Source organism: Callithrix jacchus, chromosome 8 (genome assembly GCF_049354715.1).
Source record: "Callithrix jacchus isolate 240 chromosome 8, calJac240_pri, whole genome shotgun sequence".
NCBI lineage: Eukaryota > Metazoa > Chordata > Mammalia > Primates > Cebidae > Callithrix > Callithrix jacchus.
Window position 1 is genome coordinate 74,961,700 of NC_133509.1, and position 72,089 is coordinate 75,033,788.

A 72,089-nucleotide genomic window follows, 5' to 3' on the forward strand; every position below is an offset into this window, starting at 1 on the left:
AAAACAAGCAATGGGGAAAGGATTCCTTGTTTAATAAATGGTGTTGGGAAAACTGGCTAGACATGTGCAGAAAGCTGTAACTGGATCCTTTCCTTATACCTTATAAAACATTAACTCCAGATGGATTAAAGATCTAAATATAAGACCTAACACCATAAAAACACTAGAAGAAAACATAGGTAATATAATTCAGGACATAGGCACAGGCAAGGACTTCTTGACTAAAATACCAAAATCCATGGCAACAAAAGCCAAAATAGACAAATGGGATCTAATTAAACTAAAGAGTTTCTGCACAGAAAAAGAAACTATCACTAGACTGGGAAAAAATTTTTGCAAGCTGGCCATGAGACAAAGGGCTAATATCCAGAATCTACAAAGAACTTAAACAAATTTACAAGAAAGAAACAACCTCATCAAAAAGTGAGCAAAATATATGAACAGACATTTTTCAAAAGAAGACATTTATGCAGCCAACAAACATATGAAAAAATGCTCATCATCACTGATCATTAGAGAAATGCAAATCAAAACCACATTGAGATACCACCTCATGATAGTTAGAATGGTGATCATTAAAAAATCAGGAGACAACAGATGCTGGAGAGGATGTAGAGAAATAGGAATGCTTTTACACTGTTGTTGGGAGTGTAAATTAATTCAATCATTGTGGAAGACAGTGTGCAATTCCTCAAGCATCTAGAAATAGAAATTGTATTTGACCCAGCGATCACATTACTGGGTATATACCCAAAGGATTATAAGTCACTCTATTATAAAGACACATGCACATGCACGTTTGTTATGGCACTGCACACAATAGCAAAGACCTGACACCAACCCAAATGCCCATCAGTGATAGACTGGTTAAAGAAAATGTGGCAAATGTACACCAGGGAATACTATGCAGCCATAAAAAATGGTTCATGTCCTTTGCAGGGACTTGGATGAAACTGGAAACCATCATTCTCAGCAAAGTGATGTAAGAACAGAAAACCAAACACCACATGTTCTTATAAGTGGGTGTTGAACAATGAGAACACTTGGACACAAGTAGGGGAACATCACACACTGGGGCTTGTTTGGGGGTGAGGGGGCTAAGGGCAGGAATAGCAGTGGGTGGGGATACTGGGGAGGGATAACAGCAGGAGAAATACCTAACATAGGTGACGGGAGAATGGATGCAGCAAACCACCATGACACGTGTATACTTATGTAACAATTCTGCACGATCTGCACATGTACCCCAGAACTTAAAAGTATAATAATAATAATAATAATAATAAATAATGGGAGAAAATATTTGGAAACAATTTATCCAACAGGGGTTTGCTATCCAGAATATATAATAAACTCAAACACCTCAACAGTGAAAAACAAACATTCCCTGATTTAGTAATGGTCAAATGATCTAAATAAACATTTTTCAGAAAAAGATACACAAATGGCCGAAAATAAATGAAACATTGCTCAACATCCTAATCATCAAGGAAATACATGTCAAAACCACACGAGTTAACATCTAACCCCAGTTAGGGTGGCTATTATGAAAAAGATTTAAAAAACAGCAAATGCCAGTGTTTTTTAAATAGAACTCATAGACAGCTGTTGAGAATTTAAGCTAGCACAACTATGCAGAACCGAATGGAGGTTCCTCAAAATAGTAAAAATATTAATAAAACTGTATGATCCAGCAATCCCACTTCTGGGTATTTATCCAAAGGAGAATACGTCAGTGTATTGAAGAGATACCTGCACCCTCATGTTTATTGCAGCACTATTCACAATAGCCAAGATATGGGTTCAACATAGGTGTCCAACAACAGAGAAATGAATAAAGAAATGTGCCTTATTTACACAATGAAATATTTTCCAGTCTTATGAAAGAATAAAATTCTGTCACTTGGCAACATAGATGGAACTGGAGGACATTATGTTAAGTGAATTAAGCCAGGAATGGAAAGTTAAGATTCCACATGGTCTCGCTTATATATATAAGCTGAAAACAGTTGATCTCACTGAAGTAAAAAGTATAACAAATAAATATTTTTGTTTCAGTAATATTTCAAATGTTTATCTGATTACATGTGTTCATTTTATAAAGATGAATAACTGTAGTAAATTTTAAAAAGAAAATAAAATCCATAAATCAACACAGAAATAACTACTAACTCAAATCATAATGACTGTTGTGCTCACTGTAAAAATAAGATATCTGTACATGCACATATATATACACAGTACTTTGAGCTCATAGGTATAGAATGTACAAATAAACCAATGAAATAATGTATGTTTTACTTTACCTCTGTAATCTTGTTTTTCTCTGTGAGAGAGATATTTATTGAAATGTGTCATATTCCTCTTGGAAATAATATAGGGAACCTCTAATTTTACTATAGAATTTTCTGATTATTCTAAAAATACAATATTCTAGTATGTTTGGGAAGGAAATACTAATCTATTCCTAAACATCATGTAAAAATACTTTAAAAGGGAACAAGCATTGTGTTTCTGAAGAAATGAGTAGTGAGTCTTGTTCAGTGTCCAGCTACTACCTCTGAATCACTATCCCTGATCCTGTCATTAGATCTGTGAAAACTGAAAAAAAGTACACTAAAAATAAGTAAATACATAAGTTGTGTTCGTTGTACGTTTCACACAGCAATTTATTTGGTTGCTTATTATTTTTGGCTTGTTTGGTTGTCTTGGTAATTAAAAATAGCAACATATATGCAGATTTTCTGAATAAGTATTTGTAATACTTATGAAAAATCTACCTGGAAAAGCAGTGGCTGCCTGAGTTGTTAATCATGAGTTCTTTGGACAGAAGCATTTCTTTTTCTGTCATGATCAGAATGACAGATGAGTTTCTGCATAGTGTAGGCTCAAGGAGAAGGTATGTGCCTCATCAGTGTGATTGAGTTATGGCAGGAAACATTTAGAAAGCAGTGTTGCTGCAGATGTAGGAACTGCTTAAGTGATGTATGTGTATAATCTTTATCTCTCCAATGACTTCTCTCCTTTGGCACAAGTTATTGTTCATGCCATTTTTTTATTTCATGCTCAGACAATTCATGTCTTTTCGTAGTATGAAAACTGATAGATTTTGCTTTTTGAAAAAATAAAGTACATTTTTAAAATCTTCTTTCAATTTTGCTTTGGTTTAATTCACCAAGAATTGTTTGATTTACTGAATGTTCAACACTATTTCAGTTATATTATTAAAATGATTTACCTAAGCATGTTGTGGTTTAAGCTTGTTAAAATGGCATTTTGTGAAGAGTATTTTACACCTCTAATACTTAATTCCATTTTAACAGTACAATGAGACAGCATTGTTTATACTATAGAATGATTCACTCAGGACAATGAAGTGCAATGAGAAAATTGCTACCTCTAGTAAAATTTATGACAATAAATCTAGAAATGTTTGATAAACCCCAAAGAGTATCTAGAAATGCTTGATAAACCCCAAAGAGAATTATTTCCTACTTAGTAGAAAACTGTAGTATGTATTTATAAATTTTTCAAAGGAAATTTACAAGTAAGTAAAATCACAGCATCTTTATGAAATTATATTTGCATGTAATGAAATTAACAACAATAGAGGTACTTGTTTGGTTCTAAAGTAATTGTGATTTATAGATAACTAGAAATAGTTATTGATAGTAGGTTAGAATAATTTTATATCACTCCTAATTTTTACTTGTTTTTTTATTTTGTAAGTATATTCAACTAAAAAAGTAAAACTTATAAAATTAGAAAACCTAAAAAGGAGAAATCAGAGTGAAAAATTGAAAAATATTTTCAATTTTTTTCATGTTTAATTTTTGTGAGTTCATAAGAGGTATATATATTTATGGGTTTCACGAACTATTTTGATACAGGCATGCAATTCATAAAAATTACATTAAATGGGGGTATTTATCACCCCCAGCATTTATCATTTGTGTTAAAAATAATTGAATTATACTCATATATTATTTTAAAATGTACAATTAAATTAGTGTTGACTATAGTCACTCCATTGTGCTAGGAAATGCTAGGTCTTATCCATTTTTTTAAATGATTTTTTTATGTCCATTAACCATCTTCATCTGTCCCCACACCCCCATTCCCTTCCCATCTTCTGATAACCATCCTGCAAATCTTTATGTGCATGAGTTTAGTTGTTTTAATTTTTAGCTCCCATAAATAAATGAGAACATGCTGTGCCTGGCTCATTTTGCTTAATATAATGATGTCCAGTTCTATCCATGCTGTTGCAATTGACAGAATCTCATTCTTTTTTATAGCTGAATAATACTCCATTGTGTATATGTACCACATTTTCTTTACTCATTAATCATTTTCTGAACATTTAGTTGGCTTCCAAATCTTGGTTATTGTGAATAGTGCTGCAATAAATATGGGAGTGAAGATACCTCTTGGATATACTGATTTCCTTTCTTTTATATATATATATCTAGAAGGTGAGATTGCTGGATTAAATGGTAGCTCTATTTTTAGTTCTGTGAGGACCCACCAAACTACAACGTCCATAATGGTTCTAGTAATTTACATTGCCACCATAGGGTACAAGGGTTCTCCTTTTACCATATCTGCAGGTATTCATTACTGCCTATCTTTTGGATGAAAGTTATTTTAACTGGGGTGAGATGATTTCTCATTGCATTTTTATTTGCATTTCTCTGCTGATTAGTGATGCTGAGCATCTTTTTATGTGCTGCTTTGCTATTTGTATGTTCTTTTTTTGAGAAATATCTACTCAGATCTTTTGCACAATTTTCAATCAGATTATTAGACTTTTTCCTATATGATTGTCCGAGCCCCTTATATATACTGGTTTTTAATCCCTTATCAGAAGAGTCATTTGAAAATATTTCTCCCATTCTGTGGATTGTCTCTTCACTTTGTTGATTGTTTTCTTTGCTGTGCAGAAGCTTTTCAATTTGATTCAATCCTATTTTTCCATGTTTGGCTTCAGTGCCTCTACTTGTTGGGTATTATTCAAGAAATCTTTGCCACTGCAATGCCTAGAAGAGTTTTTCCAATGTTTTCTTGTAGTAGTTTCATAGTTTTAGTCTTAGATTTAAGTCTTTAGTCCATTTTGATTTTATTTATGTACATGGTGAGATAAAGGCATCTAGTTTTATTTTTCTGCATATGAATATCAAGTTTTCCTAGCACCATTTACTGAAGACTTATCTTTTCCCCAGTGTATGTTCTTAGCACTTTTGTCAACAGTAAGTTTGCTGTTGGTTTCTGGATTTATTTCTGGATTCACTATTCTGTTCTACTGGTCTATGTGTCTGTTTTTATATTAGTACTATGCCATCTTGGTTACTATAGCCCTATGGTTAATTTGAAGTAAATGAATATGATTCCTACAGTTCTTATTGCTGAGGATAGCTTTGGCTATCCTCTAGCTTTTGTGCTTCCATGTAAATTTTAGGATTTTAAAAATTACTGTGAAAAATGTCATTGGTATTTTGATAGAGACTGTATTAAATTTGTAGATTGATTTGGGTAGAATGGACATTTTAACAATATGATTTTTCCAATTTATGAACATGAAATATCTTTAAAATTTTGTGTCCTCTTCAATTTCATGCATATATGTTTTATAATTTTCATTTTACAGATATTTTACTTTTTTGATTACATTAATTCCAAGATTTTTGTTTTATTTGTAACTGTTGTAAATGGAATTACTTCTTGATTTCTTTTTCAGATTGTCTGCTGTTGGCATGTAGAAATGCTACTAATGTTTGTATATTGATTTTGTATCCTGCAACTTTACTGAACTCTTTTTTTCATCAGTTCTAATATATTTTGTTGGAATCTCTAGGTTTTTCTGAATATAAGATAATTTCATCTGCAAACAATAATAATTTGACTTCCTTTTCAGTTTGGATGCCCTTCATCTTTTTCTCTTGTCTGATTGCTCTAGCTAGGACTTCCAGTACTGTTTTGAGTAACAGTGGTGAAAGTGGGTATCTTTCCCTTGTTCAAGGTCTTAGAGGAAAAGCACTCCATTTTTCCCCATTCACTATGATACTAACTATGGGTCTGTTGTATACAACTTTTAGTATGTTGAGGTATGTTCCATCTATACTCAGATTTTGAGGTTTTTTGTTTTTTTTTAATCATTAAGGGATGTTAAATTTTATAAAATTCTTTTTCAGCATCAGTGGAAATTACAATATAGTTTTTATCCTTTATTCTGTTGATATGATGTATCACATTGATTGGTTTGCATATGTTGAACCATCCTTCAATCCCTGTGATAAATTTCTATTTATCATGATGAATGATCTTTTTAAATATATTGCAGAATTTAGTTTGCTAGTATTTTGTTTAGGACTTTTGCATTAATGAATATTAGAGATATTGGCCCATAGTTTTCTTTTTTTAATGTGCTTTTTTTCTGGCTTTGGTATCAGGCTAAGACTGGCCTTTTAGAAATATTTCCTCTTCCTCTATATCTTTGCATTAGTTAGAGTAGGACTGGTATTAATTCTTTTTTGGATGTTTGGTAGAATTCAACAGTGAAGGCATCAGAACCAAGGGTTTTCTTTGTTTGGAGACTTTTTATTACAGCTTTAGTCTCATTACTTGTTATTAATCTGTTCAGATTTGGGATTTCTTCATGGTTCAATATTGGGGGGTTGTCCGTGTCTAGGAATTTATCCATTACTTCTTTATCTTCCAATTTTTTGAATTGTATTTGCCCATAGTAGCATGTAATTATCCTTTGAATTTCAGTGATATCAGTTGTAATATCTGCTTTTTCATCTCTCATTTTATTTGGGTCCTCTCCCATTTTTCTGTTATTCTGACTAAAAGTTTGTCAATTTTTTGATCTTTTCGAAGAATCAACTTTTTGTTTTAATTATCTTATGTATTATTTTATTCATTTCAATTTTATTTCTTCTACTCTGATCTCTATTATTTATTTTCTTCTTCAAATTTTGGGCTTGGTTTGCTCCTGTTTTTCTAATAGTTTTAGATGAATCAGTAGATTATTCATTTAAGTTTTTCTTCCTTTTTAATTTAGACTTTTAAAGATGTAAATATCCCTCTTAGTACTGCTTTCACTGTATCACAGATGTTTTGGTATGTTGTTTCCATTATCGTTTATTTCAAGAAACTTTTCAATTTTATTTTTAATTTCTTTATTGAATCACTAACCCTTCAGGAGCATATTGCTTTTTAAAATTTATTTGTTATACTATAAGTTGCATGTGCAAATCATGCAGGTTTGTTGCATGTGCAAATCATATGTATACATACATGTGCCATGGTGGTGGTCTGCTTCATTCATCACCCCATCATCTATATCAAGTATTTCTCCTAATGCAATCCCTCCCCAATACCCCCACCCCCTGCTATTCCTGCCCTAGCCCCCCACCCCCCAGACCCCAGTGTGTGATGTTTCTCTCCCTGTGCCCGTGTGTTCTCATTTTTAAGCACCCACTTATGAGTGAGAACATGCAGTGTTTGGTTTTCTGTTTTGTGTCACTTTGCTGAGAATGATGGTTTCCAGCTTCATACAAGTCCCTGCAAAGGACATGAACTCATCCTTTTTTATGGCTACATAGTATTCCATGGTGTATATTTGCCACATTTTCTTTATTCAGTCTATTATTGACTGGCATGTGGGTTGGTTCCAGGTCTTTGCTATTGTGTACAGTGCCATAATAAACATGCGTGTGCATGTGTCTTTATAATAGAATGATTTCTAATCCTTTGGGTATATACCCAGTAATGGGATTGCTGGGTCAAATGGTATTTCTATGTCTTGATCCTTGAGGGATCGCCACACTGTCTGCCACAATGGTTGAATTAATGTATGCTCCCACCAACAGTGTAAAAGTGTTCCTATTTCTCCACATCCTCTCCAGCATCTGTTGTCTCCTGATTTTTTAATTATTGCCATTCTAACTGGCATGAGGTGCTATCTCAATATGGTTTTGATTTGCATTTCTCTAATGACCAGTGATAATGAGCATTTTTTATGTTTGTTGGCTGCATAAATGTCTTCTTTTGAAAAGTGTCTGTTCATGTCCTTCACCCAATTTTTGTTGGGGTTGTTTCTGGTAAATTTGTTTAAGTTCTTTGTGGATTCTGGATATTAGCCCTTTGTCTCATGGCCAGCTTGCAAAAATTTTTCCCATTCTAATGATAGTTTCTTTTTCTGTGCAGAAGCTCTTAAGTTTAATGAGATCCCATTTGTCTATTTTGGCTTTTGTTGCCATTATTTTTGGTGTTTTAGTCATGAAGTCCCTGCCCAAAGCCACAGCCAGTATCACACTGAATGGGCAAAAACTGGAAACATTCCTTTGAAAACTGGCACAAGACAAGGATGCCCTCTCTCACCACTCCTATTCAACACAGTATTGGAGGTTCTTGGTGGGGCCATCAAGCAAGAGAAAGAAATAAAGCGCATTTGAATAGGAAGAGAGGACATCAAATTGTCCCTGTTTTCAGATGCACGATTGTATATTTAGAAAACCCCATCATCTCAGCACAAATTCTTCTTAAGTTGATAAGCAACTTTAGCAAAGTCTCAGGATAGAAAATCAATGTGCAGAAATCACAGGCAGTCCTCTACACCAATAATAGACAAATGGAGAGCCAAATTATGAGCAAACTACCATTCTCTATTGCTAAAAACAGAATAAAATATCTAGGAATACAACTACAAGGGATATGAAGGACCTCTTCAAGGAGAACTACAAACCACTGCTCAAGGAAATAAGAGAAGGCACAAACAGATGGAAAAACATTCTGTGTTCATGGTTAGAAAGAATCAATATTATGAAAATGGCCAAAATGGCCATAATGCCCAAAGTAATTTATAGATTCAGTGCTATCCCCATTATGCTACCAATTGCTTTCTTCACTGAACTGGAAAAACCCACCTTAAACTTTATATGGAATCAAAAAAGAGCCCACTGGAACCAAAAAGGAGCCCACATAGCCAAGACAACCCTAAGGGAAAAAAAAAGCACAAAGCTGGAGGTATCATGGTATCTGACTTCAACCTATATTCCAAGGCTACTGTAATCAAAACAGCATGATACTGGTACCAAAACAGAGATATAAACCAATGGAACAGAACAGAGGCCTCAGAAAGAATGCCACACAATTACAATCATCTGATCTTTGACAAATATGACAAAAACAAGCAATGGGGAAAGGATTCCCTATTTAATGAATGGTGTTAGGAAATCTGGCTAGCCATATGCAGAAAGCTGAAACTGGATCTCTTTCTTACACCTTATACAAAAGATGGCTGATCGCTGACAGCTCAGGAAAATGGCTGATTGCTGACAGCTCAGGATTGTAGCTCCCAGTGAAAGCTCAGAGAGCGAGGGGACGCCACACTTTCCAAACGAATTTTCGTCGCTCACGGACCAGCAGATTTCTAGTGGAGGAGCTCCATGGGTCGCCAGCGTGACTCTTGTGGCCGGCGCAGAGGTTTTGCCGGCGCCTTGGTGCGGCAGCTCTTCATGCAGAGTAAACGGGACTGGTTCCCTTACTGACCGGTGTTTGGAGCTCCAGGAAGGCAGAGCCGCTTGTTGTGGACTCAAGAAGGAAGCCAGACCAGAAATTCCCGGGCACAAGAGCACCATCAATCTTGTCACTGCTGTTTTGGCCGGCACAGTGGGTTGCTTGAATCCCAGGACTGGGAATCAATAAATTGGACCTCGACTCAGAAACCTAATTAGAAAGGTGGTAATTGTAAAGACAACAGATGGATAAATTTATAATAAAGGGAAAAAACCAGCCTAAGAAGGCCGAGCATACCCAAAATCAGAACCCCTCTCCCTCTACAGGGGATTGGAGTTCCTCATCAGCAATGGAACAAGCCCTGATGGAAAAGGACTGTGTTCCATTATCTGAAGTAGGCTTCAGAAGGTGGATGATAAGAAACTTCTAGGAATTAAAAGAACTTGTTCTAACCCAATGTAAAGAAACTAAGAACTTTGAAAAAAGGTTTGACGAAATGCTGAAAAGAATAGACAATATAGAGAGGAATATAAATGAACTAACGGAGTTGAAAAATACAACACGAGAACTTAGTGAAATATGCACAAGTTTAAATAGCAGAATGGATCAATCAGAAGAAAGGATATCAGAGGTCAAAGACCAACTTAATGAAATAAAACAACAAGATAAGAATAGAGAAAAAGGATGAAAAGGAATGAGAAAAGTCTCCAAGAAATATGGGACTATGTGAAAAGACCCAATCTACGTTTGATTGGTGTACCTGAATGTGATGGAGAGAATGAATCAAAGCTGGAGAATACTTTTCAGGATATTATCCAGGAAAATTTTCCCAATCTAACGAAGCAGGACACAATTCAACCCCAGGTAATACAGAGAACACCACAAAGATAGTTCTCAAGAAGAGCACCCCCAAGGCACATAATCGTTAGATTCACCAGGATCAAAATGAAGGAGAAAATACTAAGGGCAGCCAGAGAGAAAGGCCAGGTTACCCATGAAGGGAAGCCTATTAGACTTACAGCAGATCTCTCAGCAGAAACCCAACAAGCCAGAAGAGAGTGAGGGCCAATATTCAACATACTTAAAGAACAGAACTTTCAGCCTAGAATCTCATATCCTGCCAAACTAAGCTTCACAACTGAAGGAAAAATAAAATCTTTTGTGGACAAGCAAGTACTCAGAGATTTTATTACCACGAGGCCTGCTTTACAAGAGCTTCTGAAGGATGCATTGTACATAGAAAGGAACAACCAGTATGAGCCTTTCTAAAAATATACCAAAAAGTAAAGAGCATCAACATAAAGAAGAATTTACGTCAATGAATGGATAAAATAGCCAGCTAACATCAAATGGCAGTAACCCTAAATTTAAATCAACTAAATCCCCCAATCAAATGATACAGCCAAAACCTAATGGTATATCCAAAGATACACAAAGACTCAAAACAAAGGGTCGGAGAAAAATTTACCAACCAAATGGAGAGCAAAAATAAATAAATAAACAAAAAGCAGGAGTTGCAATTCTCACATTTGATAAAATAGATTTCAAAGCAACAAAGATACAGTGGTAAAAGGATCAATGCAACAATAAGAGATCTTAATACCCAGATACATAAGACCCATAACGAGATTTAGACTCAACGAAACAGAAAATTAATAAGGATATCCAGGACTTCAACTCAGATCCAGAACAAGTAAACTCAATAAATATTTATAGAGTTCTCCATTTTAAATACACAAAATATTGATCGGCCATTATTAATACCCATTTTTAGAATGAAGCAATATTCCTGTTCTCTCTCCTTCTTTTTCTTCCTCTCCTTCACTCCTTTTTTTTACTTTTCAACATCCTAGTTTCTCACCTCTACTCAATACATTCCTCTGAACACCTGATTCCTTGTGATTCTCCCGTCCCCCTGAAAAAAAAAAAGGGGGGGGGGAAAGAAAAGGGGGAGAGAAAAAAAAGAAAAAAGGAAAAAATAGCAAAAACAGAAAGTAACTCTAGGTGGATTAGCCCAACACCATAAAAACTCTAGAAGAAAACCTAGGAGATATGATTCAGGACACAGGAGCATATTGTTTAATTTTCATATGTTTTTATAGTTTTTACACTTTCTCTTATTGATTTCTAGTTTTATTCCATTGTGGTCAGAGAAAATTCTTAATATTATTTCCATTTTTTTGAATGTTTTAAGACTCATCTTGTGACCTAGCTCCTTATCTATCTTTGAGAATAATCCATTTGCTTAAGAAAAGAACGTGTATTCTACAAGCATTGAATAAAAAAATGCTGTATAATATCTATTAGGTACATTTGTTCCATAGTGAAGATGAAATCAGATGTTTCTTTTTTGATTTTCTGTCTGGAAGACCTGAAAAATGCTGAAGATGGGATGTTGAAATTTCCAGCTGTTACTCTATTTGCGTCTACCCATTTCCTTAGTTCTAGTAATATTTGCTTTATATACCTGGAGACTCCACTGTTGGGTGCATGTATATTTACAGCGGTAGTATTCTATTGCTGAATTCACCTCTTTATCATTATATAATGCCTTTCTTTGTCTCTTCTTGTATTTTTTTTCTTGAAATCTATTTTGTTTAATATAGATATAACTACTCTCCCTCTTTATGGTTTCCATTGGAATAGAATGTCTTTTTCTATCTTTTTATTTTCAGTCTTTGTCTATCTGTATATATAAAGTGTATTTCATGTATGCAACACATCATTGGGTCTTCATTTTTTTTTCATTCATTCAGCTACTTTATGTTTTTTTATTGGAGAGTTTAGTCTGTTTACTTTCAATGTTGTTATTGACTGGTAAGGACTTACTCCTTCCATTTTGTTACTCGTTTTCTGGTTTTTATGTGGTTATCTTCTTTCCTTCCTTCCTGTCTCCCTTTTAATGAGAGTGATTTTCTCTGGTGGTATGCTTTAATTACTCACCTTTTATTCTTTGTGTATTCTTCCTATTTTTTGTTCTTTGCATATTCATTGTGTGTTTTTTGATTTGCTGTTACTGTGAGGCTTGCAAATACTATCTCATAACCCATTATTTTAAACTGGTAACAACTTAACACTGATTGTATAAAGAAACAAATAAGCAAGCAAAAAGAAAACTATATAAAAGCTCTAACCCTTAATCTCATCCCTTAACTTTTAAACTTCTTATTGTTTTTATTTGTATCTTGTTATACTGTCTGTGTCTTGAAAGTTGTAATTACTGTTTTTGATTGGCTTATCATTTACTCTTTCTACTTAAAGATTAAGAGTAGTTTACACACACAGTGACAGTATTATAATATTCTTGTTTTTCTGTGTACTTACTATTACCAGTGAGTTTTGCAACTTCAGATGATAGCTTATTGTTCATTAATGTCCTTTTCTTTCTGATTAAAGTATCCTCTTTAGTATATTTTGTAGGATGGACCTGATTTTTGATAAGGTCATGATTTCCTGGATACTGCTTACATTTGTAAATGTTCTTCAGTTTCTGGGAACTGAAGAGTTAGGTGTTTATTGTAGGCTTTACAGTCTGGGCTTATTGCGCATCTGTGGGAAGGTTTCCCAGGTATTTGAAAGGACTTAAGTTATAATCTAAGCCTTGTCTGTACTGGGGCCACCCCAATCCCAGTAACAGTGTGTTTCTTGCAGACTTGTAGAGTTACCACTTTTGTGGTCTTCTATGAGTTCTGAAAAATTTATCCAGATTACCAGGCAGAGACTTTTAATCTTTTTCGTTACTTTCTCCCAAACACATGGAGTCTCTGTCTTTGCTGAGCTGTCTGAAATTGGAAAGGCATGACAACAAACACCCCTGTGGCTACCACCATTAGGACTGTAGGACTGCTCTCGGTCAGACCTGAGCCATCATAGCATCTCTCCCAAGGCCCACTGTAACTACTACCTGGTTACCACCCATGTTCTCTAAAGGCCCTGAGGCTTTGGGCTGGTTCAGAGATTCCATATAGAAACCACAGGCTGGAGTCAAATTCTTAGAAATCTGCTTGGTGTTCTATTATACTGTATTGAGTTGGCACTCAAACCATGAGACTCAGTCCTTCCCACTCTTTCCTTTCCTTTCCATAGGCAGAGGACCTCACCCTGTGACCACCACCACCAAAGCCCATGGGGAGTGCTGCTAGGCTACCACTGACATTCACTTCAGGCGCAATGATTCATCAGTCAGCTTGTAGTGAATGCTGTCAGGCCCAGGTCTCACTCTTCAGGGCAGTGAACTTCCCTTTAGTCCAGGGCTGGTCCAGAAATGCTGTCCAAGACCAAGACCTAGAATTGGGGACCACAAGAGTCCACTTGGTACTCTACCCACCTGTTGCTGAACTGGTTCCTATGGTACAATACAAAGTTCCTTTCTTTTTACCTCTGCTTTTCTCAAACCAAAAGAGCCTCTTACCATAGCAACCAAAGTTGGCGATGTGTGGGTCTCACTTGATGCCAGCATGACTCAGTCTCACCCAAGGACCATGGCATACTACCTAGATATCATTGCTGGTTATTTAGGCCAAAGGGCTCTTTATTCAGCAATTGATGGATCCTGCCTAGACTGGGTCTTGCTAGAAGGGAACTTGCAGTTTCCCTTCTAGTCTAAGGTGTATCTAGAAATAGGATTCTATTCAGCCATCTTGCTCTGCCCCTTTTTCCAATAATGTTAATATTTTGAAATGTTTTCCCTTCAATTTGTTTTATAAAATGGGAGTCTCCTCATTTTATTTTGTGAGATGCAGCATAGAATAAACATTAGGTTAATGGATTTTGAAACGAGACTGCTGAGGTTTGAATCACAGTTTCGTGATATTGGTTGATTGCTAGTTACTGGTACCTAACTTCTGATTCTAACCTTCCACATGTATAAAATGGAAATAACTATAGTACCTAATTTATAGGAGTTCGTTTCAAAGGAAGAGAATATTATTAAATAAGAAGATTGAAAAACAGGGAAAAAATGTAAAAATCTAGAAAGATTATGTGATACATACAGACATGATGAAAAAATGACTACTACATATGAAGTTGAACCAAAGTACTATATTGGTTAGGAAACTTATAAAACCAATGAAACATAAGGGAAGGACTCCATGAATCTCATGTGAATCTTTAACTTCAAAACCCAATTTTTAAAAATAAATTTCTAGTGCATGGGCTAATATCAGATTCATATAAGTTCATGGAGCCTCTTCAAACTATTTTTTATTAGCATGCCTAGTTTTTTTATAGAATTCCTGACATTGTGTATTAAAATTGTAGAAACCCTGAATGATGTTATATTCTTCATTCCTTTAAAATGATTTGATTTTCTACTGACAGAGGAAAACATTAAATGCAGATTACTCTGATCCAGTTGAGTGTGGGCTTCAGGCTTCCTTAGAGTTAGTCTGTTTCTTATTCTTCCTCCTGGGAATAATTTATACCTAGGGCATGGCTAGTCCAAGGTTTCAGTTAGAATTTCAGGATTTTAAACAAAATATCTCAGCTTTTTGAGTTTTTCATAGAGTTAGGGGGATTTTTGTCACCCTACCTACATGAAACTGTCAAATCCCTGCTTAGACCTTTGGCTTCCTGCATTTTGCTTTTTTATTTTTATTTTTTAGTATTTTGTTCATTGCATTAGAAGCGTTTGGGAAATATTTAGTGGAGGAGAAATTGAATAATTTCAGATTCACATCTATGATTCTCTTCATTCTCTTCATTGGCATTTCTGCTCCAGTTTTTGCCTCCAAAACCCAGTGAAACTCCCATCTAGACACTTGTATTCTCTTCACAACACAAAAATTATGCTGATATCCTGGAGAAAATGTGGCCAAACCTCAGTGTGCTTTTCTCTGTTAGCTGTTGATCCCTCAAATTCTAAAGTTTATTGTTGTTTTTAATCCATGTTTTAGATTTATACTAGTTGGGACTGTTAATCTGATACAAGCTTTTCTGTTGAGATCAAAAAACCAGTTGATTTTAACAACTGGAATATATTCCATGTCCCTATATTGGCACCAGCAGGAGATAGGCTTCTAAAACTGCTCAATCTCTGTGAAGGCCATTCTTCCCAAAACCCTGTTTCATTATAGCCTTCGAGTACAATATTTAAGACAGATATTCTTAGTATATAATATAAGGGGTTGTAAGATTGTCTAACCAGAAAAAATTCTGCACTGAAAAGAATGGGGATCCTTTGTACTTCTTTTAAGCAGAATGTATAATGGCTAGAGACCAAGAAGTGCTGTGCATTTGTCATTATCCTCCATTATTCATGGTAGTTTACTTTTATTTTTCTTGTGCTCTTGCATCATTGTTCTAATATATGCAGAAGAGGTAACTTGTAATTTAGTTTGATATAATCAAATCGCAAAGAATCATATCTAGACTTGATCAGAAAAAATAAACATTAGCTATAAATCCTATACTTTGACCTGGGTATGAATTGGATAAAATTCTGTAGCTGTTTCCTTTGAGGAGGTGGGAAGTATGCCTCATACATGGGAAGGTATCATGTATGTATGAATATAGTATATGGATATTTGAGAGCCAAAATGTGAACTGCATGAGACATTGCTTTTGGCCTATACTGTAAATAGTCTTACTTTGTTCCTTACTAATTAAACTCCAACTTTGTTGTAGCACCAAAACCTCTAAAAAGTTTATATTTTCCAACCTTCCTTATAGATGGAAATAACCATGTGACTGAGTTCTACCAAATGACATATAAGAAAAAGTCATTGGATAGAGTTCCTAGGAAAGAATCTTAAAACCAAAGAAGAGTCAGCTAGTATAAGTTTGCTTCTTTTGCTCCTCCCCTTTCTTTCTACTTTAAATACTAGGATTAGGACCAGAGCTATAACTTCTCTCTTTACTTTACTTTCTTCACATTTTGAAGGTAAAGCTAAGATCTTAGTCTTGGGCTCTGATAGCCATGATCAATTGATATAAATGTCAGCACGTGCCTACCTTCTGACATTTTGTAGTATGGGAAAATAAAACTGAGTTATTTAAAGCTCTATACAATTAATTCTGTTCCTTATAGGTAACCTTTACAGTATCATATCTACATTTTATGAAGTAGAAAGCACCACACAATAGTCTCTTTTTCTCATAGCACCATCAAATCTGCTCTTAATAAAACTGAATATCAATAAAATATATGCCTATTTCATTCATACACCAAAATTAGGGAAAAGACAAAGTAGACTGGTTGTAATTTATACTTGTGGGAACTGGTTGCAATTTACACTTAGGAACATGGTCCAGTATTTTTTCAAAACCATGTCTGTAATTGCTTAAATAATAGAAAATTAGAATAAGAGTGGGCAATACATCAAAGCCGATGGTTATTTAAAGTTGTGTTTTCTTTGCAAGCTGTATTCTAAATATAAGGATGCATAACTGAAATTCCAAGCAATGCTAAGCTATTAACACTAAGATGTTCTACAACTTTGTTTGCTAAAGTTCCAGTGCTATTTATAGGCGCACAAAAAACCCATGCCGTTTTACAAATACTGAGACTTATTCAGGCTTATATGTAAATCCCTAGGTAAGTGTATCTGACTTTCAGATGAGTATTGTCTTTACTACTTTTCCTCTAGAGTTTAATTTTGTGTGCTAATCACATAAATTATTTTTTTCTCAAAAGCTTTTTATTAAATTGCACAGGAGTGTTTATATATTTTTTTATGACAAAGGCATATAACAAATAGTGTTTTTCTCTATGATTAAGCAATTTTGAAAATTCTATGTTATCACATAATAATTTTATCTAATATCTATAAAAGTAACCAAATTTCTGGAGATGCAAGAAGGGTAGCAGAAAGACAGAAAAAGAAGAGGAATGGAGTAGATAAAGGGGAAAAAATGAAGAAAAGGAAAGACAAGAAGAGGAAGAATGGTACTATTTTTTCTGTATTTGCTTTTTACCAGGTACTGGGATAATGTCATTGTGTTTATAACAGCATTTAATCTCCTCAACAAGTTTGTGCAGTAGGTCCTAATTATGATAACCTTTTAACATGAGAAGAATCTCTATTTAATGAGTTAAAGAGATTTTCTTAAGGTCATACCGACAGTATGGAATAGAAGAAGGGCTAATTCAAGATGCCTGTCTTAGGAACCAGTGCACTTTGTGAAATATAGATCATGTTGTCTCTGACCCTTTCTTGCTACCTAAGACCAAGCGGTAGAAGAGTACTGTGAGAGATACACAGAAATAATTTCCATAGTTCTTCAATTCATTCTTCTACTGACTTCCTAGGAATTAATGTTCTATTGCCTGGAAACCTTACTGTCTGAGATTTACTGGGATTTTCCATGTAAAAGATATGGAAATTAAGATAAAAATTTCAAGACTGTTTTTATTTGAAATTTGCCTATAAGCCCCAAAATTCAATTCCTTGATGACTAGAGGATACCTTTCCTCCAGCTAATTTGTGAACACTTTGTATTTCTGAAATAGTATAACAGGGCAGAAATTCAATGTATAGCATGCCCCTTTAGCAATTTTTTTTTTGAGGCAGTCTCACTCTGTCACCAGGCACCAGGCTGGAGTGCAGTGGCATGACCTCGGCTCAGTGCAACCTCAACCTCCCGGGTTTAAGCAATTCTCCTGCCTCAACCTCCCGAGTAGCTGGGACTACACGGGCACGCCGCCACATCCAGCTAATATTTTTGTATTTTTAGTAGAGACGGGGTTTCACCATGTTGGCCAGGATGGTTTCGATCTCTTGACCTGGTGATCCGCCCACCTCGGCCTCCCAAAGTGCTCGGATTACAGGTGTGAGCCACCGTGCCTGGCTGCCTTTAGCAAATCTTATGCTTCTTCAAAATGTCTACTTCAAACGTAGAATGAATTCTTGGATTTGCAAAGGAAGATAATTAAGTTAGTATCACTCTTGGCCACTTGTAAATCACATCCTTAATTATAACTGCCTGCTTTACACCCTGTCTAGTTCTACCACTCACAGCTTCCACTATGTTAGCAACCTACACAGATATATGTCCAAAGATCTAACAGAATTCAGAAACTCCATGTTACTCTATTGCCATTGACTACTGCTTTCGCCCTCTCCACTGGTAAGTGACTGCATGCCTCCAGATATGTGGAGGCTGAGGTTACTGCTGTCCAGCAATGACTTCTAGCAATGACTTCTACAGTTGCACCCACAAAATGAGTTACACCTGCAAGAGCAGATGTAGTGGAAAGAAAAGTAAGAGGTCTCTGTATTTTGTTTCTTCCTGGCAACCAAGAAGCTAAAGAGATGATTGTTGGATAAATGGTGATTTACAACTTTGACAGCTCTCTGCCAGATAGGAAAATCTAGTCTACTCTTTAATTCTAGGCCTTAACATTAAGAAACTCATCATACTGCCGGGCACGGTGGCTCACGCCTGTAATCCCAGCACTTTGGGAGGCTGAGGCGGGTGGATCACGAGGTCGAGAGATCGAGACCATCCTGGTCAACATGGTGAAACCCCATTTCTACTAAAAATACAAAAAAATTAGCTGGGCACAGTGGTGCATGCCTGTAATCCCAGCTACTCAGGAGGCTGAGGCAGGAGAATTGCCTGAACCCAGGAGGCGGAGGTTGCAGTGAGCCGAGATCGCGCCATTGCACCCCAGCCTGGGTAACAAGAGTGAAACTCCGTCTCAAAAAAAGAAACTCAACATACTTCTTTTTGATCAAGAATATTGTGATACATAAGCATGCCATTAGCAGATCCATTGCACTTTTTGCCTTTGTTTAACACTAACCTATAAAGGAATTTTATGTGACCAATGTGCTGGCCAGAACATCTTTTGCAATAAACTTTACACATAATTCAAGAAACTGCAGTCAAAAAAGTTCTTGTGTTCATCTACCACCCAGCAGAATAGCTGAACAACATCTAAAAATACATATTCTGGAGTATGCTATAAGTTAAGACATGTTATTCTCTTTTCAGACTGAGAAAAGTTAGTCATGAAATCTAGTAGTAGCATAGATTTTATTCTTTACACAAATATTTACTGCTTGAGAGTTACGATCACCTCACATACATAGTCTAAAAACTCCTATAATCAAAAGCATACATGATTGATCAAATTATCTACATAATTCCAAATTAGAGGTAAAGTCAAGCCTTTACCAATTGTGATGAAGTTGTGTTTGAACCGGTACATGCTTTGTTGCTGGTAGACAGGCATCTGCTTTTGGTGATTTTTTTTCTCATAATGCCAGCAGGGCCATAAGTCCATTGAGGCAGCTTGCTTGACACCATGACCTGAACATCCTGGAATTTTCACAATACTATTTAGAAGGGAGTGGAAGAGCTTAAAAGCCTAAAATAAGATTTTTCTATATACATTTTCCTAAACAGACTTATCAACAACCAATGTATGTTAATCAAGACTTGACCATAAGTGTCATTACAGATAAACATTGTAGACTATCTGACAAAAAAGAAAAGCAAACCTGACTTTACTGGGAATATTACAGTCAGAGAAAAGAAGATGCAGACCCACTAGTGCAGATCAAATTTTAGGACCCAATTCTTTGTCCCTCCTTGTGTCTGGGTCTTTGCCATGTGGCTTTCCAAATCCTAACACTAGGTGTACTTCTCGAAGTACTTCTCCACCTCTTGATTTCGAGCTTGGCCATGTCATTTAGTCTGATTCTGAAGTGTTACCAAAATATTACTGAAACAGAATAGGCAAATGAGCTCATGTGTTTGATGTTGCCATTTTATGCTCTGTCTGCCATGAGAGCAACTAAACCCAGGACCTCACTAGTCTCAGAAGAATGAGGCATGCAGGATAAACTACACCTTAGATGTAGCTGGGAGTTTAAACCAAGTTAAACCATGCTAGTATCAGAAGACATACCCTAGCTGACTTACAGACACATGAATAAGAATAAATGATGATTTCAAGTCATTGAGTTTTGGCGTGTTATGGCATACAACTTTACTATGGCCATTGCTGACAATTATAGAAGTTGCTCCCAGGAAATTAGATGTTACTGCAAGAAAAACTTAAAATATGATTTTGACCAAGGCTACAATGGTGAGAAAACTACAATAGCTGGCCAGAAAAACAGGGAGGAAACTATTATAGGACACTAGAAAAATTGTGACCTACAATATGTAGCACTGAAACATTTAACATAATCATTGCCTGCAACTGGAAATAAAGTTTATATATGTGATAAACAAGTAGAGGTTCTACAAGGAAAAGATGGAATCAGAAAAGAAATAGCCAATTTGCAAACAGTATTTAGGAGTAGCAGAGACAGTTCAGAATTGCAGAGTTGCTAAATGAAACTGTTTTTCACCAAATTAAAGGTCTGGCCATTAAAATACAGCCTCAAGGAAATGACCTAATTCATAGGATTGCCATTGAACGTCACCTCAGGAAAAAGTTTCAATGAAGAGTTTTGTCATCAAACCTTTTGTTAAAACTTCTAAAATAATTAACATGCCTTGTAGATCATGTCTTCAAAAAATAAATAGCTTGCTCTTCAACAGGAGCTAAGTGGTGCTAGAATGATTAAGTTAGTATTTTTATCAAAATGTGATATATCTAAAGTACATATAGTTGAATCTAGAGAGAAAAGCATTAGGAAAGAATTATGGACATTGATTTTGGCAAATAGAGTTGACCTCAAAATACACACGAAACTCATAACCTTGTAAAATAAAGTTCTGTTAGCAAAGAACACTGATATCTAGACTAGTAGAGATTGAGAGTTCTGCTAAAGACTTCTTAGTCACCAAATTTCTACGAATCATTAGCAGGTTGCCAGAAAAAGACATATATACCAATTCCCTCTTTATAATTGTCCAAGGAAGATGATGAAAAAGAAATGAACTCCTGGCCGGGCGCGGTGGCTCAAGCCTGTAATCCCAGCACTTTGGGAGGCCGAGGTGGGTGGATCACGAGGTCAAGAGATCGAGACCATCTTGGTCAACATGGTGAAACCCCGTCTCTACTAAAAATACAAAAAATTAGCTGGGCATGGTGGCGCGTGCCTATAATCCCAGCTACTCGGGAGGCTGAGGCAGGAGAACTGCCTGAACCCAGGAGGCAGAGGTTGCGGTGAGCCGAGATTGCGCCATTGCACTCCAGCCTGGGTCACGAGAGCGAAACTCCGTCTCAAAAAAAAAAAAAAAAAAAAAAAAAAAAAAAAAAAAAAGAAATGAACTCCTAGAAGGCAGAGATGAGAACAATGATCAATGGACATACTCCCAAATTTAAATCAAGAGTATTTCCTACCCCCAGGTAATGCCAAGTGAGATTTCAGAATTGCTACAAACAAGCGACTTCTAAATACCTCCTATTCTCCCTCTTTTAAATAAAATAATTTGTTGTTATGTTGTCTCTCTTTAACATTATATGACAAATTGACTTTTTAGTTCATAGGTCTTTAGATCCAGAGACACTGCATCTAGAGTTCATCCAGATCATGAGATCCTGGACTTTGCGCCTGATATCATGATGTGATTGAAACTTTTGCAGGTTTTATGATGAGAAAAGGACAAAAACATTAGATGCTTGCAGGAAGACATGATTTTCACTTCTAAATATATAGCTAAGAATGAAATCATAGCATAGTGGTTAAGAGTATATTGAAAACCTAAACCAGGATTTTAACCACTTACTAACTCTTTATATTTAAAATAGTGGCTTTAATACAACTCTTTATATCTGAAATAGTAGTAACAACATGAAACAATTGGTTTTATGTTATGATGAGTATATAGTATAAGCATATAGTGTACTATATGTAAAGCCCCAATACAGGGTTGGCACACCAACCTGGTGTAAATATATTGATATATTTACCAGTGATCAATATATTGTGATTCATGTTATTCTCGACTGAATTACTGGTTTGAATCCATTTTATACCTACCTTTGGTATATTAAAAGAACTGCATTTTCATTGATATGGTAGTCATGAGAAACACACATGGTTTTAAAAGCAAAATTTCCAACTATCATTATTTTCTTAGATATAATTCTATTATTAACACAGAAATTCAAGCTGTTAGAATGTCCTATTTTTAAGGATAGTAGTGATCTACTTGTATAGCTATGCTAGCAATATCTACTAATTTCAAATGTAAATTCTGGATATTAAAGTTTTATATTGCTAGCTACAAGAAAAGCATATTGTTAATTGTTAAAAGAAGGCACAATTAATAAAATGATTTCAGGCCAAAATTTCTCTTTGAAATATTTCTTGAAAATACGCATTATTTAAGAATTTCCATTTGTTAAGCAGGTACAGTTTTCATTTTGGTTTCCTATTATTAATTTTTGGAAATAACCCTTCAACCATTCTTTTATATAACAAATGCTATAACAACACTTACAATGTCCTATTAATCACTCTATTTTTAATTATTAAAATGACAGTCCCATCTAGCCAACACTGGGGCATTTCTTTCAGAAGCATATCACAAATTTTAAAGGGTGCCTGCTCCTTACTTTTAACACACACACACACACACACACACACACACACAAACTTTAATATCCAGAAGAAGCCGGCACACACTCAAATTTGGGGAGGAGAGCAAGTCCACGTCAGAAACCTTCATTATACAAAATATGGAACTGTTGTTACTAACTTTTGTAGGTAAATAAGAAATTTGTGTTACATCTGTTATTTAAAAAGCAAAAATAGATTTATGTAGGCTAATATTACTGAGCAAATATGAGAAACACAAAAATTTTGTAATGGACTATCTCTTCCTAAGACCCATGTTTACAGGTTTGCACGTGCTGTGGTTTTAGAAGCCTTATTATCAGATATTTCAATCCAGATTGGGGCAAAAGATTCATTGAATTCCTGTCTGTTGAGACTTGGTGGGCAACCAGGCTTGTTCCAAATTCCTTCTTGCAGCTTCATGTGTAAGGATTCTTGCATCAAATGGTAAAGGCTAATAATAGTCCACAAAAAATGTTTATTTGGCAGTAACTACAGGAATGCACAATGGCTAGCCTTTTGGAGAGCGTGGTCACATGTTTCATCTTATCTGTTTTACTCAGATCTCATCTATAATCCTTTCTTCAGCTGCAAGAAATATTAACCATTAGGACAAGTGTAGCCCTGGGCCCAATTGCTGTTTCTCAGCCTGTGGTAACCATGGTAACTATGGAAGTTGTCTCCCATCCTAATCTGCTACTTGATTCTGAGCAGTGAAGAATATTCTGACTCATGCCATGTAAATAGGAGTGGTTTATTGCTTCAGTTCATTACAAATTATGTCCCATATATCAGCAGTCTCCAATCATTTTGGCAGCAAGGGCTGGTTTTGTGGAAGACAGGTTTTATCACAGATGATAGAGGGGATGGTTTCTGCATGAAACTCTTCTACTTCAGATCATCAGGCATTAGATTCTCATAAGGAGTGCAACCTAGATTATTCATATAGTAGTTCACAATAGGGTTAGCCCTCCTGTGAGAATTGAATGCCTCTGCTGATCTGACAGGAGGCAGAGTTCAGATGGTAATGCATGGGCACTGCTCACTTTCTGCTGTGCAACCCAATTCCTAACAGGCCATGGACTGGTACTGGTCCCTGGCCCAGGGGTTGAGGACCCCACTATATATAATAGATAGGACAAATCACAGACACACACACTTTTAAAATATATCCTAGGCCAGGTGTGGTGGCTCACACCTGTAATCTCAGCACTTTGGGAGGCTGAGGCAGGTGGATCATCTGAGGTCAGGAGTTCAAGACCAGCCTGGCCAACATGGTGAAACTCTGTCTCTACTATAAATACAAAAATGAGTGGGGCATGGTGGCAGGCACCTGTAATGCCAGCTTTTCAGGAGGCTGAGGCAGGGGAATCACTTGAACCCAGGCAGTAGAGGGTGCAGTGAGCTGAAATCACGCCATTGCACTCCAGCCTGGGCAACAAGAGCAAGACTCCATCTAAAAAAAAAATACTCTCTCTCTATATATATCTCCTATGCAGTTTATAGTAAGTACTTCTGTATTTTTGGCATGTTTTCTTTTTTTTCATGTAAGTCCTCTGGTATCTTATTTGTATTTTTATTTATGGAAAAGAAATGCTGTTCATATTTTGATACATAATTATAGTTAATTATCAGTTATTTCCCTTCCCTGTTTCATAGGCCCATCACTATTCAAAGAATTTCTGTAACCATTAGTACAATTGTAGCATATGGTACATATAAATTATTTCACACTCTTCTTTAAACTTGCTTTGTGACAGAGCTTTACTCAAGGGTGGGAAAATAAGATGAAAACCCCTTAACTCAAAAACTGTCAAATCTGAAGCAACTATCAACCAGTAAATTCTAGAATGCATGGAGTCTTGTGCTGGTGGATAAATGAGATGCTTTGGAGATCTGACTTCACATAAATTGTTCTGTCTTGGCACTCTGTTTTTTTTTAAGGGAACTAGTTGGTCCACTTGACCCCCAGAGACAACCTAGTAGGCAGCCAGCATGAGGTTTTAATAACATATGAATTCATTAATAAGATCTCTCTAGTTAGCAGAAATGTTGGATTTAGAGGCATTTAATAAGATTAGACTTTCAAACATTATTTGGTGCATCAATTCAAATATGCAAATTGGCATAGCCTAGAGGCCCAGAAATGAAAAAAAAGTGAGGCCAGAGAGGAATAAAATTAAATTTGGGGAAGATATTTTAAAAATACACTTAGAACCTGAAATTGAGAAGTAGAATTAGAATTCTTCAGCTTATTAAAAGTACCTACTGTTAGTGAGACCACTAGGATAAGTAGATTGGTAAATTTGCAAGGAGGAATATATTTAAAATTAGAAATTATCATCTTTTTCCAGGCATTAAATTTTAAACTACCACATAGTCCTCCACTCTTGTAGTTACTGCCAATAAGTCAGCATCTTTATGCTTAAAAGATTAAAAATAGTACTGCTTTCTATGAATTATATGATTTTTACTCTAGAACTTGTTTGGTATTTCTGATTCATCATGCTAATGCCTACATGTTTATTCCTGCTACCTCCAATAGTTCATTGATAATTCAGATTCAGACTAGTGGAGAAGCCATGGAATGAAAAAGAAAACTTTTACTCTTAGTAAGCAACACCATTAAAATCAAGTTTGCAAATAAAATTTAAATGTAATTTAAAGTATTTCCTGCCGAGCACTTCAAAAATGTAATCTTTAGTTCATTTATGAGGTAGCATGCATTTTTTTAAAACTGTAGCTAGTAAATTAAAACTAAAATAAAATTTTAAAAGAGCCTGTTTCCACCATGTTGTAAATTGAAGTTATTATAATTCAATATTAGATATGAATCAGTTAATTCTACCTTAGCCAAAGCTCTGATATGTTAGAGAACAGCAGATGTTACCCTGTCTAGTACCCCATTAATATACCTAGTCAGTTTTTCCACTTTTATCCCTTGGGCAGAGAATAAAGACATATTTTCCTTTCTGTTCCTTAAGCAAACCTACTTGCTCCCTGAAGCACAAGATTTAATTATCCTTATTGCATTATATTTTCTTGAATAGCTACAGAAATTATTAATGGGCATAACATTTTCTGATCTTTTTCATGAAATTCAGCTATGATATTTATGCTGATTTAATTACCTCTAGCACATTAATAAGTCTAGCAGTAAGAATTAAGGACTTAGGATTTATAACAAATGTAATTTATTTCTGTTGATCATTATGATGTGTTACAGTTTAGATATGGAATTCATGTACGTATATATGTGGAAAGAAGGGAGAGGTGACATACTACATTAACTAGCTGTTTATGGAAATATTTTTCAAGAAAACACCCTGTATCTCATAGTGGGTAATCAAATACTAAATGACTACATAGCCTTAGGGAAATAATTTAAATTCTGTATCTCAAATTCCATTATTTGCAAAAAGAAAATAATTATAATATTTATGTTATAGGATTTTTAAATGTATTAAATAGCTTAATGAATGTAAAGCACCAAAAGCAATATCCAGCACATCATATGTCCCATGTGTCAGTTGCTGTTATTGTTTTATTATTATGATTATTAAAAATAAGGAGAATATATAGGCTTTGAAAAAGATATATGAATTTGTTTTCAGTTACTTTGAGTGCTAATGAGTGCTAAATAGAAACTCACTTCCACACAGACCTCAAATAATTCACATAATTAAAAATTCCAGAAAACGTGAGCATTCATAGGAGGAAATCAGAAAACTGATAAAATACAAAATAGCACAAGCAAGATCCAGCAGAAATAATACTAAGCAGACTCAGAAATGTAACAATGTGAAATATTGAATATAACAGACACAGAGTTTAAAACAAGTACCACTTAAATAAATAAATGGAGGGATTAAAAATAGGAGCAAACACAATAGATGATAAAAGTGACCTAACATATTCAAAACAGAATAGAACACAAATTCCAGAAATAAACACTGTATTTATTAAAGTTAAAAAATATTTAAACATGTTATATTGCAGATATTTATTCTGTCAAAACATGAAGATATTATTTCTTATCAAATATATTTCATAGTTTAAATGAAAGTTAAGCATGTATTAATTTTTAGAGTTTTGTAATAAGTTATTACAAATATAACTGTATAAAACAACACACATTTATCATCTCACAGTGTCTAAGGGTGAAGAGTCTGGTTATCGTTTATCTGGGTCCTCTGCAAAGCTATAGTCAAAGTGCTGGTCAGGTCAGGGTTCTCATCTGGAGGCCTGATGGTGAATATATTAATCTGTTTTCACACTGTTGATAAAGACATATCAGAGACTGGGTAATTTGTAAAGAAAAGAGGTTTTATGGACTCACAGTTCCACGTGGTTGGGGAGGCCTCACAATTATGGCAGAAAGCAAAGGGCACGTCTTAGATGGCAGCAGGCAAGAGTGAATGAGAGCCAAGCAAAAAAGGAAATCTCTTATAAAGCCATCATATTGTGTGAGACTTACTACCATGAGAACAGTATGGGGAAAACTGCCCCCCTGATTAAATTATCTTACACCAGGTTCCTCCACAACATATGGGATTATGGGAACTGCAATTCAAGATGAGATTTGGGTGGAGACACAGCCAAACCATATCAGAATCAATTTGCTTTCAAGTTCATGAAGATCATTGCAGAAATTATTCCTTTGCAGTGGTATGAGTCCCTGGTTTCTTGCTAGCTGGGTCACAGGCCATCCTCAACTTCTTGCCTCATGACCTCCCAACATCATCACTTATTTTATCAAGCCAGTAAAGGGAGAGAGAGACTCTAGAGTGAGCCTGCAAAAAGATGAAATCTCATATTGTATAATACAGTGTGGTCACAAAGTGACATTTTATCACCTGTGCCATATTCTATTGGTTAGAGGCAAGTCCCAGGCCTCACCTACATTCGAGGTAGGGAATTATACAGGGGCATGAGTACCAGAATGCAGGCATTATGAGGAAAAGAACTATCTGTGCTGCCATGGACATCATAACAAAATATTTGATATAGTAAAACCTGGTCTTCAATTATTAGATTGATGGACTCTTGAGTAAAACAAGCAGAACGATTTATCTCTAAAGAAAAGGCCTGCAAATACCTTTTCTGAAAGTACTTTGTCAAAATTGCTGATGTAACAGTAGTTGAAAGAAGACATTTTCTCTAGATTAGTTTTTGCTTTATCGATTACGAGGTTAGACTTTGGAAAATGACCATCAAAATCATATTTTATACTTTCATGTGTCAGTGCATATCTACCTCACCCTTTGTTTCATATTGGGCAAACTGGCTGATCATTTTTGTGGATTGGCTCATCGGTCAAATCATATTTTTTTTCAGATGTGTTTTCTAGTATATTTACATATTTACTTGAAGTTTCCTCTTTATCTTGAGTTAATCAGTTATTTCATTGTCTTGCAGACTCAGCTTCAAAAGGATGAAAACATGTAAATTTTCCATGTTACATAAATGTGTAGAAATTTTGAAAAGAGTTTAAAAGCATAATCTTTCAGTGAAAATCTATTCTTAAAATTGTATAAATTAAGAGATATAAGAAACAAAGTTTTTATTTAAAACATTTTGGCTTCCTCTATCCTAACAGTGAGTGCTAGTAATGCACATCTGCAATGAAAACAGCAAAATATAAAATGAGAATTAATATAGAAAAGATTTACATGAATTCTAATGGCTCAGATATCATAGACAAATATATTTTTAAAGTGGAGAATAAATCAAACATTCGCAATTTCAATTGATGTGCATAAAAATATTTTTAAATGAATATGTAGTGAATGAAATGGATTAAATGAACATCTAATTTAATCCATTTCAAACATTTCCTATGACAACATGTAATTATGTCCTTCACATGTTAGAAATTAGAGACAGTGTATGTATGCACTTTTTAAAATGAAAAAGTACCAATATAGAAAGTGACCTAAATTTCAAAATGTAATAAGTTTATTTCTGTGTCTAATTTAATGTGTTTCTTTCAGTACCTGGCATTATCCATAATGGTACTCTTCCCTAGAGGCTAACTACCTTAGCCTTATATGGGTACAGTTGTAAAGATTTAAGAAGTAAACTTGGAAAAGGTCTAATTATTGACAGGAAGTATCTCTTTTTTATTTTCCAATACACAAGGGCATCAGAATATTATGATAATTATAGAATAGAGGTTGCTTCACAGGTTTGATTTATTGGGCAGCAAAATAAAAAAATCTGTTCTCTCAAAAATCAGTGCTGATGTATGTATTGTATAATTTCATGCAGCTGCAGCTGTCTGACCCATCTCCTAGCTAATCATATGTTGAATGGAAAGGAGGCTCAAGCATTGACAGGGTATCAAGTGGTATCTTCTAGTGACAGGAGAAAATGAGTAGGCACACCAATATTTAATGATATGCCTAGAAGCAATTTTCTGCCACTGAAAAAGTTAAAACCAAGAGGCAAAATGTATTCCTTCTGTCATGATAGGAGGCTCGCTGAAATTAATAAAAGTTTCAGAAATAAAGAAAAAAAAACTGTTCAGTGTTTCCCTTTGAGAATTATTACACTGTGAGAAGTTTTAGAGGAGTTTGAACATGACTGTCCAAGTGATTTCCAAAGGTTAATATTTAGAAAGATGATTTTCAAAGTTCAAAGAAATCATTTTAAGGAATGCTTTAAAGTTTTTTTTTTGTTTTTTGAGATGGAGTTTCGCTCTTGTTTCCCAGGCTGGAGTGCAATGGCGCGATCTCGGTTCACCACAACCTCTGCCTCCTGGGTTCAGGCAATTCTCCTGCCTCAGCCTCCTGAGTAGCTGGAATTACAGGCATGCACCACAGTGCCCAGCTAATTTTTTGTATTTTTAGTAGAGACAGAGTTTCACCATGTTGCCCAGGATGGTCTCATCTCTTGACCTCGTGATCCACCCGCCTCGGCCTCCCAAAGTGCTGGGATTACAGGCGTGAGCCACCATGCCCGGCCCTTTAAAGTTTTATTTGAACAAATTTCAGGGCTAAACATTTTGTAAACAATTGACTATAGGGCACCTATTTCAAGCACTTGAAACAACTCTCTGATAATAATGAATTAGAACATTTCCCTTCATTATTAATAACATAAACCCCTTGGGAAAAAAATGTTGCCTAGTTGCATCTTTACATTTTTCTACTGTGTAGGAATTCACGAGACTCAAGATTTTAAAGTAAAGGAAAAAAATAGTATGAGGTTGCATGGTAGAGTGAACTGGAATGAGTATTTGTAAAGGAAAAAGGAGATATGGAATTTAATTTACATAACTGTGGACTGCGTCACTGACATTGTGAAAAATCAGTTATTCCATTTGTACATAAGTCCCTTAATCTATAAAACATATCTACTAAAATGAATACTCTCTTCTAGGATAAAAATAATATTGGTTTTGAGTCAGTGAGTTCCAAAATATTTGTTTCCTATTGTCAAAGATTTTTGGTAAATTTTTACAAATTCTGATATGTTCAAAGACTTAGGACATTTAAGTTATATGCTTGGTACACTTATTCGACATAGCTTCAATTTTTATATTGTAATCCTAAAGCAGTTTATGTTAACAGATTAAACACTTTTTGTGAGGTTTGCATATATTTAAAAAAATGGCTAACTCAGTAGCATCAAGGACCACTTGTACACAGATTGTGATGTCTGAATGTTATTTTCAAAAGAGGGTAAAAAAAGAGTCAGATCTCAGAGAAAAGGCTGAGTTCAGGTCTGGAACAGAAAATGTACAAGATAATCCTAAAACATACTGTCATATAAGAACTCTAGAGAACTATAAAAATACATGATTGTCAAAAAAAAAAAAAATAGGAGCCTATGTGAATAGGCTCCCATTGGTCAAATATGGAACAATTTGACCAACATAACAAAAATAACATATTTTAAAATTCTAATGTTTATCAATTATTTTTAAGTCATAATGATAATTTAAAAGATGCTGGGCTTGTGCAGTGGCTCACTCCTTAATCCCCACAGTTTGGGAAGAAACATCAGTTGAGCCTAGGAGTTTGAGACCAGCCTGGGCAGCCTGGCAAAACCCTGGCTCTACAAAAAAAACAACAAAAAAACTATCTGGGCATGCTGGCATATGCCTGTAGTCCCAGCTTCTGGGGGTCAGGGTGGTAGGGGGCTGACGTGGAGGATTGCTTGAACCCAGGAGGCCAAGGCTGAAGTAAGCCATGATTGTGCCATTGTAATCCAGCCTGGGTGATAGAGTGAGACCCTGTCTCAAAAAAAATAAAAATAAAAAATAAATAGTAAAATAAAATTAAAAGAAGATAAAATAAAAGATGCTAATTATTCAGTGTGGCAGAATACTAGTACATTAGTTCATTTTAAAAACTGATAAAGTGAAAAATAAGCAATAATTATCAATGAGAGTGAGTTTTTTTAAATGTAAAGGTTCCAGGTAATTGAAGAAGGAATGGTAGAATTAGAATATAAATAGTCTGCAATGCCTAATTAGTTCATTGGATCTAAGTGCAATTACTAATCATCATCTGTAAAGCACTTTCCTCCCCAAAATCTTACTGGAATTTAATTAAAAGAATGTTTATTTTACAGAAAATGTAGAGGGTAGAAAAATGTGTGTAACTATACCACAGGAATGCAGTGATCAAAATCCAGATGGAGAAATATTCCATCGGACTAAAGACCTGTTGTCCTCAACAAATATGTGGTGAGAAGGAAAATAAAGATATTGAAGAAATATGAGACATGTCAACTAATCATAAAATGTAGACTTTATTTGACTTCTGACTCAAACAAAATAAAATAGAAAAATGACATTAATGAGAAACAATTAGAAATTTGACCACTGGTAAGATATTCAACGATATTAAGAAATCAACTTTTTCTTATAAAAGCAATGTTTTTAAAACTCTATTACTGAGAGATTTAGTGAAATATTTATGGATGGAATAACATGATATCTAAGAATTGCTTCAAAATGATAAGGATTTGGGAAATGGGTGAGTTCACAAGTCTTATGATTTGATAATTATTGAAACTGTATGATGGGTACATGGAGGTTCATTTGATATGATGTATACTTTAATGTATCCAATTGGTCCTTAGTAAAAGTTTTAACTATATATGTTTTTACTCAATAGCTTATTATATCAAAGTGCAGCTCCAGACATAAATATGTGTTACACACACACACACACACATATACACACATATACTGTGTATATATAAATATATATTCTGTTCCATTGGTCTGTGTGCCTATTTTTATACCAGTACCATGCTGTTTCGGTGACTATGGCCTTATGGTATAGTTTGAAATCAGGTAGTGTGTTGCTTCCAGATTTGTTCTTTTTGCTTAGTGTTGCTTTGGCTATGGGGGCTCTTTTTCAGTTCCATATGAATTTTAGAATTGTTTTTTCTAATCTTGTGAAGAATGATGGTGGTATTTTGCTGGGGATTGCACTGAATTTGTAGATTGTTTTTGGCAGTATGATTATTTTCACAATATTGATTCTATTCATTCATGAGCATGGGATGTGTTTCCATTTTTTTGTGTCATCTATGTTTTCTTTCAGCAGTGTTTTGTAGTTTTCCTTTTAGAGGTCTTTAGACTCCTTGGTTAGGTATATTCCTAAGTATTTAATTTTATTTTACTGCAGCTATTGTAAAGGGGTTGAGTTCTTGATTTGATTCTCAGCTTGGTTGCTGTTGGTGTATAATTGTTTTACATTGATTGTAAAATTGTTTTCCATTTTTACATTAATTGTAAAAAATCAATTGTAATTTTTACATTACAATTAATGTAAATAATTTTACATTAATTGTAAAAAAAAAAGCTACTAATTGTTTTACATTAATCTTGTATCCAGAAACTTTGATGAATTCTTTTATCTGTTCTGGGAGCTTCCTGTAGGAGTCTTTAGGATTTCAAGGTAAACAATCATATTGTCAGCAAACAGTGACAGTTTTACTTCTTCTTTACTGATTTGGGTGTCCTTTATTTCTTTCTCTTGTCTGATTGCTCCTGCTAGGACTTCAGTACTATGTTGTAGAGGAGTGATGAGAGTGTGCATCCTTGTTCCAGTTCTCAGAGGAAATGCTTTCAACTTTTCCCCACTCAGTATTTTGTTGGCTGTGGGTTTGTCATAGGTGGCTTTGATTACATTGACATATGTCCCTTGTATGACAATTTTGCTGAGAATTTTAATCATAAAGGGATGCTGAATTTTGTTGAATGCTTTTTCTGCACCTATTGAGATAATCATGTGACTTTCGTTTTTAATTCTGTTTATGCGGTGTATCACATATGTTGACGCGTATATTAAATCATCCCTGCATCCCTGGTATGAAATTCACTTGATCATAGTGAATTATCTTTTTGATATGTTGTTGGATTCAGTTAGCTAGTATTTTGTTAAGGATTTTAGCATCTGCGTTTATCAAGGATATTAGTTTGTAGTTTTCTTTTTTGGTTATGTACTTCCCTGGTTTTGGTATTAGGGTGATGCTGGCTTAATAGAATGAATTAGGGAGGATTCCTTCTTTCTCTATCATGTGGAACAGTGTCAAAAGGATTGGTACCAATTCTTTGAATGTCTGGTATAATTCTGCTGTAAATTGATCTGGTCATTGGTGTCCGTTGTCTCCTGTTCAATTTCTTAATGAGGCTATTTGCATTTTCTCTCTTCTTTTTGTCATTAATCTTACTAATGTTCTATCAATTTTATTTATCTTTTCAAAGAACCAGCTTTTTGTTTCATTTCTTTTTGTATTTTGTTTGTTTCAATTTTATTTAGTGCTGATCCGATATTGTTTATTTCCTTTCTTCTGCTGGGTTTGGATGTGTTTTATTCTTAGTTCTCTAGTTCCTTGAGATATGACCTTAGAATGTCAGTTTGAGTTCTGTGTTTTTTTGATGTAGGCATTTAGGGTTATGAACTTGCCTTTTAGCACTGCCTTTGCTATAAGCCAGAGGTCTTAATAAGTTGTGTCTTTATTGCTGTTCAGTTTAAAGAATTTTTAAATTTTCATCTTGATTTTACTTTTGACCCATTGCTCATTCAAGAGCAGGTTATTTCATTTCCGTATGTTTGCATGGTTTTAAAATTTCCTTTTGAAGTTGATTTCCAATTTTATTCTACTGTGGTCTGAGAGAGTGCTTGATAAAATTAAAATTTTCTTAAATTTACTGAGGTTTGTTTTATCTCCTATCATATGGTCTATGTTGAAAAAAGTTTTATGTACTATTGAATAAAATGTATATTCTGCAGTTGTTTGATTAAGTGTTCTGTTTGTATCTGTTCAGTCCATTTGTTCTAAGGTATAGTTTAAATCTATTGTTTCTTTGTTGACTTTCTGTTTTGATGACCTGTCTAGTGCTGTCAGTGCAGTATTGAAGTATCCCACTATTATTGTGTTGCTGTCTATCTCATTTCTTAGGTCTATTAGTAATTGTTTTAAAAATGTGGGAGCGCCATTGTTAGTTGGGTTTATATTTAGGATTGTGATAATTTCCTGTTGGACAGGGCTTTTTACCATTATATAATCTCCCTCTTTGTCTCTTTTAACCGCTGTTGCTTTAAAGTTTGTCTGTCATAAGAATAGCTACCTCTGCTCACTTTTTGTTTCCATTTGCATGAAATGCCTTTTTCTACCCCCTTACTTTAGGTTTATGTGAGTCCTTATGTGTTAGGTGAGTCTCCTAAAGGCAGCAGACGGTTGGTGAGTTCTTTTTCATTCAGTGGTTCTGTAACATTTAAGTGGAGCATTTAGGCCATATACATTCTATGTCAGTATTGAGATATGAGGTGCCATTGCATTCATCGTGCTATTTGTTGACTGTGTACTTTGGTTTATTTGTTTTTGGTTATTGCTTTTTAAGTTATATTTTTGTTTTATAGGTTCTGTGTGATTTATGCTTTGAAGATGTTTTGTTTTGATGTGTTTCCAGGATTTGTTTCAAGATTTAGATCTCCTTTTAGCAGTTCTTATAATGGCGGCTTGGTAGTGGCAAATTCAGCATTTGTTTGTCTGAAAAAGACTGTATCTTTCCTTCATATATGAATGATACTTAGTTTCACTGGATACAAAATTCATGGCTAATAATTGTTTTGTTTGAGGAGGCTGAAGATAGGGCCCCATTCCTTCTAGCTTTTAGGGATTCTGCTGAGAAATCTGCTGTTAATTTGATAAGTTTTCCTTTATAGGTTACCTGCTGCTTCTGTCTCACAACTCATAAGATTCTTTCCTTTGTCTTAACTTTGGATAATCTGATGACAATGTGCCTAGGTGATGATCTTTTAGTGATGAATTTCCCAGGGTGTTCTTTGTGCTTCTTGTATTTGGTAGTCTAGGTCTCTAGCATGGCTGGGGGAGTTTTCCTTGGTTATTTTTCCAAATATATTATTCAAACTTTTAGAATTCTCTTCTTCCTCAGTAACAGTGAACATTCTTAGTTTTGGTGATTTAACGTAATCTCAGAGTTCTTGGAGGCTTTGGTCATATTTTCTCATTTTTTTTTCTTTATCTTTGTTGGATTGGGTTAATTTGAAGACCTTGTCTTCAAGCTCTTATTTTCTTCTACTTGTTCAATTCTAGTGCTGAGACTTTCTAGAGCATTTTACATTTCTTTAAGTGTGTCCAGTGTTTCCTGAATTTTTGACTGTATTTTCTTTAAGCTATCTATTTTCTTGACTATTTCACTTTTTGTATCATTTTTTGGACTTCCTTGAATTCGGCTTTACCTTTCTCTGGTGCCTCCCTGATTAGCTTAATAACCAACATTTATCTTTTTCAGGTAAATCAAGGATTTCTTCTTGGTTTGGATCCATTGCTGGTAAACTAGTGTGAATTTGGGGGTGTTGATGAGCCTTGTTTTGTCATCTTACCAAGGTTGGTTTTCTGGTTTCTTCTCATTGGGTAGCCTCCATCAGAGGGAAGATCTAGGGCTGAAGGCTATTGTTCAGATTCTTTTGTCACATGGGGTGTTCTCTTGCTGTAGTACTATCCCCCTTTTCCTCTTGATGTAGCTTTCTGTGAGCTAAATTGCAGTGATTGTTGTCTTTCTTCTGGATCTAGCCACCCAGCAAGTCTACCCAGCTCTGGACTGATACTGGAGGTTGTCTGCATAGAGTCCTGTGATATGAAATGTCTATGGGTTTCTTGGTCATGGATACCAGCACCTGTTTGGTGGAGGTGGCAGACGGGTGCAGTGGACTCTGTGAGCATTCTTAGCCTTATAGAGACTGAACTCTCTGTTGTCTCTTCTTAGAAATACTGTAATCCTATAATGAGGACTTCATCCTTATGATATCATTTAAACTAAATTTCATCCTTATATGTCCCATCTCCAGATATAATCTCATTGTAGGGTAAAGCTTTAGCATATGAATTTTGGGAGGACACAATTCAGTTCATATCAATTACTGTCATTCATTTCACTAACCCATATATTATAACTACCCAATACATTTTTACTAGTATTAATATATTTATTGTTATTAGTTTTAACAAACTTTTTAAAATTTCTATTAAGAATAGGAAAAATAAAAGATTTATTTTACCTTCATTTATTCCTTCTTTAATGGTCTTCTTTTCTTTATGTAGATTGAAGTTTTGACCTATATTATTTTTCTTCTGCCTGAAGATCTAAATTTCATGCAGAACAGTTCAGCTGACAAGGAATGTCCTGAGTTTTTTGTTAGTTTGAGAAAGTCTTTATTTATTTTTCAGTTTTGGAGGGTGATTTCACTTAATATAGAATTCCAGGTTAGTAGGTTCTCTTTCATTCCAGTCCTTTTGTCGAAGTCTCTTTTCTCTTGCAGGTTTCTGATGAGAAGACTACCATAATCCTTGTTCCTTGTTGATCTCTTGCTTCCTTCATAATTTTCTGTTTGCTTTTGGTGTTCTGAAGTTTAAATATAATATGCTAAGTTGGTTTCTGTTTGTTTGTTTTTTTGTGTATCATGCTAGGTGTTCTCTGAGCTTCCATCATCTGTATTTAGGTTACTGCCATTAATTTTAGTAGATACTCACCCATTATTTCTTAAAATATTTTTTCTACTTCATTCTTTTTTCTTCTATTATTCCAATGATTTATGCATTGCAACTTTTTTAATTCTACTTTTTTTATTTCTTTATCTTTGCACTTGAGTTTGGGAAGTTTTTGATTTTTTTTTTTTAAATTGACTTCACAGAGTCTCCATATGTCCCTTGCCCTGACATGAGTACCACCTCCACTTCTATGAACATTCCATCAGAGTGGAACATTTGTTATGACTGATGAACCTACATTGATGGGCCATTATTATTCAAAGTTCATAGTTTATATTATGGTTCACTCCTGCTGGCTTGGAAAGTTTTTACTGACCTATCTTCAAGCTCATTGATTCCTCATTTGTGTCATCTACTATTAGCCATCAAAGGCATTCTTCATCTCTGTTAGTATTACTTTTTTTATTTATAACATTTACTTTTGATACCTCTTAAATTTCTTACCTTTCTACTGATATGACCTATCTTTTTCTTATGTTTCCAATTTTTTATTATAGCTTTTAGAATATTAATCATTGTTATTTAAAATCATCTATCTGATAATTCAAGTATTTGTGTCATATATGATTCTAGTTCTCATGATTGCTTTATTTTTCAGACAATTATTTTGCCTTTTGTTATATATTTTTAATTTTTGGTTGTATGCCAGACAGGTTATGATGAATAATAGTAACTGAAGAAAATGGGCCTTCAGTGTGAGGATTTATGTTAATCTGACTAGGAGTTGGGTTATGTTCAATGCTTGTTGCAGCTGTAGGTGCCCAAGGCTTCAACTTTCTTCACTGTCCTTGTTTTTTTCTCCCCTTTACTTTGGGACTTCTCTATATACTGCTATTGAGAGAATGTGTACATCTTGCAGCTCTTTCAGTTATAATCTACAGAAACAACCTTAACATAGTGAGAGACTAACAGTGAGAGGGGGTAACACTCCAAAATCCAATTAAGTTCTAGTCTTTTGGTAGGCCCAGGTGTCTGGGCTATAGCCTTCACAAGTGTTTTCGTCCTTCACTTTTACTCATATCCCTGTTGCAATCAATGTTCCCAGTATGTTTCTTTGAAAAGCTTAACCATGTTGACTATTTTTTCCCCTTAGGTAAGACAGTAAGCTAGAGGGCACCATAATTCATAGGAATCTTTTTCCTCCTTGAGGCAAAATTTTAAAATTGTGCTCTGACAATTACTTCAAGAAAAGCAGACCTTAGTTATAGAGCACATTCTGAACATGTTTTACAACGATATATTCCTCTCCTGCTGCCAAGGGTACTGATGACTTTTCTGAAATCCTCTATAAGAATGTGATGGTTCTTGTGGAACCTATGAAAATGTTGACCTTCTAATTTTGAGGCCCCCAGAAAGTCTTTACTCTCTCTCATGCTAGTGCATGCTCAGTATCCAGAAATTAATCAAAATTATCATTTAAGTGTTCTTAACAGCTTGTGGCTCCAGCAGTTTCTGTTCTAGGTAAACAGATTTCATCTGTGATTCTCTGATTTCACCTTTGCAGATTTCAGGGTGATGACTTGCTCTGAGACCTCAGTTATTTAATGGGTCCAAATGTCACTGATTTTCAATTTCTCCAGGTTTTCTGTTGTTTTTGTAAGGTTGAGAGTGACTACTTCCAAGTTCTTTATATTTTGAAACTGATAGTCTGCCATGCTTAATTTTATGAATTTTTAAATTGTAGTTTAAATGCGTAAGCATTTCTATCTCAACCAGTTTTAGTTCTAGAAAATCTAAGCAGTACCGAGTATGCTGTAGCAATTTAATTTCTGCAACAAATAATTTGGTGCATGCATCTGCTAACATTTGAATGGAATCTTAAATAGAATTTTAGGCAAAAATGTTCAAGGGTATCTACTGAATGTTTTAAAATCTTCCACAAATATTTTAAATATGTATGCAAAAGCATGTTTGGTTTTGTGCTTTAAACACAGGCTTTTTGGTATGTGCTGTAACAATTAGCTGTCATTATGAATACAAATTTATTAAATATTTAAAGACTCTCCTATTGCTGACTTTGCTGAAGTGTTATTATCCCTGTTTCATGTAAAAACTAAGTGAATTTGGTTTGAAATGCTATTAATCTAAATCATCAGAGGGGTTTTGAAGTTCGCTGGCTCTTCTACTTTGAAGACAGCATCTAGATATCCAGCTAATATTCTGGTCATTGAACACAAAGAAAAGACAGCTTTTTTTCTTCCCATTTTAAAGGTTTTGCTTACATTAAAAAATGAATTTTATGTTAAATAGGAAAATAAATCATTGTGACACCATAACTGAATCTATAGCAAATTCTATTCATGCTGCTACCGTGAAAGCTGGAAACTGACTAGAATGAATTAGAGGTGCTGATTCTAAAGATTTCACAAGTAAATGGAAGCCAAAAATAGTGCTAGAATAAGACACAAACCAATAGAATTATAATAGCATCCTAAAATGTGGATTTTTAACATTGTAACAAATGTCTTAAGCTTTATTAATGATTTGAAAATTTATCCATATAAATAGTATACATAATCAAATGCATACAAATATTTATCTAAAAAAGAAATAATCATAAATGTATGTGGAATAATTGCATTATAAGGCAGTATTTTTCCTATTGTTATATATTACCTTATCTATATTTCAGTTTCAATTTCCTGTGAATTTAGTTTAGAGACATGGTAATTCAAATATAATTTTCTAAATGATCTTAGTTTAAAATTCAATTCACTTACATCAATATATTATGTACTATGAATGATATGTTTCCAGTATAATTCAGCGCCCAGAATGGCTAGGTTTCTTTAGGCTGAATTACTAATTTGTTCATAAAATGACTTCAAACTCAAGAACCTTAAGAAAAAAATCCTAGTGAAAACTTAACAACTACTTAAAAATAACAAATATTAAGTTAATGAAATACTAAATCAACCAAAAGTGAAACATCTAGCCATTTATTACTTTGACAGAAAGTTTACAATTTTTAGATTGTCTCAGTTTTAATGCCACAGAATTTTTATAGAGAAACACATATGCCTTAATTTATGACCTGAGTTTTATATATGCTTCAGAAAAGATTGTTCACAGAAGAAAAAAAAACACCAAAGAGAAAAGATACAATAAGTTTTATGTGTAGTAGTAACTAGAAAATTATGACTAAGTTGATGCATACATATTGCTTGTTTCCACCTAAGAACTCAAGATGCATAAGCTTCTTTGTACCCAGACCAACCCTTCAACATTTTGAAGCTTGACAATGAGAGTCTTCCCAAAGAAATAAGAAGAGTCATGTTTGCCCAGCCCTAGAATTATGTTTGACTGATGTTATTTCTCAAAGTCACATCTTAATTTATTTCGTGGGCTTCACTGGTAATTCCTTAATGCATCCCAGCATTCATGTTTGCAGTCTTAAAAGTGAATCTTTGCAAAATAAGAAGACCATAGAAGACTTTAAAAAAATAGTTTCGAAATGAAAATTTATGAGAGATTAAAAATGAAGAAAAAAACTTCAATTCCACAAATTTGAGTTCACACAATATGTAAAGATTTGGGGGAACAATAATTCCATGTTATATATGGGTTCATCCTCATTCAAAGCTTACATTCAAATCATTTAAATTTAAGACAGTGTTGGGTAGCACTTTAGTAAGGTGCAGAGATATGATACAAGAGGGTTATTGCTCTCTGAACTTATTATTAATACCTTGTATGAAGAAGTGCCATTTGAGTCCTCACTTCAGAATTTCATGTTGTTAGGGATAAAGAAAATCGTTTAGAGTCTCTAAGCAAAAGCACAGAGAATGAAAATGTAAAAAAAAATATTCTCCATAATAAAGAATAGCTCACTTTTGTTTCAGTGGAGGAGACATGGTCACTAGAATTTGTAAATGAAACTTGGATATGACAAGTTTATTGAGGTATGGCTTCAGATTTTAAAACATTATTTTTAAAGCAGTTCTGGCATGAGAGCAATAAAGAGGCAATTACAGTTGTCCAGGTACCAGAAAAGTATTTATTTGAAATATAAATTTTTTAAAAATTTTTTATTGCATTTTAGGTTTGGGGGTACATGTGCAGAACATGCAAGACAGTTGCATAGGTACACACATGGCAGTATGTTTTGCTTCTTTTCTCCCCTTCACCCATTTAGCATTTCTCCCCAGGCTATCCCTCCCCAGCTGCCCCCCTGTGCAAGCCCTCCCCTTTTCCCCCCAATAGACCCCAGTGATTAGTACTCCCCTCCCTGGATCCATGTGTTCTCATTTTTCATCACCCGCCCATGAGTGAGAATATGCGGTGTTTCATTTTCTGTTCTTGAGAATATGCGGTGTTTCATTTTCTGTTCTTGTGTCAGTTTGCTGAGAATGATGTTCTCCAGATTCATCCATGTCCCTACAAACGACACAAACTCATCATTTCTGATTGCTGCATAATATTCCATGGTGTCTATGTGCCACATTTTCCCAATCCAGTCAATCATCAATGGGCATTTGGGTTGGTTCCAGGTCTTTGCTATTGTAAACAGTGCTGCAATGAACATTCGTGTGCATGTGTCCTTATAGTAGAACGATTTATAGTCCTTTGGATATATACCCAGTAATGGGATTGCTGGGTCAAATGGAATTTCTATTTCTAAGGCCTTGAGGAATCTCCACACTGTCTTCCACAATGGTTGAACTAATTTACACTCCCACCAACAGTGTAAAAGTGTTCCTGTTTCTCCACATCCTCTCCAGCATCGGCTGTCTACAGATTTTTTAATGATCACCATTCTAACTGGTGTGAGATGGTATCTCAGTGTGGTTTTGATTTGCATCTCTCTGATGACCAGTGATTATGAGCATTTTTTCATATGATTGTTGGCCTCATATATGACTTCTTTCGTAAAGTGTCTGTTCATATCCTTTGACCAATTTTGAATGGGCTTGTTTGTTTTTTTCCTGTAAATCTGTTTGAGTTCTTTGTAAATTCTGGATATCAGCCCTTTGTCAGATGGGTAAACTGCAAAATTTTTTTCCCATTCTGTTGGTTGCCAATCCACTCTAGTGACTGTTTCTTTTGCCGTGCAGAAGCTGTGGAGTTTGATTAGGTCCCATTAGTCTATTTTGGCTTTTGTTGCCAATGCTTTTGGTGTTTTGTTCATGAAGTCCTTGCCTACTTCTATGTCCTGGATGGTTTTGCCTAGATTTCCTTCTAGGGTTTTTATGGTGCCACATCTTATGTTTAAGTCTTTAATCCATCTGGAGTTAATTTTAGTGTAAGGTGTCAGGAAGGGGTCCAGTTTCTGCTTTCTGCACATGGCTAGCCAATTTTCCCAACACCATTTGTTAAACAGGGAGTCCTTTCCCCATTGCTTGTTTTTGTCAGGTTTATCAAAGATTGTATAGTTGTAGATATGTTGTGTGCCTCTGATGTCTCTGTTTTGTTCCATTGGTCTAAATCTCTGTTTTGTACCAGTACCATGCTGTTTTGATTACTGTAGCCTTGTAGTATTGTTTGAAATCCGGTAGTGTGATGCCCCTTGCTGTGTTCTTTTTGCTTAGAATTGACTTGGCTATGCGGGCTCTCTTTTGGTTCCATATGAAGTTCATGGTGGTTTTTTCCAGTTCTGTGAAGAAAGTCAATGGTAGCTTGATGGGGATAGAGTTGATTCTGTAAATTACTTTGGGCAGTATAGGCATTTTCACGATATTAATTCTTCCTAACCATGAACATGGAATGTTTCTCCATCTGTTTGTGTCCTCTCTGATTTTGTTGAGCAGTGGTTTGTAGTTCTCCTTGAAGAGGTCCCTTACATTTCTTGTGAGTTGTATTCCTAGGTATTTTATTCTTTTTGTAGAAATTGTGAATGGCAGTTCGTTCTTGATTTGGCTTTCTTTAAGTCTGTTATTGGTGTAGAGGAATGCTTGTGTTTTTTGCACATTGATTGTATATCCTGAGACTTTGCTGAAGTTGCTTATCAGTTTCAGGAGTTTTTGGGCTGAGGCAATGGGGTCTTCTAGGTATACTATCATGTCGTCTACAAATAGAGACAATTTGGCTTCCACCTTTCCTATTTGAATACCCTTTATTTCTTTTTCTTGCCTGATTGCTCTGGCTAGAACTTCCAGTACTATATTGAATAGGAGTGGTGAAAGAGGGCATCCTTGTCTAGTGCTGGATTTTAAAGGGAATATTTCCAGTTTTTGCCCATTCAGTATGATATTGGCTGTTGGTTTGTCATAAATAGCTTTTATTACTTTGAGATATGTTCCATCGATACCGAGTTTATTGAGGGTTTATAGCATAAAGGGCTGTTGAATTTTGTCGAATGCCTTCTCTGCGTCAATTGAGATAATCATGTGGTTTTTGTTTTTGGTTCTGTTTATGTGGTGAATTACGTTTATAGACTTGCGTATGTTGAAACAGCCTTGCATCCCCGGGATGAATCCTACTTGATCATGGTGGATAAGCTTTTTGATTTGCTGTTGCAATCGGCTTGCCAATATTTTATTGAAGATTTTTGCATCTATGTTCATCATGGATATTGGCCTGAAGTTTTCTTTTCTTGTTGGATCTCTGCCGGGTTTTGATATCAGGATGATATTGGTCTCATAAAATGATTTGGGAAGGATTCCCTCTTTTTGGATTATTTGGAATAGTTTCAGAAGGAATGGTACCAGCTCCTCTTTGTGTGTCTGGTACAATTCGGCTGTGAACCTGTCTGGACCTGGGCTTTTCTTGTGTGGTAGGTTCTTAATTGCTGCCTCGACTTCTGACCTTGTTATTGGTCTATTCATAGTTTCAGCTTCCTCCTGATTTAGGCTTAGGAGGACACAGGAGTCCAGGAATTTATCCATTTCTTCCAGGTTTACTAGTTCATGTGCATAGGCGTGTTTGTAATATTCTCTGATGATGGTTTGAATTTCTGTGGAATCTGTGGTGATTTCCCCTTTATCATTTTTTATTGCATCTATTTGGATGTTCTCTCTTTTCTTTTTAATCAATCTGGCTAGTGGTCTATTTTGTTGATCTTTTCAAAAAACCAGCTCTTGGATTTATTGATATTTTGAAGGGTTTTTCGTGTCTCTATCTCCTTCAGTTCAGCTCTGATCTTAGTTATTTCTTGTCTTCTGCTGGGTTTTGAGTTTTTTTTTTTTTATCTTGCTCCTCTAACTGTTTCAATTTGATGATAGGGTGTCATTTTTGGATCTCTCCATTCTCCTCATATGGGCACTTATTGCTATATATTTACCTCTAGAGACTGCTCTAAATGTGTCCTAGAGATTCTGGCATGTTGTGTCTTCGTTCTCATTGGTTTTGAAGAACTTCTTTATTTCTGCCTTCATGTCATTGTTTATCCAGTCAACATTCAAGAGCGAGTTGTTCAGTTTCCATGAAGCTGTGCGGTTCTGGGTTGGTTTCTGAATTCTGAGTTCTAACTTAATTGCACTATGGTCTGAGAGACTCTTCGTTATGATTTCAGTTGTTTTGCATTTGCTGAGGAGTGCTTTACGTTCAATTATGTGGTCAATTTTAGAGTAGGTGTGATGTGGTGCTGAGAAGAATGTATATTCTGTGGATTTGGGGTGGAGAGTTCTGTAAATGTCTATCAGGTTTGCTTGCTCCAGGTCTGAGTTCAAGCCCTGGATATCCTTGTTGATTTTCTGTCTGGTTGATCTGTCTAATATTGACAGTGGAGTGTTAAAGTCTCCCACTATTGTGTGGGAGTCTAAGTCTCTTTGTAAGTCATTAAGAACTTGCCTTATGTATCTGGGTGCTCCTGTATTGGGTCCATATATGTTTAGGATGGTTAGCTCTTCTTGTGGTATCTATCCTTTTACCATTATGTAATGGCCTTCTTTGTCTCTTTTGATCTTTGTTGCTTTAAAGTCTATTTTATCAGAGATGAGAATTGCAACTTCTGCTTTTTTTTGCTCTCCATTTGCTTGGTAAATCTTCCTCCATCCCTTTATTTTGAGCCTTTGTGTGTCCTTGCATGTGAGATGGGTTTCCTGGATACAGCACACTGACGGGTTTTGGATTTTTATCCAATTTGCCAGTCTGTGTCTTTTGATTGGTGCATTTCATCCATTTACACTTAGGGTTGATATTGTTATGTGTGAATTTGATACTGCCATTTTGATGCTAGCTGGCTGTTTTGCCCGTTAGTTGTTGTAGATTCTTCATTATGTTGATGCTCTTTAGCATTTAGTGTGATTTTGGAATGGCTGGTACTGGTTGTTCCTTTCTATGTGTAGTGCCTCTTTTAGGAGCTCTTGTAAAGCAGGCCTGGTGGTGACAAAGTATCTGAGTACTTGCTTGTTTGCAAAGGATTTTATTTTTCCTTCACTTCTGAAGTTCAGTTTGGCTGGATATGAAATTCTGGGTTGAAAGTTCTTTTCTTTAAGAATGTTGAATATTGGCCCCCACTCTCTTCTGGCTTGTAGTGTTTCTGCCGAGAGATCTGCTGTGAGTCTGATGGGCTTCCCTTTGTGGGTGTCCCGACGTGTCTCTCTGGCTGCCCTTAGTATTTTCTCCTTTATTTCAACCTTGTTGAATCTGACGATTATGTGCCTTGGGGTTGCTCTTCTTGCGGAATATCTTTGGGTGTTCTCTGTATTTCCTGCATTTGAGTGTTGGCCTGCGTTGCTAGGTGAGGGAAATTTTCCTGGATAATGTCCTGAAGAGTATTTTCCAGCTTGGATTCATTCTCTTCATCACATTCTGGTACACCTATCAAACGTAGATTAGGTCTCTTCACATAGTCCCACATTTCTTGGAGACTTTGTTCATTCCTTTTTGTGCTTTCTTCTCTAATCTTGGTTTCTTGTTTTATTTCATTGAGTTGATCTTCGACTTCTGATATTCTTTCTTCTGCTTGGTCCATTCGGCTGTTGAAACTTGTGCATGCTTCAAGAAGTTTTCGTATTGTGTTTTTCATCTTTAATTCATTCATATTCCTCTCTAAGTTCTCCATTCTTGTTATCATTTCCTCAAATCTTTTTTCAAGGTTTTTAGTTTCTTCGCATTGATTTAAAACATGTTCTTTTAGCTCACAAAAGTTTCTCATTATCCACCTTCTGAAGTCTAATTCCATCATTTCGTCACAGTCATTCTTCATCCAGCTTTGTTCCCTTGTTGGTGAGGAGTTTTGGTCCTTTCTAGGAGGCGAGGTGTTCTGGTTTTGGGTGTTTTCCTCTTTTTTGCGCTGGTTTCTTCCCATCTTTGTGGATTTATCCACCTGTCGTCTGTGTAGTTGCTGACTTTTTGGTTGGGTCTCTGAGTGGACACCCAGATTATTGATGATGAAGTATTTCTGTTACTTGGTTTTCCTTCTACCAGTCTAGCCCCTCCACTGTACAACTGCTGAGGTCCACTCCAGGCCCTGCTTGTCTGGGGTGTACCTATAGCAGCTGCGGAACAGTGAGGGATGCTAGCAGTTTCTTTTTCTGCTATCTTTGTCCCAGAATGATGCCTGCCAAATGTCAGTCTTTTGGATATAGAGGGGTCAGGGAGCTGCTTGAGGAGACAGTCTCTACTTTATAGAAGCTCAAGTGATGAGCTGTGAGCTCTGTTGTTCATTCAGGGCTGTTAGAGTGCTACGTTTAATTCTGCTGCAGCTGAACTCATAAAGAAACCCTTGTTTTTCTCAGATGCTCTGTCTCCGGGGGAGGGTTGGGGCTTTCTTTGTGAGTGTCCGTTGTGCTGTCCTGCCCAACTAGGAGGCAGTCTAGTCACTATTTGCCTGCTGATACTCTGCCCGCTGGTGTGAGGTTCGCCCTGTTGCTGCCGGCTCTGCCGTGCTGCTGCGTTCTCCACCCTGCTGCCACAGCCTATGCCCTGTGGCGGAGTCTCTCTGTTTAGCGGGTTGCCTTGGCAACGTCAGGCTGCGTCAGCAATGGGCGTGTACCTCAGTAGAGGCTGATTGCCTTGGTAATGGCGGACGCTCCTCCCCCATGGAGCTGCACCGTTTTGTGTTCAGCTGTGCCCGCACCCGGAGCGTTTGGAATAGCCATTTTGTTTGTCCCGCTGTGCTACCCCAAATGCTGCTTCCCTGGAATCTCCTGGGCTGACTCACTGTCCAAGTCCCATTCAGTCTCAAGTTCAGCTTTCTCAAGTCTCAGATTGCCAGTTTAACAGAGCACTCGGACCAGTGCTCTTTGTGCAGAGCGCTGTGTAGCGCCGCTGCGCTACAGCGCTGGTTGAAACCTCTGCCTGGCATCCCACGTCTCTTTTATACCTGGGAATTTCCCCGTTCTGTGGCCAACAAAGATCTGTCTGGAAATGCAGCCCTGACTCACCCTCTCTGTGCATTCACCGAGAGCTTCAATCCTGGGTTGTTCTCACCACGCCATCTTGAGTCCCCCTCCCTGAAATATAAATTTTAAAACTGAAATATTGGGACAGATAGTATAGAGAATTAATAATATTCGGTACCTGGTTAAAAATGAAACTGAGAAAAGAAAAGAAAAGAAAAGAAAAGAGTCAAAGATTCACTTCCAACTTGGATACCAGGGGTTACCCCAGTACAAAAATGGGAGAAAGAAAAGCAGATTTTACATAGGAAATTGTTGTCTTGGATATCCTGGCCTTCAGAAATTGTTGTCTATCAAAGTCTTGCATTCATCATAATAATCTGCCAGTATTACAGATGTACATTGAGTCTCAAAGACATGCAGGTCCAAAAATCTGTGAGTTACTAGCAGATTTTTAAACTCAATAAATTTGTCTACAATAACAGCTGTTTTTGTATAATGCACACTCTTCTTTTTCCAAACACAAGTGTGATAGGTAGGTAGTATCTTATACAGAAGTAGTCCCCAACCTTTTTGGCATTTGGGACTAGTTTAGTGGAAGACACTTTTTCCACAGACTGGAGAATGGCAGGTATGAGTTGGGGATGAAACTCTTCTACCTCAGATCATCAGGCATTAGATTCTCATAAGGAGCATGCAAGCTAGATCCCTCACATGCACAGTTTACAATAGGGTTTGCCCTTCTATGAGAATCTAATGACACTGCTAATCTGACAGGAGGTGGAGCTCAGGTGGTAATGCTACCTCACCTTCTGCTCACCTCCTGCTGTGTGTCATGGTCCCTAACAGGGCATGGACTGGTACTAGTCCTTGGCCCTGGGGCTGGGGACCCCTGTTATCTCAGACTAGAACATGTGCTAAGGAGAAAAACATGCAGGGTACACACTCTTATCTTGTTACTTCTCAACCATTTAACCTGGAACATCTTATTCAACCACAGTGAGTCTCAATGTATTCAGTTCAAAGCTCGATATTTATACCCACTCATAAGCTTGTTCAAAGTGTTATATGTAATAATGTTTTAATAAGCAAAGTAGTATAAAAAGATGAGAAATTTATATAAGATTGGAAGATAATTCAATCCTACACATAAACCACAGATATCAATGACTTTTGCTAAATTAACTGCATAAATATGACCCACAACTCACCTTACTAACACTGAAAACAAAATAAGATGCTCTTATGTTATTTGGAGGCCACAAAGATGAAGATAGTATGATACAATAGCATAGATTGGGAAGCCCAATATGGACCTATTTGTACTCTACTGAGTTTGACTGCCCTTTATATGTATGACATTTGAATTCCTGAGAAGCTGTAGATAAGCACACTGTAGATATTTAATGTGTGGGCCAAAGGTACATGTGACAATAAAGACAAAGTTTAACTTCCCTGACCATGTGATTCTTTCTTGATACAGCAGGGCTGATGCATATTTTAGTAGCTTCAGGAAAGAGGTTTGAACATAGTCTGATTATATTTGTGTCACAGAAGTTGGCCCTGGTGCATGGGACTCACTAGAAAGAGGGGAGAGTCTAAATAAAGAAAAGATACCTGCGGGGACTACCTGTCACCCATTTAGCTGCTGCTTCATTTCAAAAGGTTGGGTTTCTTAACTGGAGGTTTGGCATCACCTACAATATGGCAAACACAAATCTTTGACTTTAGGAATGTGAAAGGAAGAAAACTCCCCAAAACGTAGTGTTTGTTTCTAGGGGTTACTTAATATTCTTTTTTGCCTTATTTTCCCAAGTATAGAAAAGATGGTATGAAGACCACATTGTGGAAAAGCACGTGGGATGGGAAATATTGTGGTTATTTTGGGCAAATGCAATAAGGTATAGTATGCTCCCTTACCAGGACAATTTACATCCCTCCCTTAAGTAAAATATACTCACTTTCTCCCTTAACCTTAAGAAAGTCTCATCATTATGGCATCAAATAAACCAGGGAAGGATCTCAGCATTTAAATCAGGTCTTTGTGCAGATTTGTTGAGTGCTGCTCTTCAAGTAGTTCCTCTTGATCTAAAAAACTATATAAAAAAAGATATGTTATTTAATCCCTATAGACTCAACACCTAATGCTTTTACACAGAGGATCTATACAACATACCCACTTGTTCATAAAGGAGTGTGGAAGAGGAGGCTTATAGTCACTAATCCATAAATCCATAGCAATTCTGGAAGCCAGCATGGCACATGTCACCACTTATTTGATTAGAACCTCTTGCTTCCTAGCAGTTGTGCTCCAGATGTCTTGACTTGACCTTTAAGTTACTCTTTTTTTTCATATGAAATAGCCCATATTTGCAGTGAAAACATGAGGGCTTGGAGACCTCCTTTTATAATGAACATTTCTGTCCTATTAAGCCTAAGTTGATTTAAGTCCTTTTAAATCTCAGTGGGTTTCTTATATACCAAAGTAGAAGTAATTCTGTTAGGCAGAATACACATCTACCTTTTTCTCAAGCCAACCCTCTCTCTACCTTGACCTGGCTATAATCCTGTGTGGGACAATATCTTTAAGATTCTTAGAAACATTTTTTCTAGTTCAGAGTGTTAGGCATCACGTGAAATATTTTCATATCTCTACAAATAATCTAAAATCGATACCCTTGATGTTAATTTTAACCAGGGACCGCATATTACTGCCATCCCCCAATATTTGATGGATCTGAGTTCATCTCTTATTTTGAGAACTTTTTGCTTCTTGGAATCACTGGGGATGAGAAACTTATATTTCATATATTCTCTAAATTCTGATCACAATCAGAATAGTCCCTCCTTTAACTCTCTTTATAAGTTATCATATGAAGCTAAAAAAAATCAGGTACTTGAAAATGTATTTCATTAGTGCTTTCAATGTATCAAGTACAAATTATTTTTTCAATGTTACCACAAACAACAATTTTACCAGACTTCCCACCAGTATATAACATTAGTTATCTTTTTCTCATTATCTTATTGCAATTTCCCCACTGTCGTTTTCACCCTCTGAACAGTTTTCTTGTCGTCCTTCAAGGCTCTGCTTTTATATGGCTGCATAGAATTCTATGGTGTATATGAACCATATTTTCTTTATTCAGTCCAACACTGATTGGCATCTAGGTTGAATCTGTATCTTTGCTATTGTGAACAGTGCTGTGGTGAACCTACAAGTGCCTGTATTTTTTTAATAAATCAATTTATATTCCTTTGAGTATATACCCAGTAAAGCGATTACTATGTTGAAGGGTAGTCCTTTTTCAGGTTCTCTGATAAATCTCCAAACTGCTTTCCACAGTGGCCAAACTAATTTAATTTCCACCAGCAGGGTAGAAGAGTTCCTTTTTATCTGCAATCTTGCCAACATGTGCTATTTTCTGACTTTTTCATGATAGCCATTCTGAGTGGTGTGAGATGATTTCTCATTACAGTTTTGAATTGCTATTAATTACGTCGAGCATTTTTTTCATATGCTTGTTGGCTGAAAGTATATCTTTTTTTGAAAAGCATCTGTTCATGTCCTTTACCCACTTTTATGGGATGGTTTTTGCTTGTTGATTCACTTAAGTTCCTTATAGATTCTGGATATTAGAACTTGGTTGGATCCATAGTTGCAAATACTTTTTCCTATTCTATGGGTTGTCTGTTTACTCTGTTAATGGTTTCTTTTGTTGTGCAAAAGATCTTTAATTTAAGTAAGTCCACTTATCTATTTTATTTTCATTGCAATTGCTTTTAGAGACTTCATTGAATCTTTGCCAAGGCTTATTCTAGAATGGTGTTCCCTAGGTTTTCTTCTAGGATTTTTGTAGTTTGAGGTCTTAAATTTAAGTCTTTAAATTTATAACCTAGTATATACCCTAATCTTTCCTGAGTTTATTTTTGTATATAATAACTTGAAGGGGTCTAGTTTTTATCTTTTTTACAGGGTCAGCCAGTTATTCCAGCACAATTTATTGAATAGGGAGTCATTTATCCATTGCTTGTTTTTGTCAGTCTTGTTTGAAATCAGACAGTTGTAGGTGTGCTGCCTTATTTCTAGGATCTCCATTTCATTCCATTGTTTATGTTTTGTACCAGTACCATGCTGTTTTGGCTATGGTAACCCTGTAACATAGCTTGAAGTCAGGTAGCTTGATGCCTCCAGGTTTGTTCTTTTTGCTTAGGATTACATTAACTATTTAGGCTCTTTTTTTCTTTCCATGTGACTTTTAACTCTTTTCCCATTTTCCCCAAGAATATTTGCTGCCAGTTCTGGCAGCTGAAACATTTACCCCCAGATAACTTTGCCACAAAATATCTCACGTTTATTGCTATTTTTGCATTACTCTAGTATATGGACTTTGGAAACAAAAGACATTATTCTGTTTATAGCATTCAGTTTTTAGTATTGGTATTTTCATTTACAAAATATAGTAATTCTAGATCACCAAAAATGTCAAACCCTAGAAAATGTAGCATTCTTATGCTTGATGGTAACATCATTCTCAAACAGTTGTTGGCCAAAGATTCATTTGATGCCTCCAATTTTTCCAAAGTAGATGACTCTGATGATTCAGATTCTGCTGTTCTGTTTAGAAATAACTCCAAGAACAGCTTTTATATTTTATTTTTACATTGAAAATCGGATTTTCTTCAGCCTCAAAGAGCTTGTTTATGTAAAATTAAATGTGTACTAGCTGCACTTTTTTTTTCTAAATAAGACAAGGGTTAAAAAGTTTTTTTCAAGTTCTGTAAAGAATGTCTTTGTCAGTTTGATAGAAATAGCATTGAACCTATAAATTGCTTTGGGCAACATGGCTATTTTAACAATATTGATTCTTGCTATCCATGAGCATGGAATGCTTTTCCATTTATTTGTGTTCTCTCTGATTTCTTTCAGCAGGGTTTTGTAATTCTCATTGTAGAAAACTTTTATCTTCTGGTTAGCTGTATTCCTAGATATTTTATTCTTTTTGTGGATATTGTGAATTGAATTGAATGCCTAATTTGGCTCTCAGCTTGTATGTTATTGGTGTATAGAAATGCTACTGATTTAGGAGGCATTGATTTTGAATCCTGAAACTTTACTAAAGTCGTTTATCAGTTCCAGGAGCCTTTGGGTACAGAAAATAGGGTTTTCTAGGTACAGAATCATATCATCTGCGAAGAGAGGAAGAGTTTGACTTCCTCTCTTCCTGTTCAAATGCATTTTATTTCTTTCTCTTGCCTGATTGCTCTGGCTGGAACTTCTTGCCTGATTGCTCTGGCTAGGACTTCCAGGACTTCTGCATAGGATTGGTGAAAGTGGGCATTCTTGTCTTTTTCTGGTTGTCAAGGGGAATGCTTCCAGCTGTTACCCATTCATTTGGCTGTGGTTTTGTCATAGATGGCTCTTATTTTGAGGTATGTTCCTTTGATGCCTAGTTTGTGGAAAGTTTTTAATATGAAGGAATGCTGAATTTTATCAAAAGCCCTTTCTGTGTCTGTTGAGATGATCACATGGTGTTTATTTTTAGCTTTGTTTATGTGATGAATTACAATTAATTTCCATATGTTGAATCAACTTAGCACGACAGGAACAAAGACTACATGATGATGGTGGATTAGCTTTTTAATGTGTTACTTCGATTTGCTAGTATTTTGTTGAAGTATTTTACATATATCATTAGCAATATTGACCTAAAGTTTTCTTTTTTGTCTTGTGTCTCTGCCAGGTTTTAATGTCAGAATAATGCTGGCCTTATAATGCAATGAGTTAGGAGTCCCTCCTCCTCAAGTGTTCGGAAAAATTTTAGCATGATTGGTAGCAGTTATTCTTTATTGTCATGTTGAACTCAGCTATGAATTCATCTATAAATCCATCTGAACCAGGGCTTTTTCTGGTTGGTAGACTTTTAATTACTGATTTAGTATTGAAACTTACTATTGGTCTGTTCATGAATTCAATTTTTTCCTGATTAAATCTTCAGGGGTTGTATGTTTCCAGAGATGTATCCATTTTATTTCTGTTTTCTAGTCTAGTCTCTGAGACTTTTTTGTATTCCTGTGGGGTCAGTGGCAATGTCCCCTTTGTCATTTCTGATTGTGTTTATTTGAATCTTCTCTCATTTTTTTTATTAATTATGTAGCAGCCTATCAATCTTATTTATTCTTTCAAAAAACAAACTTTGGGTTTTGTTGATCATTTGTATTATTTTTCCATCTCAATTTTGTTCAGTTAAGCTCTGGTTTTGGTTATTTCACTTCTACTTGTTCCGAGGTTGACTAACTCTTGTTTTTCTAGTTCCTTTAAGTGTGATGTTAGGTTCTTTGAGATCTTTCTAACTTCCTCATGTAGGGTTTTAGCACTATAAACTTCCTCTTATCAGTGCTTAAGCTGTGTGCCAGAGATTCTGGTATATCCTACCATTATTTTTCATTAATTTCAAGAATTTTTAAAAAAATGTTTTGCCTTAATTTAGTTTTTATCCAAAAGTTGTTTAGGAGAAAGTTGTTTAATTTTCATGTAATTGCATGGGTTTGAGAGATCTTTCTGGTACTGGTTTGTTTTTATTATGTTGTGGTCTGAGAGTGTAGTTGATATGATTTTGCTTTTTTTTTTTTTTTTTTAGTTCATTAAGAATTGCCTTGGGTCAAATATTTCATTTATTAGAGTATATGCAGTGTGCAGATGTGAAGAATATATATTCTTTTGTTGTTCGGTGGAGTATTCTGTATATGTCATGTTCATTTCATTTGGTCAAGTACCAAGCTTAGATCCTGAATATCTTTGTTAGTTTTTTGCATCAATGATCTTATGCTGGCAGTTGGGTGCTGAACCTTCAACTATTATTGATACAGGAGAAATTTCCTTTTCTACCTCACGGGGCATGTGACAGGAGTGTGGCTCGCTTATTCTATGTCCCACTGCTTAAACCCCTAGGGTATGCAGAGGTTGTAAGGAACATTTTTGAGCTCTGGGCAACTGAGGTGAGTGTTTACAACTCTTGAAGCCCAAGTGGGCAGTATTACAGTATGCTCTTTCAGCTTTGCAGTATGCAGGTGGCTTGTGTTAATCAACTCAGTTAGATCCTCTGCCTTATTGCAGGGACAGAGAGCTTTCTGTATCTCAGGTTCTTGCCCTAGTGTACTCAAAAAATTGAATGATACATGGGCTTGGACAAAGAGTGCAAGGTTTTATTGAGTAGTTGAGGTAGCTCTTAGTGAGATGGATGGGGAACTAGAAATGGATGGAGTAGGAATGTGGTCTTTCCCTAAAGTCGGCCCCAGTGGCTAGATTCTCCTCTGACTGCCCATGACTAAATTCCCCTCAGTGTTCACATTGTTCCACCATTGCTGGTCTGCTGGTGTCTACTTGTATGTTCTTCTGTTCCTCTCAGCTGCCAGTCACTTGTGTGTGTGACTGCTGTAGTCCTAGGTTTTTATGAACACAGGATTTGAGGTGTGGTGGACCAAAGGCAACTTTTTGGGAATGGAAAAAGAAATTCGTTTTCATTTAGGTCTGTGAAGTGGCACAGGCCTGAGGGTTGAGCCCCGCCCCCTCTACTTAGCACTTCTCTGTCCCCTCCCATATCATTATCATGTGGTTATCTAAGTCTCTTTGTATGTCTACAAGAATGTGTTTTATGAATGTGGGTACTTTAATATTGGGTGCATTAAGTCTTCTTGTTGAATTGAACCCTTACTCATTATGTAATGCCCTTCTTTGTTTTTTTTTTTATCAATGCTGATTTAAAGTCTGTTTTGTCTGAGATAAGAATGGCAACTCTTGCTCTCTTTTGTTTTTCATTTTCTTTATAAATCTTTCTCCATTCTTTACTTTGAGCCTGTGAATGTCTTTACATGTGAGTTGGGTCTCTTGAAGACAGCATTCAGCTGAGTTTTTCTTCTTTGTCCAACTTGCCACTCTGGGTCTTTTAAATAGAGCCTTTAGACCATTTACATTCAAAGTTAATGCTGATATGTGAAAATTTGATCCTGCTATTGTGTTGTGAGCTAGTTGTTGTGTAAACTTGATCATATAGTTGCTTGATAGTGTCTGCAGGCTATATACTTAAGTGTGTTTTTGTGGTGGTTGGTAAAGTCATTTGTTTTCATATTTAGCATTTTCTTAAGGACCTCTAGTAAGGCAGGCTTAGTGTTAACATTTTTTTTAAGCATTTGCTTGTCTAAAAAAGGAAATTTATTTCTTCTTTGCTTATGAAGCTTAGGTTGGTGAGATATAAAATTGTTGGGTGGAATTTCTTTTCTGTAAGGATCCTGAATATAGGCCCTGAATCTGTTCTGGATTGTAGAATTTTTGCTGAAAGACCTGCTGTTAGCTTGACAGAGTTCCTTTTGTACATGACTTTCCCTTTTTTTCTAGTTGCAGTTAAGATTTTTTTCTTATATGTTGACTTTGGAGAATATGATGACTGTGTGTCTTGGGAATATAGTATCTTTCAGGATCCTCTGAATTTCTTGAATTTGCATGTTGACCTCTCTAGCCATGTTTAGGAATTTCTCATGGGCAATATCCTCAAATATGTTTTCTAAGTTGCTTGCTCTGTCTCTGCTTCTGGAATGCAAATATATCATAGGTTAGGTCTCTTTACATAATGTCATATTTCTCAGAGGTTTTGTTTATTTTTAAAAATTCTTTTATATTTTTGTCTGTCTGTATTGATTGAAAGGAACAATATTCAAGCTCTGAGATACTTTCTTCAGTGTAGTCTACTCTGTTATGAATGCTTCCAGTTGCATTCTGAAATTCCTTTAGCAAATTTTTGTATATCCAGAAGTTTAGTTTAGTTCTTTTTAAAAATGGCTATGTCATCTTTCAATTCTTGGTCTGTTTTACTGTGTTTCTTGGATTGGGTTTGAACCTTCTTTTGTATCTCTATGAGCTTCTTTGCTTTCCAGATTCTGAATTCTATGTCTGTCATTTCAGCCATTTTAGTCTAGTTAAGAATCTTTGCTGGGTAACTAGTATGGTTATTTTGAGGTAAAGACACTCTGGCTTTTAGAGTTGCCAAAGTTCTTATACTGGATCTCTCATCTCTGTGTGCTGATGTTCTTTTAAATCTCTGAAGTTGCTATCTTTTCAATGTGGCTTTTTGCTTTCATATTTTTTATGCCATTGAGGATTTGACTGTGGTATTCAATGGGTTTAGTCAATTGGCTTTATTTCTATATGGTGGCAGGAGATCAAGGCTCAGCTTAATACTTCTGGGCTGTGTATCCTAACCCTATGTAGGTGAGAGCAGGCTTGTGTCTTCATTCTCTTCCTCCTACTGGTTAAGCACTTGCTGCACTCGAGAGTGTGAGGCATTCCCAGTATACTGGTAACCACACTCTGATGGTGGCTAGGCTAAAAAGGGCTCTGGTGGGGTAGTGTGCACCTCCATACATATGCACTTCAGTGGGGCAGTGGAAAAAGCTGTAGGTGGGTGTCCACTGGTGGAATGCATCAGCAAAAGTGCCTTGATGGGTGGGCAGGATCTGCTAGTAAAAGAGCTATGGTAGTGGCTGCTGGCAAGCTAAGGTTAAGCTGCAAGTGGCTGTGGCCAAGAAGGGACCCTGGAAAGGCTGACAGACAGAGTGGTGCTCAGATAAGACTGTTCCTGTCCTATGAGCAAGACAGCCTTGCTCTGTCCATGTCCACTAGCTAAGGTGAAAGCTGTGTGGAGGAGTATATCAGTACTGGGGTGATGGTTGTTCATTGTCATGCTCCAGTACAGCTGTTCTTACATAAAACCTTCTGGGCTTTATGCAGGTGAGATTTCTGTCTCTGAGTAGTTTTCCCTGCCAACTTAAATGTCCATGGGGATCCCAGGGTCTCCTCCAGCTAGGATCCAAGAGGTCCATTGTGAAAGTGGACCACCCAATGCCTATTTCACTCACCCTTTCCCTAGGAGGCACTTGGAGCCAGAAAACGTCCTAATGCTCAGCAACCCCTTACTAGTTTCGTAGCTTCCTCCCTTTTCATCCTGGGGTCTGTTCCCTTCCTCTTGCCACTCTAAATTTTTTCTTTCTGAAGAACTGTTTGGCATTTCACTATTTATTTTGGTGGGAGAAGGTCTTCCGGCTATACCTAGTCAGCCATTTTAGCTCTCTCTAAGAACCTCATTCTTTGTTCTTTTTCTCCTTCTTATCCTCCTCCTTTCTGTGTTACCTTTGCTGCCTTGCTGCCACCTCCTTTCCCATCTTGTTCTCACATAACAGCTTTGCCAAAAGCTACAATTTAGGAATGTCTGGGTAGGAGGTTCTAGACATCAGAGATAAATACTATTTTCTACCCTGCCTCCCCACATATATTTTCTTATGTGCAGCACATCTCAGCATAACGTTAAATTTTGATATTTGCATGACTTAGGGGAAATAGGTCATTTATTTGCTTTGTCTTTGAGTACTGTTCTATAGCAAATGAAGCAAAAGAGTGTTCCATATGTTCCCTGTCAGATCGTTCACATCATTAGTGTATTGCATAATGGCTTCGGACCAAAAGTCAAGTTATAATTAATATGCTATTTTGATTCCTTTACTTCTTTCTGCGTGTGTTTCTGTTTGAGTCCTCTTGGGATATAGTGTGACAGCCAAGTCAGGACTCAGGTTAATGTGGATTCCTGGTGAAAGGCCACATGAGATCTTATGAATATCATATGAATATAATTCACATAACTTACAAAAAATTAGCATGAGACACAAAGAAAGGGAACAATCTCTGTATTAGACAAAATCATGGCTGTTTGAAACAGTGTTCCTGTAAGAAATATGAAAACTTAAAAACTTTAACTTATATTCTTAATAAAATTGGAAAGGATATTTAATTTGATTGAATAGGTTAGAAGCAGTCATGAAAAATATATATACAAATTATTGTAAAAGGAAAACATGATTGACTATTTTTTGTTTAAAAAGCACAATGGAGGGAGTATAGGGTATTAAAAAGACAAATTTGTTTTTTAAATAGAGCACAAGATTAAGAAATTGATGACTCATAAAAGCAAAATATGTAAGAGTGAATTGTACATATATATCCAATTTTTAAATATATTTTTAATATTTGTACATATTAAGTGAGCATTTATTATACTTTATGTAAAGGAGTATCCTAATTATTTGAGACATAACACTTAACATCATAGACACTGTTCAGTTTTTGCAGGAGATGAGAGTTAGGCAAATGAACTGGAAAATTAAGTAATTATAGTAAAGCATGATAAATTGTCTGAACAAGGAAGTGCAAATTGCAAAGAGAGTGAATAATGGTTATTTGAAAGTACTCTTAAATAAGGTCAGAAAGTCTTATCAGAGGAAGTGATTTTTAAAATGAGAGCTGAAATATGAATAATAAGTAAAAATGATAGTAATATGGAAAGAGTTTGAATAAGAGAAAATACCGTATATAGCACCCAAATAAAACCATGTAGAAAAAGAACACGAAATATTCAAAGAAATCAGAGAACTATGTTGGTGACAATTGGTTCATTCCTTTCAGCTTTGTGATTCATTGAGTTAAACTGAGTTATGGAAGATACTTGCAAACTCTGAGTGAAGACTCAAGTTAAGAATCAACCAGGAGCATAGCCCAGCATGCCTTAAATCTACATTTTTTAGTAGTGAGGATGGAGACCCCCACTCCTCCTGATCTTCTAAGGCCATTTTCCCTTTAGCCTTCTACATTGCATCTCAAAAGGAGAAGCTAAAAGGGTTGGTGCCACCAGTCAGGTCTAAAGGATTAAACCCCCTACTGCTAACCACACCCTATCTATATTTAGAACACAGACCTGGTAGGAAGGAATTTTCCCCGAAGACATTGTTCTTGCTCAACTGCTCAGACCGCTAGCTAGTCATGTCCCCCATGCTCTCACATGTGCACCTCTCAGACTGTAAGCCTTTAAAAGGACCCAGGTTTTCTTTGTTGGGGAGCTCGGTTATTGAGGCATCTATGCCACCGCAGCTCCTGGCCGAATAAAATTACCACTTCCTTCCCTGTTTGGTGTTCGAGAGGTTTGCTTGCAGCCCCCCTGCTTCAGTAGGATTGCACAAGAGTTGAACACATTCAGCAGAGTATTCTTAGATTTCATAGGACTTGCCTATGGCATTTTTACATTTTACTGCCACTTCTCACTTTTGACCATCAGTCTCATATTCCTGGATCTATCGACACCCTCTCTATTCCTTTAATTAGAGTAAATTCAAAATAATTGCTTTCCAAAATACGCTTTAAATTTTAAATTTTCTGTTAGATATATTTACATCAAATCTATTATTTTTGTTCTTGAACACTATATTTTCCATTTTTTCTCTGCCAAATATAATAATAGTAATAATGTTTATTGAATATTTAAGATGGCACCATTTCTACCATCTTATATTTAATAAATAAGTCTTCATAATTACCCTGTAAGTAGGTGCTGTTTTTAAGTTATTAACACTTTACAAATGAGAAAAATAAGACAGGAAGCTTGAGGTACTTGCTTGAAGTCAACATAGCTAGAATATGGTGGGACTATGTTTCAAGTATTTTAGTCTGACTGTAGAGCCACATTCTTAACCATTATATTAAAAACCTACCTTATTAAAGAGAACTATTTTTAGTCTCAGATTTGCTGATTTAAGAAATACAGTGGAAGAAGAAAAATAAGGTAAATGGAAGTTAGTGATAAAAGAAGAAAGCATAAAAAAATTTCTCTGACCTTAAGAAAGAAGTACAACTTCAGCTTGAAATTTCTCACCAAATGTCCACAAATCTTATACTGTGTGGATCATGATAATATGAATGTACATATAAATGTGTGTGTTCTTTAAGAATCTAGACCAAAATACACAAATTTTTTTTGAAAAGTGGATTGACAATAGATTTTTATATAACTTTTAAATTTGATAAATTGATTTAGTGAGGCAATGATGGAGATCTTAATGTCATTATAAGGATTGAGAATTTTAGACACAGAAAAGGCTTTAATCTTGTGTGAGATGCATGTATCATCCAAGAGTTTTGAAGGTGTATTGCCAAGATACTCTTCAACAAAATGTTTCAGAAAAAAGAGCTTAAAAAGTGGGAGGTAATTAGCAGAAGTTCAATGTCTTTCTGGCGTTAGAAGTATTGTCAATGAGAGTAACTGAAAGGCAAAAATATTCAACAAATATTTTTAGAGCACCAGGTATGATCATGAAACTCATCAGTGAGAAAAGCATAAAATATAGTTTCATGTAGAGTTCTCATTTTGGGAGAGGAATGTAGCCAATAATGAGCATTGAAAATAAGGACAACATGTAGTGTGTTGAATGATGACAAACGCTATGGAAAGAATCAAACAAGGATACGGGAATTCTGTGCCAAGGATGGGGAAGGGCAGATTTCAGTTGCAACTTATATGCTCAGGTCAGATCTCATTAAGAAATAGCCATATGAGTAAAGTAGGGGTGAGAGAATTCACCATGTGGAACAAAGAGGGGGTACAGCCATTGCAAATATCCTTCTGAGAGATTGTGGCTGGTGGACTTGAGAAAGTGATGGACTATGTGGTCAGAGTAAAGTGAGACAGAAGTTTTGAGTTAACAGTAGTGGGGTAGAGTGGAGGCACAAATCACAAAAGGTCTTTAAGGCTTCATGAAGGTTGGCATTTTATTTTAAAAGAATTGGGGAACTATGTCATGACACAGAATATAATATGAAATACATTTTAGAACTGTTATTGTAGCATTCATGAAGAAAATACATACTATAGTGGGGCAAATGTTGAGCTATGATACCCAGAGACCAGCAACAGGAGTAGGAAGTCAAGGTAACTCCTAGCCTTGAGGAAAACATATTATGGGAGCTTTGAGAGCTGCATCCATGAAGGAGGGCAGTCCCAATGCAACTGTGGTCATAGAGGAACTCAGAACAAGAAGACATGGGAAAAAAATATACTGAAACATTTTCCTCCTCCTTTCCACTGATCCCCTCCCAGGACCTCAGTGGAGGTGAGACACATATACAGTATATCAAGAGGCCATCTTCAGGGAGTTATTGGCCTTTTTCTGTTAATTCTAACGTGAAAATTATCCTAAGATTGATTTTCTTTATTGCTTTTCTCATTATGCAAGAATTTTTTCCTATGAAAATGCAAACAAACAAATTAACAAATGCAGAGAAAATAAGAAAATTGTATATTTTAATAATACCCAAAGCTGTCATCCCAGAAAGTTTTAAAAGAAATACTCATTATCTTTAGACACAGAGTGGAAAAAACAAGGGTTGAAAATGAATCTGATTGGGGAACAGACTGACAATAACGAGCTATATCTACCAAATAACTATAAATGTACTTTATATGTTACAATGAGAAATCTAAAACAATTACTACCAGTAAATGAGTTCACTTCACCTTAGTGAGAGACTAGAACATCATTGCATAATACTGTCTTCATAAAAATAATTTCTAACATGTAGAAGATAAAGAATAATTTATTCATTAAAAATAATATTTACATGCTGATACTGCAATTAATTAAATGCAATCCATGACTACTTTGTTTATTAAAAGAATAGAAACTAGAATTTGCTTTTTCTATAAATGTTTAATTACATTTACAACTGTTTTGTTGTAAATAACAATTAGCTCTAGTTGGTTGCTAATATCTATATGTCCTTACTTAATTTGTTTCCCAAATAGTCTATGAATTATCAAGATAGATTAAAATATTCAGACATCACTTTGGGTTTCCCATTTTGCTCAATTTTATTCCATGTGTTTCAAAGCTCAGTAATTGGGCACATATACATTTATGACTATTATGTCTTCCTGATAAATTAACCCTTTTTTCAATTGTAGAAGGTCTCACTTTATTTCCAGGAATATTCCTTTTCTTGAAGTCTACATTGGTTGATATTAATAAAGTCATGGCAGCTTTTTATGCTTTTTCCTTGTATTTTTTGAATCTTTTTAAGTTTCAAGCAATGACATCTTGAATGTCCATCTCTTACAGGCAGTGTATAGTTAGATCTTGCTAAGAATCAGGGCCTCTGAGTTGAAGATTTTAGTACATTTATAATTTAGTAGTTTCTCAGCCATGTCTGCATTCGTGTTTATTGTGTTACTATAATAGTTACTTTCTATTTGTCACATCCTTTGTGTTGTTGTTGTTAATGTTCCTGTGTGTTTTCTTTCTATGAATATTCATTACATTGTTAACTTACAATAATAACTGTCTTTACTTTCTTTTATAAAATGAAGTTCTATATGTTTTCTCATTCTCCAAGAAGCATTTAAAGAAATTTAGAATGCTTGTAAAAACATATTAAACATTTTGAAGAACTCTATAAGTACAAAGTACGCTCTGTGTTTATAATTGTTGTCATGTAGGAGTGAAATAGATAATTCCCATTTCTCTCAAATCTGTCAGTGGGAGATTTTTCTAGTTCTTATGCTAAAATGCTATTTAAAACTTAAAGTATTATGTAAATTTAAAATAAATTAAAACTGGTAAATTTAGAGTTTGAAAAAATAACCACAGAAGAAAATATAATTGGCCATTATACTGTCCTCCATTTCCATGGTATGGCTAATGCTTTTCTTGCTCTGTAAATAACATAAAATATAATATGTCAATTGCACTATTTCCTCTAAATTACCTAACAATAACTGTCCTGGAAAAAGTTAAGGTCATTGACTGGATTAGAGGTTGAGATAGCTAAGTAAAATTGGACAAGAACTGATTTATATTTCTATTATCAAAGGAATAAAAAGTCATTTATTTACTGTACTTATCTACACTGATTAGTCTTTAGGACAATGTAGGTTACCACAGTGGAAAAATTACATTAGTTTCTCTAAGCTTCAAGGTTCTATCAGTAATATGAGGATTATCTAAGTTACAGTCTTATAATACTGTATTCATGTAATTAGTGACTAACAATTCTTGGCAAAGAATTGATATTCAATAAATAAGAGCTTCTGAAATTATTTTTATTATTATATTTTATCGATCATAAATTAAAAATTGCTACTAGGTTATAACATTTAGTTTAATAAAAGCATCTACTTCTAAAAATTTACAAACATTTCTGCTAAGGTACAGACTGATGATGTTTTTACTTCCTGGAAATGAGCTTCGACATTCTTTGAGAATAAAGTATATTTGTAAATTGTACCAGCTTATGCAAATTCCAGATAGAGTTCTAATTTAAAATATGGATTTCTTTTGTGCTCCTTGGGAATGTGATTCTATTCATTATTGTCTCCCCTTTCACATCACACTCAGAGATCTATAAATATATTGTGGTATACTTCCATTATTTTAATTTAGAAGAATTCAAAATCTTGTCCTGAATACTGTCATTTTGAAATATAATTGTGTTTACAGCTATGACTCCTTTATACTGGCTGAGTTTGCTGTATTGCAGGGGCAAACAACACAAATTACATTTTTAGAAAGTATTTAAATAGCCAACAGTATGTTTCATCCTTCCAAATAGAAATAAAATATCACAACTTTAATAAAGTCAGTCTCATATTTATTTTAGAAAAAATAAAAATGAGATTTGTTGTTATATTTATGGTATTTATATGACACATAAATGTAACCAATAGATTCATTCAAAAATCATTTTAAAATGGTAAGTTAATGGAAAAAAGCAACTCAGTTTGTTTAATTTTGGCCAAAGCATTTATTTCAATATTTATTTGTTCAAGTAATTTTTGACACATGACCTAATCACATTCATTATTTCATGCTTTACTTTGCATTTTTCTCATATAGGAATATATACATATTTATATTTTATATTTTTTATTTTTCTTTAATACATTGTTCATACTTTAGATTATTTTCCATATATTTTAGCCCAGGCTCTTGTTTCTATAGCAAGATATTTTCAAACTACTTATCTTGGTGTTATAGTAATTCTAGTGTCTTAATATCGATTGCTTATACACAAGATGAAAGAGGTTATTTTCAGGGTGTCATTGTTTTAGTGGCCTTGTTTAAACTGCTCAGCAGAAAAAGCCAGTCTGAGTGTCTGTTTACTGCATTATAAATTGCCTGTTTGTTGTATATTGGCATTAGGAACAGACAGAAAAATGGATACTATAAGGTGGAACTTCTTGGAAGTGTAAATTTCTGAGGTCCTAGAACATCACATACCCCAGAGAAATCTATTTTGGCTTGCAATGTAATTTAAGAACTCTGCTCATAATATTGTAGGAATTTCTTCTGCCAAACACTTGTATGAAGAAAAAGAAAAATCTTTTTGGATTCCCTGTGAAAATCAGATGGGAAATTCAATTTTGAGATAAAATTATACAGTTAACATTTAAAGAGGTTTTAAAGTATATAATATAAAACACATTTTTATAAAAATTAGAAATAAAATATTAAAGCTTATTCCGATCTTTATTTTAAAATTTAACTAAAGCTTGGTTGTAAAACAAGGTTAAAATTCTTTTTCTCCTGTTAGTATATTGATACATATCTTTAATATGTCATATATTTTTGTGTCTCTGGCTTTCAATTTCCTTCCTTTCAGAATATATTTTGCTCAGATTTATTAAATGTTACTTGCTTTTGGAAAGAAGTTGAGTTTAGTGATTCAGTTGACTATGTTGAAGTTTACCTGGAGAGAGTTATGAATAAAATATTGATCCAAAAACTATTTTACTATGAAAATAAACATTTTATAAAGTATTTTACATAAGCCATACCCAGTGTATTATTTCTTGATTAAAGCTTTCATATTTCTAGCATTGATTTAATACAACCTTTCAGTATTGATGGCAAGGAACTTAGTTTGTACACCAAAGCATTTTATTTCTATTACCTTACTTATTCTTTCCTGGTTCAAACAAGATTTTCTAGAGAAACACTATTATTGTCCCAATTTTACATATTGGGAGACTGAGCCAAAAACTACAAGTAACTGATCCAAACTCATTAAAGTCTTTTGTTGTAATTCTTTATTAGTAATGTAACTTAGGAAGCTCCTGCTTCTTTACCCACAAGGAATATAAGTAATATGCATTTAGTTTAAATGATGATGGTGAGATGCTCCCAAAGCTGAGTCTACATCCTGTATATGTTTTTTAATTGTGCTGTTTCGTTGGACCCCGAAGTTTTTGGGGTCCCTTAGCATCAACTAAAATGATTAAGAAAACAAAATGTTTTACTGATAAAGCAATCCTTATTAATATGTATTCATTGAGATGAAACTGTAACTTCTGCCCTAGAGGTAATGACAGCAACATTATGTTAAGGATTATTAAGGATGGAAAATGTGTGAAGGAAAAAAAGAAATTGTGAAGTCTCTCTCATCCAAATCTATTCAAGTAAAAAAACTGTCATCTGTTGCTTTGCTGCCTGGTATCTGTTTAACTTTCTGAAAACAGCACTGTGAATTTTTGTGTGGGAAATTACCCTTTTTCCCATTAAATCTAGTGAGAGGGATTGTCCATGCTGTTTCAGCGAAGGAATAGACATGAGACCCAAGCTGCAACAAACAGCCTTACTTTGCTGGGAATTTGAACTCTGAGCAACGCTAATGTGAAAAGACTGAGGAAGGTTGAAACTTACTCATCTACATTAATTGATCATACCTTGAAGAAACTTACATTGGTTCCCACTACCTAGTCCACTGAATTATTTTCGTTTTTTTTGACCATTTATAAAGCATCTGTTATGGTGTGGATTTTGTCCCTGCCCAATTCTCATGTCAAATTGGAAGACAGGCCTTGTAGGAGGTAATTGGATCACAGGGGTGGATTTCCCTCTTGTCGGTTTTGAGATAGTGAGTGAATTCTCATGAGATCTGATGGTTTAAAAGTGTGTGTCACTTTCATGTTCACTCTCTCTTTCTCCTGCTTCCATCATGGTAAGATTTTTTTGCTTCCCCTTCCCCTTCCACCATAATTATAAATTTCCTGAGGCCTCCCAGCCATGCTTCCTGTAAAGCTTGCAGAACTGTGAGTCAATTAAACCTCATTTCTTTATAAATTATCCAGTCTCATGTAGTACTTTATAGCAGGGTGAGAACAAACTAATACAGAAAATTGGTACTGGGAGTTGAGCTCTGCTATAAAGATACTTGAAAATGTGGAAGCTACTTTGGAACTGGGTAATGGGCAGGGGTTAGAATAGTTTAGAGGGCTCAGAAGAAGGCAGGAAGATGCAGGAAAGTTTGGAACTTCCTAAGGACTTGTTGAATGGTTTTGACCAAAATGCAGATGGTGATATGGACAAAGTCCAAGCTGAGATGGTCGCAGATGGAGATGATGAACTTATTGGGAACTGGAGTAAAGGTCATTCTTGCTATGCTTTAGCAAAGAGATTAGTGGCATTTTGGCCCTGCCCTAGGGATCTGTGGAACTTTGAACTTGAGAGAAATGATTTAAGATATCTGGCAGAAGAAATTTCTAAGCAACAAACCACTCAGGAAGTGACCTAGCATATACTGAAAGTGTTCAGTCATATATGTTCACAAAGAGATGGTCTGAAATTGGAACTTATATTTAAAGGGGAATAAGAACATAAAAGTTTGGAAAATTTGCAGCCTGACCATGCAGTAGAAAAGAAAAGTCCATTTTCTGGAGGGGCATTCAAGTCTGCAGAAATTTGCATAAATAAAGAGGAGCTGAATGTTAATAGCAAAAAAAATGGGGAAAATGTCTCCAGGGCATTTCAGAGACCTTTGTGGCAGCCCCTCCCATCACAGGCCTAGAGGCCTAGGAGGGAAAAATGGTTTTCTGGGCAGTGCCCAGGGACCTGCTGTTCTTTGCAGCCTCAGGACATGGCACCCTGTGTCCCAGCTGCTTCAGCTTTAGCCGTGGCTAAAAAGGGCCAAGGCACAGCTCAGGCCATTGCTTCAGAGGGTGCCAGGCCCAAGTCTTGGTGGCTTTCATGTGGTGTTGGGTCTGCATGTGTGTCAAAAGCAAGACTTAAGGCTTAGCAACCTCTGCCTAAATTTCAGATGATGTATGGAGAGGCCTGGATGCCTAGGCAGGTCTGCTGCAGGAGCAGAGGCCTCATAGAGAAGGGAAATGTGGGGTTGGAGTTCCCACACAGAGTCCCTGGGGCACTGCCTAGTGTAGCTGTGAGAAGAGGGCCACTATCCTCCAGACCCTAGAATGGTAGATCCACCAACAGCTTAAACCATGTGCCTAGAAAAGCAGCAGGCACTCAATGCCAGCCCATGAAATTAGCTGCAGGTGTTGTACCATGCAGAGCCACAGGGGTGGAACTGTCAAGGCCTTGGGAACCCACCCCTTGCATGAGTGTGCTCTGGATGTGAGACATGGAGTCAAAGGAGTTTTTTGTTTTTGTTGTTTGTTTGTTTTAGCTTTAAGATTTAATAACTTCCCTGCTGGGTTTTGGACTTGAATGGGGCTTGTAGCCCCTTTGTTTTGGCCCATTTCTCCCATTTCAAATGGGAGCATTACACAATGCCTGTACTCCCATTGTATCTCAAAAGTAACTAACTTGTTTTTGATTTTACAGGCTCATAGGCAGAGGAGACTAACCTTGTTTCAGATGAGACATTGAGCTATAGACTTTTGAATTAATGCTGAAATGAGTTAGGACTCGGGGACTGTTGAGAAGGAATAATTGTATTTAGCAATGTGAGAGAACATGAGATTTGAGAGGGGCAGAATAATATGGTTTGAATTTGTGTCCCCACATAAATCTCATATTGAATTGAAGGTGGGTGCCTGATGGGAGGGGACTGCATCATGGTGGTGGATTTATCCCTTGAGCTTCTTTTGATAGTGAGTTCTCATGAGATCTGATGGTGTAAAATTATATGACACACCCCTGTTCATTCTGTTTCTCTCTTGCTCCACCATGGTAAGACATGTTTGCTTCCCCTTCACCTTCTGCTATGATTTTAAGTTTCCTGAGCTTCCCAGCTCTGCTTCCTGTACAGCCTGTGGAACTATGAGTTAATTAAACCTATTTTCTTTATAAATTACCCAGTCTCATATAGTTCTTTATAGCAGTGTGGGGAGAAACTAATACACATTCCATTTAGATTTTTGAGCCATCCACTATCTTTTCAATACATCCCCTTTCTGATTAGATTAGCTTTTATCAATTTCAGTTGTTTGGGTTTACCAAGACATCATTTTCTTAAGAAAATTATTTCTAAAGAAAATAATGTCTTAAAATGTTAAATTGCTAAACTTTTTACTACTCCTACCCATTAATTACTCCTGCATTCCATTCTTTCATCACAACACCAGAGAGGGAATCAAAGTAGGAAAGATATGTGTTAAGGAAGCCTGGGTGAAAAATATTAAGCAGAGAATCTGCCTCTTTTGTTTCTCATAAACTTTTTAATGAATGGATGTGAAGGGAGGGTGAGAAGTTTTGCAGTAATCTGTACTATGTAAGACTGATATTACCAAAGGAAGGAGTATATAACAGTTAGAGGGAAAGGTTAAAGAAAGAAGGCACCTTAAATTCTCTATCTGTTTTGGACTTCGGCAACTGAATGAACTATGACAAGCTAGGACAAGTACATTTGAATATAATCTGTGCTGTGGTGTGTTTATCCAGGCTAAATGCCTTCATTTAACTTCCCCGAGACTACCCTCCATTTCAGTGGCTCCAGTGAGACACCCAAAGTATCATAGTTCCTTTGTGTGCTGTGTAGCAAGATGTGATTCTGTGATCAAAAGCAAAGGGAAATCATTCAGGATAGAGTATGAGTAGAAGTCATAGCCAAATCTCAGGGGATCTGAAGCACCAGCAATAGATGAAATGAGACTAAGCCAATAGATAGGGACTCCTGGAGCTGATATAATGAAGAGTAAACCATTCCCAGATATCAAAGAGGTGAACAGTTAGTGGGGAGAACTGATGTCATTGTCACTAAGGTCAGAAGAGTGCAGTTGTTCTCTCAGCAGAAACTGATTCTAGCTAGCTACTTGGAAGCAGAGACCAAAAAGAAGCCAGAAGGCTGTGACTAGATGGGACTCTATCCTTTTTTGAGACCTTAAGAACATGCTAGACTTTCCCACAGCCCTGTACATCATCTTGGGGAGGATAACAGAGAAGGAACAGAACAAAGAGAGATTAATTATTTAATAATTTGAAAAGAAAGAGGCTGTAATATCATAAATTGGCTAATTTAACACTTGTTCTTTTTCTTCTTTTTAATCTATCAGATCATTTGTAGCTACAAAGCAACAGAGTAAGTGAGCAACACTGACTTAGATAACACAGGTTTATTTTTATCTATATAATAAGCATTAAAGAGATAGGTAATCCCAGACATAGTACAGAGTTCAAGATGGTAATTCAGGGTCCAAATTCCTTTTTTTATCTTCCATCCTTAGTATGTCGCAAAGTCTTTCCTCCTGGTTGTAATACAGCTGCAACAGCTCCAACCATCCCATTCTAAACACATTCAGAAACAGGAAGAAGAATCAGGTGACGAGACATGTTGAGAGGTGGGTGACAAAGACACCCCTTTCTTATATACCTTTCTCTTTTTATTGAGATAAATAGTTTTTCTTCAAAAACTTCGGGTAGATTTCCCCTCCTGTTACATTGTCTACTCCAAGTTGGAAGTGCAGTAGGAAAAGGAGTGTGTTTTATTTTTAGCCTTCATGGTGGGTGAAGGCTCTGATAGTATGGAATAAGTGTACCTATTGCATTCATGTTGTCAAAATTCTTACTGGTCTACTCTCTGCGTTAAATCAGTTAATCAAGACTTGATAGTAAGGCTGTGGTAGGTAATGTTTTACTGTGGGAAAGAGCTAAACTTTTACTCAGAAGTCACTGGATCAATTCCTATCTATGTAATGTACAAGGCATGTGACTTTGCATGTCATATAAGCTTTCAAAATAACCTCATGTTAATTTGCAAAATGAGGTAATCAATATCAGATGCATTACTTGAAAGAGATAGTGCATATAATTGTTTTTATATTGAAAATTTTATATAGGATGACTTTTTAAAAATTTGTATTCACTAATTTATTCAATAAATGTTTGTTTAAAAACTACAGTTTGCCAGGCACTGATATAGATTCTGGGGTTACCACAGTGACAAAGTCACTGCTAGCATGGAACTTAGTTTCCAAGTGAGGGTTATGGCAGGAGATGGGCAATAAAGAGTAAACATATCATCTGATATTAAATTAAAATGTAAGCTTTATGAGAACAGAGAGTTTTGTCTGCTTTTCAGCAATTAGAACAGCATGTGGTACATAGTAAGCACTTAGCAAATAAATCAATGGTGATAAATGTTACGAAAACAAATATTACAGGATAAAGTGATACAGAGTGACATGTAGGTACTACTTAAGTTGGGGTGATTGATTTCATCCTCTTAGATTAGATGATATTTCAATGAAGACTTGATTGCAATAAGGAAATCTAGGAGAAAAACATTCTGAAAGAGGGAATAGTGTGTGCAGATTTGCAAGGAAGGCAGTGTGCTTGGCACATTCAAGGAACAATAAGAAACTCAATGGGAGGGGAACGGTAAGAGATGAAACCAAAGTGTTAGAGGCCAGATAAGGTAGGGCTTTGTGAATGGTAGGAAGGGCTTGAATTTGATTACAGGCAATGGGAAGCCACAAGAGATGTGTCATGATATGACAGGTAAAAAATATCATTCTGGGTGATTTCTTTAACAAAGGCTGTGGAAGGGCAAGCAATGCTATAATTATCATTGGTACCACACTATTAATATTATTTTATGAATAACTTTTGCACTTTCCTTATTGAGAAATATTATTTAAAAAATAAGTCACTCTGATTGCTCTGGGCCTCCTAATTCAAAGGAAGAAAATATAAATTTTTAACCATACCGAAAGGTTTTGCTTTCAATAACCTCATTTAATAGGAAGTGAATAAGTCACTTTGCCTTAGATAAATTTTATTCCCAGAACCCTTGTTAAATGAAGTATTACAGAATGTTGCTTTTGAAATAAAATCAGGATATAAACCTGGGGTGAGGGCAAAATTTTATTTCCAACAGAACAAGTATTTTATAACAATGGTGTGTGAACATATGAAAACATTTTCAGACAAAAAACTCTGTTTACTAAATCATGTAAAAATCTTTAAACTGCTTTTTAGAAGGGCTATTCAGAAAAGACTTTATGCAGTATAAAAGCTATCAAGTTTTTTAATTTATCATCATCTGAAGTCAAAGATAAAAATTAATTTCTGATTATACTTTTAGTTCTCTACTATGGTAATGGGATGTCATGACCCCTTCATTCTACAAAACACTAGCAAAGAACACAATATTCTAAGTATTTACTAAAGAAGAGGCAGAGACACATGTGACTACTTCTTGACAACTGTCACATAAATTGTAATGTAAAAACTGTAGGACTAACAAAAATCACACAAAAATTAAAATGGCTTTATTTGCATATTTTATTATCATATATAGTTACAGGATTTGTTTTGTTTAAAATGATATGGGAACTGAACTAAATTGGGTACCATGCTGTATAAGAGTTGTTTTTTTTTTTGTTGTTGTTGTTGTTTTTTTTTCAGATTTTTAACTGCTAGGTATTCATGGAGATTATGATAATAAATGTTTCTCCTGACTCAACCATGAACTTTTGACTGTATTCGTCCCCCCTTACCTATAGGGGACACATTCTAAGATCCTCAGTGGATCCTTTAAATCATATATAATACCGAAACCAAAGCCTGTGTATACTAGTTTTAAAATCTGATAACCCAGGTGGCCACTAAGTTACTAACATACAGGCGGCATATATGGCATGGATACCTTGGACAAAGGCATGACTCATATCCTGTTCAGGAGGAGAAGGATAGGGTGAGATTTCATCACACTACCAAGAATAGTACTCAATAA